The sequence below is a fragment of the Anoplophora glabripennis genome, unplaced genomic scaffold (genome assembly GCF_000390285.2).
Source record: "Anoplophora glabripennis isolate ALB-LARVAE unplaced genomic scaffold, Agla_2.0 scaffold60, whole genome shotgun sequence".
Classification (NCBI taxonomy): Eukaryota; Metazoa; Arthropoda; class Insecta; order Coleoptera; family Cerambycidae; genus Anoplophora; species Anoplophora glabripennis.
In genome coordinates, this window is record NW_019416238.1 from 911,120 (window position 1) to 983,208 (window position 72,089).

The following is a 72,089-nucleotide window of genomic DNA, read 5'->3' on the forward strand; positions in this document are numbered from 1 at the left end:
AATCTCAAGAAAAAAATTGAATGTTGCATAACTGAAACTAGTGGCCGTAGAAATTTTCTTTCGACGAAAATAGATTCCTCGTATTCTCTTATCCACCCAATACCAAACTTCAGTTCTTTTTTTCACAATATTTCAGGAACGGCAGCAGATATCTTTGATCTGTTTGATTTATTATAATGACCCTGAAAAGGCGCAACTTTTTTCTAATTTATGTCACCGTAAGATATAAATATCTTACGGTTTCCCAGATGTCAATGGTGAACCACGAAAAACGGACCACCCTGTATATCAGTTTCATGTTCGTCGACCACAGCTTCACAGATTTGTTGTGATTTGGGTCATTCTGTATCGTTTGAGATATTTTTTTAACCCCCTTAAATATTTAGTTCTAACCAGCCCAGTATTGACATGACATTAAATACAGGGTGTAACGTAAAGGTTGGGAATAAATTAAACAGTGGATTCTTTAGTTTAAAAAATTATTTTTTGTCATATGAAGTTATGCTCTACGGGTTTTCTTTTCCAAGCTACAGGACGTTAAAAAATTTCAAAAAATTTAGTTTTTCTCCAATAACCTTCGAACATTAGAAGATAATGGAATGAAATTTTATCCATAGCTTAATTTGATAATCGCCTAGTAACAGGAAAAAGATTGGCTTTGTAAGTTCCTCACTGGCGTGCGTACGTATTACACCGTAAGGTTTTTCGAAGAAAATTGTAGTACGCCACTGGTAAAAACATTTTTTAAATATTTTTGTGTAATCTACATTTTATTTTAAACAAAATTACCCTCTTGTGTTTTATTCCTAGCTCTTGTCATTTTTCCGTAAATAAAACTTTTACAAATACCATTTTTCCCGCTGCTAACATAGGAAAATGAAAATAACAAAAACATTATGATGTATGCTTTGACTCAGCTACCGAAAATGGTCAAACAGGCATTAAAAAAGACTTGTATGTTTTGAAAATGATATTAAAATATCACATTATTTTAACAATAATAAAAAAACACTAGTGACTTGGAATTTAAAGAATTTATTGTGTAGGTAATAAGAAGTAATAAACAACAAACAAGATTACAAAAGGTGCTGGAAATGTTGCCCCCCAACTTCAATACATTTTTCAATGCATTTTCTCATAAATTCTCTTACTCGTCCAAAAATACCAGGCATATCTCGAATTTGCTGACAGCCAATTTCAACTCTTTGACCGCCTAGTCTGTTTGGTAGTACTATGGGGCCAATAATAAATATCGCCAATTATTCCGGTCCAAATATTAATTGAAAATCGTTGCTGGTGCCGGGATTGTATTATTCCATGCGGATTTTCATCAGCCCACATATGACTATTGTGAAAATTAATTACTATCCCTTGTAAATCCCTTGTAAATCCAGCTCCGTCGGTAAATAAAATGGATGGGTGGAATAACAAGTTCCGATTGCACTTATTTAAAAACCAGGTACAAAATCCAAGACGTGGTGCATAATCTTCGACAGAAAGTGCCTGAACTCTGCAGATTATCATGCAGGATTCGTTGGACAGTCATATGACTTACTCTCTCCATTCTTCCAATTCTTCTAGTACCTACTTGATTTACGATTCACCTCGACCATCTGAAGGATGCGGTACTTCAAGTTGTACTGTCCTTACATTTCGAGATCTTCCGCTGAATACACCGAGCAGGAAAACATTCAACATAAAGACGCACAGCTAACATAGTATTCCCGTTGGCAAGGCCGTAAATAAAATGCATATCTGCTAATTCTGGAAATGAGTATTCCATTCTGAAAACAAATTTTGGTGGCTTGGTCAAAGGAAAATACTTATAATGTTTTTATTTTAATTTTCCTATGTTAGCAGTGGGAAAAAATAGTATTTACAAAACGTTTATTTACGGAAAAGTGACAAGAGCTAGGAATAAAACGCAAGAGGGTAATTTTGTTTAAACTAAAAAGTGGATCATAAAAAAATTTAAAAAAAATGTTTTCACCAGTGGCTTACCACAATTTTCTTCGAAAACCCTTACGATATAATTCGTATGCACGCCACTGAGCAACTTACAAAACCAATCTTTTTAATTTTACTAGGGGATTATCAAATTAAACTATGGATAAAATTTCATTCCATTATCTTCTAATGTTCGAAAGTTATTGGAGAAAAACTAAATTTTTTGAAATTTTTTAGCGCCCTGTAGCTTGGAAAAGAAAACCCGTAGAGCATAACTTCATATGACAAAAAATTATTTTTTAAACTAAAGAATCCACTGTTTAATTTTTTCCCAACCTTTACGTTACACCCTGTATAACTATTTCTATTTACTAATTCTTAATCATTTTCAGTATCCCTATAGAAAAAAAGAAGTGGGATTCTTCATAAAAACGATAATATTTAGATATAAAAAAGCATTTTGGTTTTTTATTAATATGAAAATAGAAATCCTGCATATTTATACACAGATGTTGTACTGATGTAACTTACAATTAGACAACTGTACGTACTTCTAGATAAAATAGAAGCAGCTCGAGTTGGCATATACAGAAGTGACCCATCGAGGAGTTTATGATGTGTCGGGACCAAACAAGATGTGGCATATGTCCCTGGGGAACAACTTGGCAGTGTCCAACAGTCACCTTGCAAATTGGAGCACCTTTGTATAGGGTTGCCAAAATAAGTTTTCCTGCCTTTATAGGTTTTATTTTTTGTTGGCTGTCAATATTTATAAACATGTCTCAAAAAGTGCTAAAAGACATTTAATAATAAATAAAATAATATTTATTTTATATAATATAAGACTTATGGAAAATTTTATCAAATGATCAACATTTTTCACAACAAAATTATTTTATTTAATATTCTATTTTACGGAAAACTTACATTTCGACTATACTAGTCGAGTCGTGAATGAGTACAGAAGTCTAGTGTATGCTGTCTGTGATAAAAGTCTAATTTAGTGAGAACTATCAATGAAAATTGTGAGTACTTTATCCCAAATTGTTCGTCAGATAATTTGAATTTGATTTGTCAAGATAATACAAATCTTGTCTCATTGGATAGTGCATTTATTTATTATTTTCATCAAATTTCATGGTGGAATTTTAACAACATATAGCAAAAAAAATACAGATAAAAACATTATCACCTTATCGGATTCTAGCTGAACAGTTTATCTGTGACGTTGTAAACCTTTTTATTTGAATCTTAATATATACAGTATGGCCCCCGCTAAAATAGCATGTAAATGCTGCAGTCAGTTATGCGAAGGTCATCTCATGGTCACTTGCAGCGTATGTAAAGATAAATATAAGCATGCATGTGTTGACATTACTGCTCATGAAGTGCGCTCGTTAAATGCGAATAAGGGTTATGATTGGACTTGTATCAACTGTAGAGCTGTAGGCAAGGATTTAAAGGATCTGAAAGCATTAATTGTCAAATTGCAAAATGATATTCGTGAACTTAAGGCTGAGAAATCTCAAGTTTCAAATGAAATCAGATTTGATTTTGAGGACATTGTGTCTGAAATTACAGAAAGAGAGAAACGCAAAACTAATTTAATTTTATTTAACATCTCTGAACCTGATCAACAAAAGTCATTGGCTGAACAGATTGAGTCTGATAGTAAAGCAATCTCAAATATTGTTAATATATTATCTCCTGATTTGTCGTCAGACACTTCTGTAAAAAATATTAGGTTAGGGGCTTATTCTGAGTCCAAAATTCGACCAATAAAAGTAATTTTTCAAGATGAGAGTGTTGTTAAAAGCATGTTAAGAAACTCAAAGAAATTGAGAGCTCATAACCGCTATAAAAATGTTTATGTTTCATCGGATCGCACAAAAAGACAAATTGAGCACTTCAAAGCCGTCAAGCAAGAACTAGAAACTCGTACTAATTCTGGAGAGGCTAATTGTCGGATTAAGTACATTAATGGAGTGCCAAGAGTAATTTCTTTAAACTAAAAAAGCCCAACAGGTCCAGTAACAACAATGAATCCATTTCTGTTTATTACCAGAATGTTAGAGGACTCAACAGTAAAATAAATGAATTTTATCCAAGTGTAAGTGAATGTGAATACAACATAGTGGCTCTTAGTGAGACGTGGTTGAAGCCGGATTTTAACTCATATGAACTGTTTCCGTCCAATTATGATGTTTATCGAAGTGATAGAAAACTGGAGCGTCTAAACTTAACAACTGGTGGTGGTGTCTTATTGGCCATTGATGCTTCAATAAAATCTTCCATTATTGACACTTCTCAGTATGGTGAACTATTTCCGGAAATTGATTTTATAGTGTGCAAGTGTTCTGTCTCATTCAAAACATTTCACGTAGCTCTTGTTTACATACCGCCATCACTCTCTTATGATAAGTTCGAAAATTTTTTTGAGGTACTTGAAGGTTGGGAGGTATCTCACTCCTCTCATGTAGTGTTTATAGGAGACTTCAATTGTCCCAATTTTGTACATGTTAATCTTGATGACGGAAAAACTCGCACACTTAATCATTGGTTGGCTTTGTTAGATATGCAGCAGTTTAATTCTATTCTTAATAACGATAGTAAGATGTTAGACCTAGTGGTGAGTAATTTTAATTGTACTGTAGATCGAGATTATGTAACATTAGTACCTGAGGATGCACACCATCCTTCTTTGTCTATTAAACTAAATGGTATCTACATTAAACATTGCAATTTCGAAATAAACGGTGGCAATAAGGCATATAATTTCAAAAGGGCTGATTTTCTCTCGCTATATAATGATTTTTTAGAATGCAATTGGGATTTCCTAGAAAATCTAACCGAAACTAATAGGGCAGTTGAAAGTTTTTATGCCAAATTCTATGAGATCCTTGATAAGCATGTTCCACTGTACAAAAATTTTAGTCACAAATATCCATCTTGGTATACAACCGAAACCATTAAACTTATAAAAGATAAAGCTAAATTGCATATGAAATTCAAAAAAACAGGCAATGTTGTGTACTATCAAGAATTCAGTAGAATAAGGGCGTTAGTAAAAAATAAAATTAAAGATGCGTATATGCTATATTTGCAAAATGTTCAAGTCCAGTTAAAACATGAACCCAAATATTTTTGGGCATTTCTAAATGACAAGAACAAAAAATCAAGAATACCAGGTCGAATGACCTACGAAAATGAGTTAATCGATGATCCCTTGTTAATAGTAAAGGCCTTTAGTAGATTCTTCAAAAGTGTTTATTCTCTCCCTGACCCCAATGGTGGTAACTTAAATTTTCGAACTAATATTAATAACGTAATTCAAATTAATTGTGAGCCGATAACCGAGAACGAGATTTTGGAGGCGGGAAAAAAGTTGAAAAATAAAATGACTGCAGGACCAGATAAAATTCCATCTTTTCTTTTGAAAGATTGCTTAAGAGTGCTGACTAGTGCCTTGCAAATCATTTTTAATTTAATTTTGAAAACATCAGTTTTCCCTGATGCCTGGAAAATTGCGAAAATTTGCCCGGTGCATAAATCTCAGGATCGTGCCTCGGTTAGCAATTATAGGCCAATATCCATCTTAAACAATGTTGCAAAAGTCTTGGAGAGTGTACTTTACAACCGCTTATATACGGCAGTAAGTAACAAAATATCTATTCGCCAACATGGATTTATGAATTACAGATCAACTACGAGTAACCTTGCAGTTTTTAGTCAGTTTTTGTGTGAAACTTTGGATAATCGAGGGCAAGCGGATGCAGTGTACACGGATTTTTCTAAGGCTTTTGACAGGATTGATCACAATATACTTCTTTGCAAACTTTCAAGCTTAGGATTCAATAACACTTATTTAACCCTGCTAAATTCATATTTACACAATCGTCAACAATATGTATATTACAACGGGTTCTGCTCAGATACTTACTGTTCAACAAGTGGAGTCCCACAGGGATCAAACTTGGGTCCCTTGCTTTTTTTGTTATTTGTAAATGACATAAGTGATACATTAAACTGTAATGTCTTAATGTTTGCTGATGACTTGAAGCTATACTCATCTATTTCTTGTTTTGAAGATTGTTTAGCATTACAGGAACAGATCAACATTTTAGAAAATTGGTGTGAGGAAAACAAGCTTTATTTAAATCCCACTAAATGTAAGATTTTATCGTTCAGCCGCAAATCCAGTAACATTGAGTATCCCTATCGTATTGATGGCACAGTTCTTGAACGGTGCGAAACTGTTAAAGACTTAGGGGTTTATTTCGACATTGGGCTTACTTTTAATAGTCACATCAACACGATTGTCAATTCAGCATTTCGTACTCTTGGATTTATTATCAGAAATTGCAGAAATTTTCAAGATATATTAGCTCTTAAATGTTTATATTTTAGTCTAGTCCGAACGAAGTTAGAGTATGCAAGCATCATATGGAATCCTATTTATATTCACTATTCTCTAATTATTGAAAGAATTCAAAAGTCATTCTTGAAATTTTTAAGTTTTAAAATAAACGGAATATATCCCCCGAGAGGATGCAATTATCCAGAATTGTTGCTCACATTTAATTTCGTTTCCTTGGAGAAACGTAGGAATCTAGCCTCTGTTTTATTCTTGTACAAACTTTTACACAGTAAAATTGACTGCCCTGAGTTATTATCCTACGTAAATATTTTAGTTCCTAGAATTTCCTCAAGATATCATGACACTTTTTTTTGCAAAAGAGCTAAAACGAATTTATTATTAAAGGCGCCAATTAATGTGATGTGTAGCAATGCCAATAGGGTCTCTGATATGTGTGATATATTCTGTTGTAGTATTTCTCAATTGAAAGCTGTATGTCTTACGATTTTATAATGTAGTGCTTAAACATGTACATATTATTTAATTTAATTTTATAAAATTTTAAGTCTTATTTTATGTTTATTGATTTTTTTTATTTTTTTTTTGGCTGTTTTTATTCTGTATCTGGATTTTATCTGTGCTTAATGTTTACTGATTTTTCTATTGTTTTGAATATTTTGTATTTGAAAATAATGTTTTATCTGTACAAATTATCACTAGACATTTTGTTTTGTTACAATTGCTCTGTAAATGGATAACTCTGTTGGGCAATAAATGCTATTATTATTATTATTATTATTATTATTATTATTATTATTATTATTATTTCAGTTTTGAAGTAACATGTTTTTTTGTTCATTTATTTACATTTGTTTAATATTCTTTGTAACCACTAACCGTTTAGTTAATAGTTTTTTCCACAAATTTCCGATTTATTAAGATAGTATAATGAATTTTTTTTTCTATAATGTCAATTGCTGTTGAGGTAGAAGGTCGAAGTAATTTCAAGTTAGAAAATTTATATCATCAAAGAAGTTAGAGATAATAATAGTAATTATTATTGTTAGAAGATAAAATGTTCAACTTAATATTTGCTATTATTTATATTACAAAAATTATCAATTTTATATTAAAGAACATTATCAAAAACTCAACCTCTTGCAAACCAAATTCACAAGTTTGTAAATCAAATTTAACCTCGTTCAAAGCAATTTTTTCTGCGAAAAAGGTTATTGCAAATTTAAATTTTGTAGCGTTTTGAAGAAACTCAAATTCAAATGTTTGGAAATCAGTTTCGCCCGTTTCATCCTCTTGTAATTAAAATAAACAAACCAGCAGTATGAAATAATCGTAGAAGAAATTATATTTATCTATACTATTTTTTTTATTAAAGGAGGGTAATTATGTTTGAACATGTGAAAAATTATTAGTTGTTTCAGCAATATTTCTGTGAAATATGTAGTAAAGCTATATTTTAATCACAAGTGGTTAAATTTTGTACATAAATGGGTGAATATGATTTGGAATGAGCTGAATTTGATTTGCAGAATTAACTTATCTTCAAAATAGCAAAATTATTTTAAGAAATAATATAGATTATATCATATAAATCATTCATTAAACTTATTCCATTATTGCACATTTCTTTATTTTTCTTTTTAATTACTGTGTATCCTCGTAGTTTCACTAACTTATGGTCTGACAGAATTATAAATCCTTGTTTTGAATATACCTATAAAAGTAATTTATATTCTTTCTCCCTGTGTACAGCGTCTGACACTAGACAAACTGACCTCCTCAGCAAAAATCTGGAAAATGTGTCTCGTTTCTTATAGCGAAGCTGTCTTGCTAACATTCTTTTTCAGCCAACCGACACAACATTCGATTTCTCACTAGCATTGGTATTCCGGAGAATATTGCCTGGGATATCTGAGCCATAAATATTGTATTTTTAATCTTGAAATACTCGATGGGGCAGTTTCCCTCTAAGTAATTCCCACTAAGACCCTTGTGCTTAGATATGGATTCATATGCCTCGAAATATACATTATTTATTAGAACAGATCTTAAGCGTTTGTGTTTCATGAACACCTATTTAAACGATAAATAATAACCAAAGCTCGCAGCTTATACTAGGTGTTTATTGGGAACTTTCTGCGACAACTTTTGAGCAAGGGAAAATAGCGATTAAATAAATAATAATGTTCTACCCAATATGGGCAGGACATGGTCCAGTATAATAACTATCCGCATAAATTTCAACTTACGGTCTCGATGTACTACCAGAAGTAGGTAGGTGTTTAAATAATTTATACAATAAAATTAAGCCTATCAGCCTTTTAGAAGCATTAAAAAATATTGAAATTATGAAAGAGATCTAAAATCAAGCAGTACCTAATTTACTCAGATCCTTAAATTTTATTGGTTTTATTAATGTATATGGGGAGTTACAAATTAGTAGGTCAAGTCGTTAACCAAATATTCTTTGGACTAAAATAATGGCATTTTTCTTATCCCATTCTTCATTTTGGAGCCCCATTTTCAAAAAACAGGGCGTCAAAATCAAAATTTTTAAAATTATTTTTATGGATAGGTTCGGTGATTTTAGAGATATTATGTTTGAAATTTGGCACATATTTTATCTTAAGTCTTTCTTAATACTTTCTTTGTAATTTTGGTCTAAAATATTAAAGCGCGAACGAAGGAAATGGGGTTGTAGTACCCATGGACCCTATTTTTTTTAGTACGGTTTCAAACATTTTTTTTAGATAGATAGCTTTTATTTTATTTTTTAACTCTTATAAGATTATGATTTGGGTGTCGATTTACGAGATATTACAACTTTTTTGTATGTGTAAGGTTTAGCACAAATTAAATATAGCTAAGTATTAAAATGATCATTTCCATTTTATTTATTCGGAACATTTCGACCGTAATGTGGAGGAACACCGTCAAGTTGAAACCTAATGAATTTTTATTTGTTTCACAAAACTCTTTCATGGACTTGATGACTTGCCTTTGGCGGTTCATCGAAATATTATACGGGATGGTTAAAAAATTGACCTAAAAGAAAATTGTCAACTATTTCTGCTTATATGTTTCCTTCAAGTTTGTCTGATGCTGTGTCTCTACAATGGTCTGGATTTTCAGCAGCCCATACGTGGGTATTATGGATATTCGTTACTCAGCAGCATATATTGTAATAGAATGAGTTGAGCCAACATTTTTTTTTTAAATATCAAAGGGAATGGTAAATTTTGAAGATAAAATTAGTAAAATTGATTTTAAAGAAAAAAAATTATAAGTTGAATAAGTATGACCAATAGGAGTACAGTAAATGGTGGAAATTGAGAAAGGAGTGACAAAATAAATAAAATTAGTACATGATCGATTAAAATTTTTGTAAAAAAAGGAATTACAAACAAAATTTAAAGAAATATAATATAATAAAGTATATTCGAAATTAAAAAAATGTGATGGGTAATTAAAATTTGGATTACTAGAATTAGAAAGTGATTTATAAATCTTTGTGGGATATGAAAAGAAAAGAGAGAGGTAACTAAGAAAAAATAAGAAAAAAGGGATGACAAAAAAAGTTGTAGATAATATATTTTTTGAATTTTAAAGAAGAAGATAATTTATAACCATAAAGGAAGAATAGAAGAAAACATATTACAGAAACTAAATCAATTGAAGATTAAGGCCAAGAGAAGTCAGAATAAATCCAATAACGAAACAAGTTAAATGTTATAGAGCAATAACCAGTATCGAGTACCTCCACATCTAACTAAAGTCACCGACCAGGGAGTAATAATAAAGAAATATAAGGAAGAAGAAAAATAGCAAGGAATCGCATTGACAGATGACAAGACAAGTACAGGAGTTGTGGTAGACAGTTCAGAATAGGATTAGAGGAGAGCAAGGACCAACAAGAGAAGAAATAAGAGTGTTAGACAGCGATAAAAAGGTATAAAACCTAATATAAAACAGACTTGTGTATTAGATTTAATATTGAAATCCAAATAATTGGATAGTGTTATTTAATTAAGTTAGAGTAGGATGTGGCGTAGGTATAGAGAAAATTTTATTGATTGAATATTGGGCAATATTGGAAAAATAAGATATTAAAATTAAGTGTTAGCCAGTCACAATATTTTATTTAATTGGAAATATAGTGAATTCAAGTTAAATTGTTTGTACAAGAATTAGAGTAATTAGTCAAGTGAAATTCAAATATAAAGTTTTATTCTTCTCAAAATTTAATATCTAAATTTATTAATCAGAGTAATATTTTAAAATTAGTTTACTAATCTTCTCAGAATCCTACCCTGAGGTGAGATAACTCATGTTAGATTGAAATTTGATAATATCTTAAATTAATTTGTTTTCAAACAAAAGCTTTCTCTGAACATAGTGCACAAAAATTTGAATCAAAGTACGATTATATGCTCATGAGAGCTGGCGCCCAGGCAAGAAAGAAAGAAGTAAAATATAAAGAATAAGAATTTAAACAGAATAAGAAATTAAGGTAAGACAAATTTCAATATCTCGAGGAATTATAACAATATGTCATTTCAGAAAATGGCAAAAAAATGTTCCCTCTTTGCCACTTTTTTCCTTTAAAGTTAATAGACACTTAAAAACAGCTTTTATTTAAACACGTTTCACTTAACCCCTTTTTCTTAATAGTTATTTTGACAGCCACAACTTAGCTCCTTATTTTTGTTTTCAAGACATTCATAGTGACTTCTTAGTTCAAGTATTAAGGATTAAAAATCATACGAAAATATTTAAAAAGTTCCAGTGCTAATATGGTTAATAGATATTAAACAGGAACATGTTCCATTCGGTACCATCCAAGAATATTGTTTGTTAAAACTTCTAAAAGAAACTGGACAATTTAAAAACGTCGATTAAACCAATGTCACGTATCAAAAAAAGTTGCAATATGTTGTAAACTGATCCCCAAATCAAAATCTTATAAGAGTGAAAAAAAAAAATAGAATAAAAAACGCCCTAACTAAAAAAATATTGCTGATTTAAGATAAAAATATGTGCCAAATTTCAGAAAAATATCTCTAAAATCACCGGAGCTGTCTATAAAAATAATTTTTAGAATTTTGATTTTGACACACCGTAATTTGAAAATATAGTCCCATTATTTTTAAATCAGTTTTATTCCTAGATGATCTAAGTTATCGAAGAGATACAAGACATTGTCCCGTAAAATAATCTAAGAGTTCTAAGCAGTGAGAAATTCCACATATTCAGATTTAGAATAGTTTATTTCACCTAGTACTATACTGCCATACTTTCCTAGTACCTATAGAGTAGAAAGTCGCTTTCTGTAAATTTTATACAAAGCAATGTTTTGTGTCAGTACATTGCGTAGTAGGAAGAGTTAAGATATGATATGCTTAGTGTCACTAAATTAGTCAACAGTACAATTTACCTGCGTTTTATCTGAATTAAAAGAATAAAAATGTTAGTATAATATAAACATACGCCTTAAATGTGAAACACTGGAAACAGCTTCTTTCTGGATGCTCTTCAAAAAATAAAACAACAGAACTGCAGCTATGTATTATTAATATTATTATTATGTGGCGAATATAATGAATGATTAAAAATTACGACCTTCTAGACTGGCAGGGGATAGTGGATATACATTCTTACACTTTTTATCATTTTTCAATAAATTTTACTCCCAATGGTGCAACCTTTGGAAATGCTACGAGGGCAGTTTTTTGTAAAATTTACTAAAATTTAAAAGTTTTGAACAAAATCGTGAAAAAGTCTATAAAACGATAAGAGCAACGTAAAATCTATAAATTACTTTTTGATTACTACTTTTCTAGAATGGTTTCTGCGACTTTGAGGATTTAATTATGTAATCACCTTATTTCAAACTGGTACAACTGTTGTTGGTATAATTCAGCGCTGGTTGGGGAATTCGCCTGCAGAATAGTTGGTTATTGTAACAACATTAGTTCAAAAATTATTTTGTCTAGTGTCAAATTAGGCCTTACTTGGATGGTACTTTATAAGAACTTCCTATTTTCTGCTAGTTTGGCGATTTTAAGACCTAGACATTGCTTAGCAATGATCATTAATAGATTTATTTGTCACTTACGCCTATGGCATATTGATGAGAGTTAATACATTCGTAACCGGTATATGTCTGGTAGGCTCGGCTGACGAATGGTTTTAACGATTTTCGAGATATTGGGAGTATAATTCAGTGTTAATCAAGACATTAGTCCGCATAGTAGTTGCTTCTCGCAATATCATGAGTTTGGCCATTTGAAGGCTTAGGCATTGAATATTTATGACCTTTTATAGATAGATATACATCTGACTTCTATTTATTATAAATTTGAAATATTAAAATTCCTAAACGAATAAAGTAGAAATAAAAGTAGGAATTAAGTTTATTTATAATTTTTTTTTTTGAAAATTGAAGACTTTATCTCGGAAATTATGCGTCATCCCACCCATATTTGTGACTTTTCTAATTTTTTTCTATCCCTAGGCAAAGTTTGCCGTGCGCAATTTGCAACACTCTGTACTTTGAACGTTTTCTCTTATTTTTGGTTGTGGAATGTTTAGACAAAGTATTGCAGGTTAGTAATTTAATAGTAATCTACATTTTTGAGTGACAATAATGTATTTGTCATACAAGACAATAAAAAAAACATTTGATTGTAAAAGTTATTACTTGACCTTATTGTCCTCCAATTTCAGTCCATTATGAATAAATAATAATATATTGTATATTATCTGCTATTACTTATTGTACATGGTGATTCAGTCATAATGTCATTAGTTTTAAGGGAAGTGGGGGAAAAATGAGTAGAATACGAATTTACGCTGAAAAAATATTTTCAAATTATTACTTAAAACTCTTTTCGGACCGCTTCTGGCTATTGGCAGCATTAATACATTTACGGCTGTCAAGTCAACTCGATGTCGACCTGACGCGTTGCCAAATTTAAACGTTTTCCTAGTATTAGACATCAGAAATAAACTGCTGTATTAACTATTTTAGAAACTCATGTTTTTTCTCCAGATCTTGTTTTGGGATGTCCCCAACCCCATTGAAAAGGTTTCTGTCGAAATAGTTAGGTTGCTCCTCAACAAAATTTAAAACAGCTTCTATCAGATTCTGTCTTTTTGCCGATGCCCTGCAAGTTCTAGTCGCAGTATCAAAGACCAGGTATCGGGAAGACGTTGAAAAATTCGCACGAAGGTTCGCGGACTCGGAAAATGTTGTGTATGAGAGAAATACCTCCGATATTCTGCTGCAGCGGCATTCGCATTTCGTAAACATTCTCCATATAAAACCACCATTTTTGCATATTCAAAATTCACAAAATTAGCCATTACGACTGACACACGAAACAATTCGAAATAAACTAATGTTTGCGGGTTATATTGTATTCTGCATACTTTCTACATATAGAGAATATGTACTTATGACGTGATTTCCAAATTTGCGGGAAAATAATGCGAAAGATGCGATTAACGGAGATTTGAATATTTTATTGTTATTTATGTGTTCTGATGTGGCAACGCTGTTTCGCTTCGATGGTCGAATACTTTGTGGTCCGCCGTCAGGATCCCGATCAGAAAATGTGAGGGCGCCGAATTAGCGAGAGGTAAGGGGTAATTTGCTTATCTTTTAAAATGTCGAGAATTTTGGATTTTCTGTCTTTATTAGGCCTTCCGAGTACGTGGTTAAAATTAATGACATTATAACTGAATCACCCTGTATATTATCTAGTTCAATGTCTGAAGCAAAAGCCACTCGAACTAATCGTTCTGATACTACCGAATATTATATATTTTTAATTCACCCGCACTAAGTCGGACCCTCGGTGAAACAGGATAGCAAAATTTGTTATTATGTGTTATGTGTTAATACGATATATGACATTCCCTTTCTACCCCAGCAGTTTTCTTTTTCTTTTAAATAGATGTAAATACAAATCTCATTATTGCAAAACAGGTTTTCACTTTAACTAAAAGAAGGCATACATTAAAATGGAATCATTAAAATATCGCAATTATGTTTATTATGTTTTATAGGTATAAACATTTTTCATTGTTTGTTACTAAGCTGGAGATTATATTATCTGTTCATATAGGTTAATTCTAACATTATACAAAAAACAAAGGTATTGGCTAAGCTGTGTGTAGTGGAAACAAGAAATTTGCTTTTTAAATATTATCGAATTTACCTGAGGCAATACGGAACCAGAAATTTTATTCGATTTAAAATGCAGATGGGTAATTTAATATTTTGATTACAAACGGCTTTTCCAGAGAATCCATCAATTACGACAAGATTGATGTACTATCTACTCAATTTTAATACAATCCACAATCCGCTTCACTTTTTTCAAGGAAATTAATTCATAAAAGCCACTTTATTAAGACTCATTATTCCCTGAAAATTTTGGTGCACGATTCATCAAAGTAAAGGGTAAAAATAATGTGAAAATTTGAGTTCCCCGGATATAAAGTCAGTAATTTGAAACATAGGATGTTTATCATATCACATTATGAGGAATGTTTATATTTAAATTATAATTTCAGGTACAATGTGTTTAACAACGTGTTTAGCAATTTTGAGATTTATTCTTAAAGTGAGATAAGTCTTGTTGAAGGAAGCTAATTTTTATCTATTGTGGCTGTTGCCAACTCTTATTATTTAGTTCGAAATCTAAAGCAAAGTCCACTCGAACTAATCATTCTTTTATTGATACTACTGAAAATATATCTAATAAGATATTTTCCATTATACATCTTAACCACGTTCTACTAGACCACCCTGTAGTTACGCTTCTGTCGCTAGAAGGTGTCACTGATAACAAAGGAAACATTTTTTGCTTACCCCTGGCGTGTCGCCTTACCTCGATAAGAATCCTCAATACGTTTTCAGTGCGCGTAGAGTGTGTCATGTTTGTAAGAATAAATTAATTTGATTTTAAAAATGGGAAAAAGACAGTGTAAAAAACAATTGAAATCCGTGTCAAAGATGAAACGCCTTCAGGATGCAATGGTTGCTCTACGGGAAAAACTTTTGAGCGATTCCAGTAAGTAATACTTGTATATTTTTTCTATTTCTTATAAATTTAGGTGCATTAATAATAGGGAATCAATACCTATTGGCTGTTTTGAGAATATTAATCTTATAATTAATACAGCGCCAACTAGTTAGTTGTTTATGCAACTGCTAGTAATAAATCAAGGCAAAATACGAATTTGTTGGTAATACGTATTAATTTTGTAATTAATACTTTTGCCCAGAAATTATTGTTTATGCAATAATCTCACTGATGAAAAATTGGAGGATATATTTGTGTATATTCTCTTTAGTTATTTTATAGAATTCNTTCATTGTGTAAAAATTATGTAAACAAGTTAAAGATAAACTACAGTGTTAAAATCAAGTGAAGTTTACTGAAGAACACCAGTGCCAGAAATCAGTACCAGAAAGTAAGAAAGGGAAATCCAAAGTGGACCTATTATGTATCCAGAGACCATCGACTTTGAAAATAGAAATACCAACGCATGGAAATGAAAAATCAAGATAAGTAATTAAGCTAAGTTAGCAACTTGCAATGCACCTATGATTTATCAGAGATTGCATAATCATATGGCCAGAATTAAATTCAAATTATTTAACGAAATTGCTTTTTAAATAGAGAAATAATTTTATTCCAAAAATAAAAGAAAACAAAGTGCACAATTTAAATTCAAATTCAATTTTCAACTTAAAAAAAAATATATCGATCGATAAAAATATTTAACAAAATTAGAATAAAAGATAGTTTGTAGTAATTAAAAATTTAATTTTGTCAATTATAACTAGGAGTAATGTTTAATATATCTGCTTTGTTACGAGTTGAATTTTAATCTTTTATTATCTAGATCTATAATCAATAATTAACGAAAGCAAAGTTTAAAGTGCAAAATAAAAAGGTTATATAAATTTATATATAAAGAGTGTTAAAATATCCCAGAACCGCGTACCCAGAGAGAAAGAGGTCTAGCTCTATAAAGTTCCTTACATAGTGATAAGCATGGCAGGTAAATATTGTAATTAATTTTTTTTTTAAAGGCGTCCAACAATCAATAGTACATCCTAAACAAAATATAGTTTTACTAATCACATTCTAACAAAATTACACATATTAACCAAAATATTATAATCATTTACCATTCATCAAATAAATTAAAATAAAAATTGATTTTTTTTTATACACATGAACAAAAATTAAAATCCAATAATCAATCAATCAATCAAAATAATCAATTAAATAATAACAATAAAAGAAAAATTATACTTATCAAATCAATCAAAATCAAATTATAATTTATTACTTTATAGTATATTATGTTTTATAGGTATAAACATTTTCCGTTGTTTTTTACTAAGCTGGAGATTATATTATCTGTTCATATAGGTTAATTCTAACATTGTACAAAAAACAAAGGTATTGGCTAAGCTGTGTGTAGTGGAAACAAGAAATTTGCTTTTTAAATATTATCGAATTTACCCGAGTTGAAATGCAGATGGGTAATTTAATATTTTGATTACAACGGCTTTTCCAGAGAATCCATCAATTACGACAAGATTGATGTACTATCTACTCAATTTTAATACAATCCACAATCCGCTTCACTTTTTTCAATGAAATTAATTCATAAAAGCCACTTTATAAGACTCATTATTCCCTGAAAATTTTGGTGCACGATTCATCAAAGTAAAGGGTAAAAATAATGTGAAAATTTGAGTTCCCCGGATATAAAGTCAGTAACCTGAAACATAAGCTTTTTATCATATCACATTATGAGGAACGTACGACATTTAATTTATAATTTCAGATACAATGTGTTTAGCAAACTGTTTAGCAATTTTCATATTTATTCTTAATGTGAGATAAGTCTTATTGAAGAAAGCTAATTTTTTTGGATGTGTTACTGAGATATTTAGGTCTAACTGTTGCCAAATGTTATTATTGAGCTCGAAATCTAAAGCAAAGTCCACTCGAACTAATCGTTCTTTTGTTGATACTACTGAAAGTATATCTAATAAGATATTTTCCATTCACCCGCATTAATCTGTTCTTGGTGGAACAAACTAGCAAAATTTGACGTGTGCTAAATAGTACGACGCGACGTGTTACTCCCTCTATATCTCAGCAGCTATGAAATGCTCGCATTTATTTTTTTCTGTAATTTCAGCATTTATTTTTTCCTTCTTCTTACCTCGTATGTGTTAATTCAAGGAAACAAATTTATCCTTAACGAATTGATTTCCAAATTTGTAAACATTCTGTGTACCTGTAAGGTAAGTGCGTTTTTTTACAGAACTTTATTTTTCATGCAAGGGTAACGGATTAAGCTAAAACTATTGGAAGGATTACAAAAACTTATTACTACATTTACGTTTATATTTATACTAAAATTGAAAATATGCCTAGAATACAAAAATAGGACATATAACTACAACAGAATACATCTAAATAATGAATGAATAGTAATAGTAAAAAAGATAAAATACAGAACTTGATTACTCCACATTTTCAATACGTGATATATTTGTTCTCGTTATTCTACATAGTATAAAGTATAGAACAGCATATAAATATATTTTAAATATACGAAAAGAACAATTTTAGATTCGGTTACTTAAAAAATATATCACTATTGAAAACAAATTTATAATGGTTTCAGTTCAATTTTCAGTTAGAGTAAAATTACAACTATCAATTTAGAGATTGAAAATGAGCGTGTAGTTAAATTTTAAATGTTCCTAATTTAATAGTTTTTTAGTTGTATAAATTAGTTAAAAATGTTATACTATTCTTAAGAAGTTTATTGTTATGTTCGTCTCACTTGTATAAGAAGCCTCTCCAGATTGGGGTTCTTCCACTCTGGCTGTAGCAATCAGCTTCAACTTAAAAATAAAAAATATGTGATGCACACTTCTATTTTGTCTTCAAGCAGATATAGTAATGAAAATAATGCCACCAGAATGTTATGACATAATATATATTTTACACGGGTGTTACAAGAAGTAGTTGAAGCCGTTAGTTATAGATTCTGTGGCTAAAAATGATGGAACTTTCCTTATATAAGGTGCTAAAACTAGAATTTAAAAAACGATTTTTATTAAGAATTTAAGTTTTTGAGATAATCATTTTAAATTTTGTAGACATCATGTTGACATATTTTTTGTGTAATTTTGGGAGAAAGAATTGTTGTGCTCACGGAGGAAAAGGTTAGTTAAAAATAATAAACGGCCTCCAAACGTCAAATGTGTAGGCAACCCTTAGTTTATCTGGTTAGCGAAGCTTGTACACTTCGGTTGCCAGATATCACAACATCTTGTAAACCAAGCTCAAAATAAAATTTCGCATGAATGAAAAAATAAGATTAAGTAATTTCTTAATAACCTAAAGATACCTATCTAATATTCTGAAACCAGAGATGTGTTAAGAAACTGTTGCTGCGAGCAATGGATACTATGATTTACTTTTTTCCATGCGTGCAAAGATTTATTTCAACAGAATTACACAAAAGATTTATCAGCAGCATAAGATCTGAATATTTAAAAAACACATCGGATTTATTAATAAAAATCTTTTATTCAATTATAATTTTAACACCCTGTCATGAAAAAGAAGCGTCTAAAAGAAACCAACAGAAGGCAAATCGCATTATTTTCTCCCAAAAAGTCTGCTGACAGCTTGACATAATATGTCAATACCTACCCTTTGAAATGCACTGTCAAATGCACTCGTTTCTTTAACGTGACCATCTCGAACATTAGGAGATAGGTATAAATATACACACAGGGTGTTCCGTATAAAATTTCTCAGCTCTATACCTAAGACCAAAGGAGGATAATCTAAGTTCTACAGCAACAGTTCAAATGATATTAGTCTTTATAGCTATATAAAATATAAATGGAGCAGCGAACCAAAGAAATTTTCGCAGACATGAATTTTGGATCGATTGATGTGAAAATCTACTAAATTTTGATCAGTTTTTAAAATGATCAATTTCTGTGTTCGGAAGTATTTTGATATGAAGTAAAACTTATTCTATTCAGCTTCCTGTTTGATCGCAAATTACTTTTTATTGGAACTTCTGTTTTTTTTTTTTTGGTACCTAATTTAAGAATGTTATAGTTAGCCACAAAAAACGTATATATTATTAAAGTTATTAATTCATACGCTTTGCTCAAAATTTACATTGAACTACATGGATTACTTTTAAAAGTTCCAGTTATCGAAAGATTTCTTGGGGTCGCAGCGCAATACTGTCCCGAGTAATTTCGAATTTCATTCAACTATTGAATATCACCTTCATAACCTTTTGCAGAGCTTCTACGCGCGAAAAATCCAGCAAAAAGTAGTTAACGACGCTAAAGGACATCTAGCCGACCACCCTAAAGAAGCAAGAGTTACTGAGTGATCTAAATTTTATGTATGTTTCGAATTCAACCGCCGAACTGTCTACAGAGCCGCAAACTGTTCCAAATATTTAAGTCTGATGACAACAAGAACTATCGTGAGTGACTCTCGCGGAACGCCAAATTTTCGCCCCAGTTCCGAATTTTTACGCAAAGGAGAAATCAGCAGTCATAAATCTTTCGAAGCCAAGTATCAAGATCCGAAACGAACAGCAGTCTTCGAGATATCGCGGAGTCTTGATCTAATATCAACTTTGGGATGTTGCAGTAACTAGACCGATCAATCTTTGACCAGTGGAGTACGAACCCGAATTCATTCAATACCTTGAATTTATTTAAAGGAAAATAACTACCAATGGGATTTACACGACAGGTCCAAGAAACCTAAAATGTCAAAAACAGTTTTTTCGAATTCAACTTCTATATTACATAGTTGCATTGCATAGCACCGCTGTACTTGTGACATGCTAATTTATTGTAAAAATTTACAGAAATAAACTTTTTGCAATTTAGAACATTGTTAAAAATTTGTTGTGACCGCACAAAACCAGACCATCTAGCGTCCAATTCGCTGAGGACTTCCTGTGTCTGGATTGAAGATTCTAAGGAATAAAGCCAGACTTAAAAAGCAGTGCCAAAAACCAGAAATAGACAGAGAAATAATTAAAAAATTAGACAATGTGCAAAAAGTACTCAACAATTCAGTAGAAAACGACTCACTTGAAAACCTTTCTACCAAACCAGTGCCATACCAAGGATAAAGTTATAAACAAATAACAGAGAGCGTGTCCTACTATTTGATCCAAAGAGAACATCAGATACTGTTAGACAGAGGGAGCCGCGGTGGAAAGGGGTCAAAATGTACCCTGTCTGCAATGAGGTGGTACGTTGTTGGTGGATTATGCAGGAACCCTCAGGGTACAACAGCAAGAGAAGGGGATGGAATGTGATAATACCCGAAAACAAGATAAAGTAATTTATGTGTATTGCACAGTTACATTACATAGTTTATGTTTAGATATCTTTTATGGTTTACAAGATATCGTACTAGAGAATTTTAAACGGAGGACCCTATATAAATTATTAAGTTATTCCTAAGACTGAGTCTGTATCAAACTGGTTGTTCTCTACACGTCTGAGTGGATATGGTGACAAAATAAGAATACTGAATAAAGAAATGGGTTTATCGGTTATTTTACAAAAACAATTACTTACTCACAATAGAAAGACGCTCTTGCCACTTTTAATTGGATATATAAATCGTGGAGGTGCAAAGTTGAATTTCTGAACTTCTACAGTTACAGAATAAGTAGCTACATTAGGTGGATCCCCTCTATCGGCAACCTAAAAAGTTATATAATCTGTTAATACCTAAGAGGCTATATTTTTGTAAATAAAAAAAATGAGATCTCAAGATTATAGAGTAATGAATGAGTTTACAGATAAGTCGGTATATTTCTTTGTGGAAGTGGTAGTGCGTGCAGCTAATTTATAAAAATAATAAGTATTATTTATTATTCTTTTTTTATGTTCCGTACTAGTAAATAAAGTTTGAACCTCATATACATTTGCAGGTAAATTTGAAAATTCTGCTTACAGACAAATGAAATCTTATAATTTCGTTCAAATTATAGTTAGCAGTACAGTACCTTTGCACATAATATACAGGGTATCCCTAAAAGTTCTTTACAATGCTCGACTAGATACAGTGCGGCTCAAAATAAGTCGATTTAACTAAACTTACCTTAGTTCAAAGTTGCTCCGTTTGGGCGGTTTACGGCCTTGAAGTTAAAATTTTGAATTTTTTATAAATTTAAAACGCCTTATGCGATTTTCTAAAATTTGACACCGCTCTTTAAGACAATAAAGCCCACTAAACATTTAATTTTTGTGTCAAGATTGCTGCCAATGATTATAATTACAAGTTTTAAATAATTCATGAGAGTTATCGAGTCTTATCAAGAGTACCTTTTTTGTAGTAAATAATTTACTTAATCTAAATGTTATATTTAAAATTCTTTTCTTCTATTGGTGTAGAATTATGGAATTAATAAAGATTTCACTATTGTAACTTCAGAGACGTATACTCAATAAACGGAGCAACTTTGAACTAAGGTAAGTTTAGCTAAATTGACTTATTTTGAACAACACTGTATCTAGTGGAGCGTTGTAAAGATCTTTTAGGGACACCCTGTATAATATAATGAGAATCCTGACAATAAGTTAACTGCCTTACTCTTAATCATCTGCTGCTTTATACTGGTTTTTAATAATGATTTGGTTTCTATAATTGAAAACTATCTTACTGGTAGGAAACAATATTGTATATAAATATCATCACTAATTAATAGCGCAGTGCTACAGGGGTCTACTTTAGGCCCCTTATTTTTTATGATTTATACCTCTCAGTGTGAAAAAATATATCTCAATGCAAATCACACTTTTACGTTGACGTCACACAGTTATATTATTTTTTCAAAGAAAATAGAAAACAACAAATTAATCATAGTAAGCAGTTATTTAAATTCTGTTTCAAATATATAAATATTGTTTTTATAATCCTTTAAAATCTAAACTAATGTAATGTGGAAGATGCGCTGCTAGAGTTCGATCTAAAGTCGCAACGATTTTAAATTATTTGATGATCTACTTGAACTACAACCAATCAATTTAGGTTTAACAATTGATACTTCCTTGAAACATACCAGATTAATTTGATAATTAAACGATGTTTTGATTATCCGAAATTGTTCTTTTCTAATAGAGAATCATCTAGTAAAGAAGATATAATTTTAGTATGATGATTTTATCACACATGTAAGTTATTGCAGTATTATCCATAAAAAAAAGACGATCAAGAGCGTTAAATTAAAAAATTTTAGTTCTTAAATCACCACTTTAATGAAAAAATTTGATTAGAACTACACACAACACAATATTAATATGATTTAAGAATACTTTTTTTATCCGTGTCAGCACATCAACGTCTTTATTTCAATGTTGCTTGACCCATCAGATAACAAAATATTATAATGTGGGGAGATACGGAATATAATAAAAACTTATAACCGACCATTATTTAAAGTCAAAATTGAAAGTTTTATATTCATTTAACTTATTTTAAATTTTTTCTTCAACGTGACGTTAATTGTAGTGGATATACCGAGTGGGGCATTTATCTTGAGACAAAATAATATCTTAGTTGGACTCGGTTATTTTGAAAAAGTTTCAGCCAAAAATTGTAAAGCACTGAGGGGGCCATTGAAAGGTCCATATTACAACTTCCGTTGTTGACCGAAAAGTGGTGTTTTTAGACCGGAAGTAATTTTTTTAAAATAGAAACACCCATTTTTTTACCACGGATTTCGATTGAAAACGAAAAAAGAAACTTTTTGTTCTTATTATTTTTTCAATTTAACCCATATTTTGGCCATAAAATGGGCATAAAAACAAAAAAAACAAGAACTTTGAGACAACGGAGTATCTTGTTGTGATCACTTTTTTTTTAATGTTTTATACAAAAGTTGTAGGGTAAAAAGGGGAGCTTTCTTGACATGACCTTGAAGATGACCTTGTCCTTGACTTCAAGGTCGTTTGAGGATCAAATTCAAAATTTTAAATGCTACCTTCCTTTTTGACCTCGGAAATTACAAATTACCTACTTTAAAAATTTCAATGCCGCACTATATATTACTAGAATAGAAATACATACACATTAATGCACAGTTAAATTAATTTTTTTACAGGTGCAACCTGGAAAGCACATATATTAATAAAAAAGTGTTAAATTTCATTTTAAATCCAGATATAATAGCATCGAAAAATTCCTCAACAAACACAAAAGCTCCACTGTTACACTCTATAATAAAAAATGAATTATGTTTCATATTAAAGATAAAAGAGATAATTTAACGGCTTGAATGAATAAATTCTGTATGTACTTTATGACTTCAAGAAATGTTATCATTGAAATACGTCTACCTTTTAGTTTCATTTCATTATTATTATTTTTACATATTTTTTGTTATTAAAATCAATTTAATCGTACCCGGATTGCTACAGTGTAATTTCCAAACGCCCCTCTCAAATCTTCAGATGCAATCAGATTTGCCTGCTTGTGAGTTAAATCCACATAGTAATTTTCATCTGTAGTAATATCAAACAAACTAGAACTATCTTCGCCATTGGAGTTTTCAATTCTTGTGATTTCAAAATCTATTTCAGCGTTATCGCCTTCGTCTATATCCATTGCTAGTATTATTCCAATTATGTCACCCTGAAATCAAATTGAAAATTATAAACTTATAGTCATCTAAATAAATTTTTAGAGGTACAGAGCTTTTCTCACGAACAAATATATCTTTTATATCAGGCGATCCTAATAGTGTAGCCAGGATCAGATTGGATGTGTTACTGAATAAAAATATATAATTTAAATATTTTTGAACGTACCTTTTCAACGTTTTCAGAAGTGCTTAACTTCGTAGTCAAAACTTCTGGGACGTGGTCGTTAATATCCAGCAACCGAATTCTTATTATTTTGGATACATAATTGGGGTTCCTGTCATCTATAAAGAACTGAGAATTAGTTCTTATTACAAAGGAAATCAATCTATTTTTCATCTCCAAGCTGTAGTTAATCCGTGGTGAAACATAAAAAATAAGACAATTTTATTCTATAAATCACGAAGGGTAAACCGCTGAGGAAGTTTTTGTACATGTCCCCAGGAAGTCGGGAAGAAGTTGGAGGAAGTTATAAGGAAGCTGAGGAAGTTGAAAGGAATTCCGAATGAAAGGAATTCTGAAGGAAGTCGGGGAAGTTTTTAGGAATTCCAAGGAAGTTGAGGAAGTCTGGAGGAAGTTAGGAGGAAGTCGGGAAGTTGGAACCAAACTGCGCATGCGCGAACGGTAAACGCATGCGCAGTATTATCTTTAATAGAAAAATGCGGAGAAGGTTAAACATTTATGTGGAGGAATTACGAAGCAGTCTAGAGAAGGTCTTTGTACAGCAGAAGGATTTTGTACAGAATTCAGGGAGCGGTTTACCCCTCGATAAATCATTAACTTATTGTCAAAGTAGATTTTTTTTTAATCAAACATTATTTTATAAAATTAGTGTATTGCAGTGAAATATGTCGCATTTATGATTGTAAGGATGTTAAAAACATCGAATTTATTATTTTTTCAGCTAACTTGTAAGAGTTTTATTCATTATAAGCAGTTATTATTTGCAAGACAACTTCCCAACAAATTCACAGATTGACAAAATATAGGTACCAAAAAGTATCATCGATGTGAATGAAAATAACTTCATAGACAAACTAGCTACTTTTTAGCACACCTAGATATTTGTATCAAAGAGCGTATAACTATGAGTTCATCTGATGAGAATTTTATTCCTTAATTTGAATGAATTTATTACCTTTTGCAGCAAAAATAATCATCTTTGGTTCCCTTCTATCAAAAACAAAACAATTTGGAACTATAGTCCACATTTTCTTTTTTCCACAAATTTCCGAATTTATTGTACACTTTTTTGGAAACACACTTTTAGCTTCTTGGAATATTTTTATCTTCTTCAAAGGACAGTAAAATTCTATTATTATTTTTAAATATTCATATTACCTACTGAAAAATAATAGGTACCCAATATCGTCAGATATAGTAATTTGCACAACTGCGAGTTTAGATGCAACAAGCACTAGTTAGAAAACAATCAATCAACATCAATACCAACTATTAAGATGATATAAGAACATTTTAGAACATAAAAGTATTTTGCTTGCAGGTAGGTGACAAAAAATACTCATTTTGTCAACTGAAAATTTAACGAAAATGTCGACTTTGATGAGTTTTCGGAAAATAACTATTCTGTGCATAAAACATAAACACAGTTTTTGAGTGACTTTGTAAAATGAAAAATTAAGAGTTTTTTTTTTCAACTCCATCCATGGACACGCTCTATGTATTTTTCCCTATCAAAATAATATATTCCTGAGAATTTACTTACTTTGTAAAAAGTGCGGATTGTCCTGGCATGTCATAGGGCAGATATAAATTGAATCTCCTAAGTCTCTGTCTATATCCGCATAGCCATTTCTCACTAATATTACATTATTGACAATTATAAATTTATCTGCACACGTCTGTGTCATATCCAAATAACACGCAACAGTATGGAATGGAACTACAAAGGAACGATTTAATTATTTATTTTTGTAAAATAGTAAACGTTATTGCAATCAAAAGATAAAATACACTGCCCCTTCTCTAAATTTCCTAAAATTTATGAAATTATATAGTTTGTGTAAATGGGAGTCCAATCAAGTATCTATGGTAAAACCCTTCGAGCCCCGGGTTTCATTTTCAATCACCGCGCCCCCGTGGGGTCTTATTGACCCAAGGCAATTTTTAAATAGTTGTATTTACTAAAGTATCCATTATTTGTTTATGCCAGCATTGGAGGGTACATTTTAATGTTTTAAAAATGTGGTCTCCATTTAAGGCAACAATTTTTTATTATAACTCTAAAAAAAAACGTCGAAAATGAAAAGTGTTTTTTTTTCATCGTATAATTTTTTTAATGTACAATATTTTTAGCTAAAAATCTAGTGTTTTTATTTCAAGGCATAATATTTGAAGGAAAACAAATTGACTTCTTTGAAATATATAGGTATATTTATTTTAGGTATTTTAGGAATAAAATTATGTTTTTTTTATTGAATAAATCAATTTACTTTGAAATTATATTAAAATACATTATACCACTTAATATTTTTATTCAGCACTGCGTTTTCATACTCTGCTTCTGGTTCCTCGGATTCCTGAGATACTGTAGATTCCGTATCTGAAAATTTCTCAGATTCTGCAAATTCTGTATCTGAATGTTCGGAAAAACAATATTCTCCTTCATCTGATAATTCATCTACGAATTCATCAGAAGCTTCATGATCTTGTATAATATCATTGATGGCTCTCCTGCGAAAATTGTAGATCATTTTACTGTAAAAAATTAGTAAAAAATGTATTAAAAAAGAATTGGTGAAAGATATTGAATATTATGATTACTTACTTCCTCAGGAATTAAAAAACTGAAAAAATACAACAATAGAAAACTCGAAAAAATGACGCGTCGCTCCGAGTGGTGTTAATTGTGCAGGGTGATTCATTATATTTTGACCCCCTTTAACTTTTTTGTTTTTAGAGTTATAAGAAACTATGAAATACGAGAGTTGTACGATTTTTTATGAAGTTTTCGAAAATCATACAAAACAAATGAAGTCCAAACAAAATGGCCGTGGACCTTGTTAATTTAAATGAAATACCCTGTATATGTTTACATATTTGGATAGAACGGTCACTGTCAAACATAACCACATAGGGTTTGTTGGGTCAATTTCTAACAATAAGCGAAATACTATTAAAACACGAAAAGAAGGATTTTTATTGAGAAAATAAGACATCATTCTAATTGTTAGACCTCTTTCAGGCATTTCTGCTTTTTTTCCAGTTACTTAAGGATTTACAGATTTATTACAAATAAATATATATTTTGACAAACGATCCAAAATGCCTATAGGTATTTTAACTAAATCTCACTCATGGACATTACTATATGGTAGGTCATGACAGTGTCAGGTAGTAATATCATGATAAAAATGTTATTGATTGACAGTTTGTCTTATTATTTAATTAAAATAGTTACACAAAATATTGAAATATTATTAGAAATTAAAATAGAATATGGATAACTTTACTCTATTTTAATTCCTATAATATTTCAATTTTCTACTTCTGTGTAACCCATTTTAATTAAATAATAATACAAACTGTCAAACAATAACAATGTTGTCATGACATTACCTGTCACTGCCACTACCCACCATATAACACATAATATAATTATTGAGATTAAGTTAAAATACCTTTAAATATTTTGGACCATAGCAATGTCCGGTTTGTTACAATATATTTAACTAAATTTGTAAATCCTTACGTAATTTGAAAAAAAGCAGAAATGTCTGAAAGAAGTCTAAGAATTAATTACAAGATATCTTATTTTGTTAATAAAAAACCTTTTTTTCGCTTTTTATTAGTATCTCGCTTACTGTTACATATGTGCCCAACAAACTCTATATTACTATGCTCGACAGGGAACGCTCTATCCAAATGTGTAAAAATATGCAGAGTGTTCTTTTTAACAAAGTTAACATCCGTGGCCATTTTGTTTCGCCTTCATTTGTTTTTCTACTATCATTTTCGAAAACTTCATAAAAAATCGTGCAACTTTTATATTTCACATGTTTTTATAACTCTAAAAACAAAAAAGTTAATGAGGGATTCAAAATACAGTGAATCACCCTGTATCCACACTCCAACTTTGAACGAATGCTGCAAGCATACCAACTATAGTACATGGGTTGTTCGTACATAAACTTTAACATTTTTTAAATTTTTATAGGTAGCGTTAGTAGTGCCGTTTCTTGCAATAGAAAGGAGATATGAAAATTGAAATAAAATACTGTAGGTACTTTGTACCCACCCGGGACTCGAAGCGTTAAACTTGGATTAGCTGAAAGGTCAATAATGGTAGAAATAATTATTTGCAGTGTGAATGTTTAATTTCCCTATCATATTTTTCAAGTAAACCGCCTTGAGCAGTCAAAAAGTGACATTATCGTGACAACTAGTGGTTCTAGTTTTCAACTAGAATAATTAAGATAATTAATAAATATAATATTAAAGTGTGTTTTTCCAGTTCCATGAAAAAAAATTCCTAAAGTATATCCAAAAAAAAAAAACAGCCTTAAAAGTAGAAGACAAGGGATACAATATTTTGATTGTGCAAATTAAATATTTAACTTACTATCTCTGTCATCGTCATGAGTGCCGATTACAGCAACCTCTCTATTTGGTTCGCTTTTCTCATCAACAGATACCATATCGTTAATCGTTATAACAGGAACTTTGTTGTTGGTGTCGATTATATAAAAGGGGATCTAAATTATGAACAAAAGTTAGATAGGTAAACCATCCATTTTAACATTACTTGGAAATAAAATAGTTCGTTATAAAAATAAAAGTCTTATTTAGTTTAATACCTTTTTAAATTTTTTGTTGAATAATATGAAATAAACACAAAAACCTTTTGTTGCATAAGTCTAATAATTTCAAAAATATTGAAAAAGAGCCCTATTCCTTCGGTATTATTTAGCAATAATAATTATCATATATAACACCATAAACAAAAATCTAAAGGATTAAGATTTGGTGACCGAGCAGGCCAAATCTATCACCGAAATATTAACTAATATTGAACACCTTGAAAAAATACGTAGAGGAGCTCCAATTTCTTGTAAAACATTATACGAAATATTTTCTAACAGAATTAGTATTATTGTAATTAAAAAGTCGAAGTAGTTTTGCCATTTAGTCATCGAATAAAAATAAATGGCTCAATTAAATAATCTCCATACATTAAAGAAAATTTTTGTTAAATGTTTATAGTCTCATGCGAATTATAGTCAATCCAATATTCCATCGATAAGTATTGTGAACAATAAAAATTTGGTCTTGTGGTTAAATTGATTGTATGGTTTAGTTTTATAAGCCACTTATATGCAGAAATTCTAGCTCTATGGAAAATATGCCACTGTAAACTTTTACACTCACTGGATATGATGGACAGATGTAGCGTAAAAAACTATTGTCCAATTACAAAATATCAAATTTGGCGAAAGCTTTTGAAACTGGAATTCAGTTCTCCTGAATGTGAGTCATAAAGTCAACTCGACTTTATAAAAACCAGATTCAGGTCATGTTGATGCAATTTATGTTGACCCATCATGGGATTCTTCCTGACAAATTTAATTGTGTTGATGTTTCTGGTAAATTGTGTAAAGTATTTAACTCGCATCTTCATAACATTTGCTCAATAGTAATAGTCGATAGAATTTAGCGTATTATCTGGGGTTGCTTAGGGTTCAATTTTAGGTCCGTTATTATTTAAAATTTATATTAGTGGTACCTTCTTGCCTTGAGTAACGTGATTTATTACAGAATAACCTTGATCGAATTAATGGTTGGTGTAACTGAAATAATATCAACTTGAACATTAAAAAGTGGAGTATTCTTATTATCTAGCAAGCAGATTAGATTAATCTTTTCTTATAAAAGATAACCCTTCTTCCAAGATCTAATATATTGAATGATCTAGGATTCTATGATTCTTCGACTCTCATGTAACCATCATACTAATTAAATTTTTAATAAATATATGCGTTTTATTATACAGTGAACTACTTTATTTTTCATACGTATGCTTCAGACCAGTCTGATATCAGAAATATCAGTCTGAATCATACGATTGAAAATGTAAAAAGAAAATTTTTAATGAAAGTTTATTTTAAGTAAAATTGATTTCATCCCCATGACTTATTATTAGCCGAGTACAAACATTGACAATTTTGGCATGTCATATACCTGGTGTAAATTCGAAATACCGCACATAGGTATAGGCTTCCAATAACTAAAACGCATATTTTGTCATCATTTTCATTGTATCAATTGTGCAAGATTTATATCTCTGCAGGTCTCAATTGATCTATTTCATATTTCTACTTCTAAAATCAAAACTATGATTAAGAAATTAGTATATGCTTATCGTTTTTGTGTTTTGTCTCTTTTATATATTGTTTCTTACTTTGTTTGACTAACCTGTTCTGTAAATGGTTTCAGCTGTTGGGCAATTATATATTAAAACAAATAAATATTTAAATGAAATAAATGATAGGAGTATAATAATTGTTTAAAAGTATGATAAGCACTGATCATTAATAAATTAACAGTAGGTATCTAGAACCTGTCTTTATTTAAACGGAAATGTATTATACCAGTCTTAGTTTATGGCAAGGAATAACTCTGCCAATATCTCGATATCGATTTCCATAAATACATTGTACTTCATAGAAGCTGCATTTTGCTTTCCCTCATAATGTTAATTAAATAGTACACAAAAAATAAAGGACATGATAGCTAACAATCACTTTGTAGTCAACTGACAACTGAAAATGGATGATAATAATTTAATACCTGAATTACTACCGACCGACAATCATTCATACTGACCTGAATTACTACCGACCGACAATCATTCATACTGATAAAGATATTTTAGATATTCTCATATTTTTGCATAAAATAAGGTTATAACTGCATATAAACTGTTTTCTCTAAAACGGTTAAGATGAGGACCCATGCTGTATAAAACTTTCTTGTAGGTACTATATAATTACTTACCATCAATGGGTCGGATGTATGTGTATAGCCATTATCGCTAGCAGTACAAGAATAGTTGAAATAAAATGTTTTGTCCTTATCCGCATCTACCAGGTTTGAGTCCTTTACAGTCAATACACCAGTTGCTTCATTGACATCAATCCAGTCGAAGTTTGGATCAACTGGCCTGTAAAGTATGTAGTTTATATTCAGACATAATTAATTCGATATCGTTTATTGGTTTATCACAGCAAATACTGTAAAGTTTGGATGTCAGTTATTTTGGAGACTATCTCTGCAATATCTTTAAAATTTTTAATCATATAACAACTTTAAGAGTCAACAGAGTAGATATTATAATTTATCTGGATTGTAGGTATTTGACATTCTCGAAGTTATTCATGTATTTGGTAAACATGTTTGAAAAGATTTATGACTACTACTTCTATGTCAATTAAGTATCATTAATAACTAGGTATTAATTTACTTACGTGCAGTCGTATGTTACAGTGTCCCCAACGTCAAGATCAATCGCTACTATGGAACTGACATATGTCCATTTTGGTGCCAACTCCTGAACTGTTCTATTTTCTCTTCCGAATTCCGGCAAAATCGCCTCCGGGAAGTATGGAGTATTATCGTTTATGTCGTTTATACTAATTAGTATAATCACTGAAAAGCATACAAAAATATGAAAGAATTCTCCAATCGCACCAGTCGTTAAAGGAACCGATTGCCTCACTGAAATATACAGTCATTTATAATTTAACAGAATTTAGTAAACAATTTCAATTAAACAAAAGATTTGAAATGTGTTAACGATGCACAAAAACATACTAGAGATAAATAAAATTTAGATATATAAAGAGAAAAATACACATATAGTCTCCCAACGTGAATTAGAAAATAAATCAATGTGATTAAATTATTTATTGTACAATTTTTGAAGTATACTAATAAGGAGCTTCGATCATACCTAGTTAGTGGTGTTTCAGTCTTTAATGTTTGATGCTAATCCGAAGTGAAAATGCCTTTTAAATTTGTAGTTAAGTACTTACTTATATTAACAAATTTGAACTGAACTGTTTCAGTGCATTCCATACACGTGTGAAAGATTTAAAAAAGATTAAAAGCTGTGTTTACTTGGGACAAGATTTTTGTAATTCCCATTTTGAAATCTAAATTTACAGTAAGTCTTCCTAACAACAGCTTCTGAATTCTTCAGCAGTGAATCAGATGACATTTTTAGATCATCAACATAAAGAGATATAGAGTACGGATACTCTCAATATTATATGTATATAAATAATGAAACCAAAAGTGGGCTGGTGTTTAAACCCTGTGGAACACTTGACATTATGAATAGATACGAAAAGTTATTGAATTTAACATTTGTTAAATGTAGATGATATAATCCATCTTTTAAGGAATTTCCTATATAATATGTAGATTTCCGTGTATAATATTCTGAATTTTAACAGTTTAACAGTTACAGTGAACGTTATAAAAAAACCTTCAAAAATTAGTATTCAGTACATCTACTTGTTTTATTTATAATATCTTACTACACTATCTTCAACTGAACAGGAAGCCATTTAGGTTCAAAGATGAAGACCAAAACTTAATAAATAATATAATAATTTCCTGTCTATTAAAGCATTGTTGTTTTTCAGATGAACGAATTTAAGTATAGCTCCAAAATTTCTTAATATTGAAATCACTTTAAACTTTCCGAATATAAGTGTGACAATCATTTATAATACCTAATTTGATTTTCTACGAACATTTGAAAATTTTCGTTAGTAGATTCTTGAGTTTTTTTCCTAGTGTTATAAGAAAACCATAATGAATAGTCGTCATTAAACTTGATTTTATCTATATTTCTATCAACAATGGAAAGTAATATACTTCAAAATCAGTTTGGCATATTTTTGTTTTAATAGTGTTGCAAATTTATAGAATTACTTATATATTTTAAATATTTTGATTATAAAAAATAATCTGTTAGAGAATCAATATGGCCATAATGTGATATATTTTTCAATTATAAAAAAGGAGGCGATTGTCGTAAAAAAACGTCACATTCTCAAAGAGATTTTGAAAAATAATATAAAATTTTGTTAACAGTATCGGTGTTAGTGTACCGAAATCTATAATAAATACGTGTGCTACTAATCATCACTTTCATTTTGAAGTTTCGTGTTTCTGCAGACGGGTAGTTTGTATGTGAAATAGTACTATAATCAGCTCTAAGAAAGTTATATTTAAAATGTGATTTGTTGTATCTCATACTAGCTAAATCAGATTAAATACTAAGACAAATTTATTTAGTTTTATAATGTTTATTTTACGAGGGTTATATCATTATTATTATTGGAATATAATCTCACCTGATGTGTTTTGTTTGTCCATGAATTCAGGATCAGTCATCCAATCCGTAACTTTCAAAGAGATGAATAATGAATCGAAGAGTTCGAAATCGGGAGTTGTCCCATTAGGATTATTGTCGTTTACTATTAAATCAATTGCTATGTCTCTATTAGTGTCATCTGATTCATCCACTCTTCGATATTCCACATCTAAGAACCTATAAGACGATATATTCTTTATAATTAGAGATTATATCATCTTTAATGTAGAATGTAAAGTAAATGTTCAAAAAGTTTGCTTATTTAAATTGACAATTAGCAAATAATAAATTGATTAATATTCAATATATCTACTCACTTTACTTGCTGGCTAATTATTATCTCATCCATATCCAGTCTTCGTGAATTCTTCATGACATAAGACGCATCCCAGTCTATCTCCGCTGATAACTCTGCGGTGGTATCTATATCTGAGGCCGTTATGCTTGAATTTAGAGCTGTACCCGGTTGTTGATTTTCATCAACGGTAATTCGTTCTCCCTTAAAAAGGACTTTTGTTATGTCGAAATATGAAAAATAGGTAAAAGGATAGTCTTGGCCACTCATCTGCCTCATTCAATTTAATTATGTAGCTTAGGATTAAAGCGTATTTCATTCCCTGGGTTGACTGTCCGTATGACAGAAAGGTAATTCCTTGTGTGCGACGACGCTACGACAAATCTTCAAACCTGATTCCTAAGGGTTTATTCTTTAAATTGATGGATGGACGTAAAACAGTCTTCGAGAAATAATAAAAAAAAAATCATTGAATATATAGACTTTTTCTCATAATATACAAATATCTGTTGTATCGAAGTGATTTTTTGTTGGTACAGTAAACAGCCGCGAGACCAGTTGAGCTGATTAGCCAGCCACGAGCGCGAGAGTGGTCCAGCTAGGAATTATTACGTTGCCGCCCTCGTTCATAGAAGAGACCTGATAGTGAAATTGAATACAAAATTAATTTGCTGATCACCCGTCCATCACCAGTGTGATGGTCAAATCAAATTAATTATATTATTTAGTTTTAAACACCCTGTAGTAGTTAAGATATTTATTGTCATTATGTGTAACTACTTATAATTGTTATTGTTCTATTTAATATGCCGACTGGCAAATTGTTGAACTGAAAACAAATCCGTTTCAACAGAATTAATTGGAGCAATACATTTTTGTCTAAGCAAGAAGATGGTAACGAAATTGGTTGAATAGATGTATATTTTGTATGCGCCGTTTTATTGCTAACTCCCTACACTGGAACCTGAGCAGTTCTAAGTAAAAGAACATCACATCGCGATCCTGCAGTCAGTATAAGGGAGAAAGCTAAATTAAAATCAAATGGGAAAAAATGGGAAAATCGCAGTCAAAGGAAGAAGTTATTATTGCCCAAGACGGGAATAGTGGAGGCAATACAGTTGGAACGGGAGATGGATTTTCAATAAAAATTGCCATAGAAGCCGCAGTAATTATAATGGGTTGCATAATTATCATGGTTTACTGTTTTGGAAAATGCAAAAAAATATTGGAAAAGAAGATAAGAGCAGAAGTTACTAGAAGCCAGGAGGTCGTCTAAGGGAATGCCCAGAAAATTTCTTTTTAGGTTTTTAGGTAATGGTCAAGAAATACCTACTATTAATAATAATTTATGAACTAAATGTCCAATGGAAATGAATTTAGATATTTATTGGAGGAAATAAAGGTATTCTATCGGAACATAATTAAAGACAATAGTGCACGAAGAAAAGACATTAAAGTGATAAACCGTAAGTTTAGGAAATTAGATAAACTAAGAAATAATTTTGTTAAGTTAAAGGACATATGTAATAAATCTAATTTAGATATAAAAGTAAAAGATGAAATTAAGGGTTTTGCGGATGCTATAAACAAATATTTAGAGGCTACTAGTAAAATTTTAGATGACAGGTTTTGTCTCTCGCAGAGCAACCTGAGACGGTGAATCAAAATTTAAATTCAGCTAACTTCAATACTCAGTCAAATTCAGATTCTTTCGACTCAGATTGTTCGGAAGACAACAAAATGGCGGAAAATTTTGATTTAAAAACAGCAGCAACTTTATTGCCTGAGATGAACGGTAATGAAAATGTAACTAAACAGCTAATCGATGCCATCGAATTATATGACGCTATGTTAAACCAAACAGGAAAGAAATTATTAACATATATTTTAAAAACTAGATTGTCACAAAATGCGAAAATTAGATTAAACAAAACGTACGCTTCTAACGCGGATCTAATTACTGATATAAGGAACCATTTTATAACTAAAAAGTCGGAGCCAGCATTATCCTCAAAATTAAATAATGCAAAGCAAGGTAACAAAACTATCGAGGAATTCGGCAGTTTAATTGAAAACTTATTTGTAGACCTTATAATAACACAAAGCGAAGGTAAAGAAGACGCTGTTCAAATTTTAAACGGAGTAAATGAAAAACTGGCGATTAACGCATTTGCGAACGGTTTACGAAATAGTGACTTAAGAACGGTAGTAAAGGCCTTTACATTTTTCACACCTTGACCTATCACAGGGTTATTACCAAATTGAGTTAGAACCGTCCAGCCGACCATGTACAGCTTTTCCCACTGATCGGGGGCAATATAGGCTACGAAGGTTACCACAAGGACTCAAGTCTAGTCCTCATGCTTTCAGTAGAGCAATGTCAGTAGCAATGTCAGGACTAACATATGAATCTTGTTTCGTCTATTTAGATTTATTGTTTTTGGAAATAATTTAATAAATCATAACAGAAACTTAACAAAAGTTCTTCAAAGGTTAAGAGACGTAAATTTGAAACTAAATCCAAACAAATGCGAATTTTTGAAGAAAGATATTTTATATTTAGGGCACGTTATTTCTGCTGATGGAGTTTCTCCAGATCCTTCAAAAATTGAAGCTATTAAAAATTATCCGGTTCCTAAAGATTCTAACGGAACTAAGAGATTCGTAGCATTTGCAAATTATTATAGGAAATTTGTAAAAAATTTTTCACATATTGCTCTTAAATAATTTATCAAAGAAAGGCCAAAAATTTGTATGGACAGATAAATGTCAGCAGTCTTTTGAACTATTAAAACAAGCAATAATGAACTCCCCTATATTACAATATCCAAATTTTTCTCAAGATAATGTATTTATATTAAAGACCGATGCCTCAGCATCATCTATCGGTGCTGTAATCTCAAATTGAGATGATAAACCAATAGCATAATGCAAGTAGATCCCTCAATAAATCCGAGAAAAATTACAGCGTTATTTCCAAAGAGCTTTTGGCTATAACCTGGTCCGTACAACATTTTAGGCCATATTTATTTGGTAGGAAATTTATTATTCTGACAGACCATAGGCCATTGATTTATTTATTCAGAATGACAAATCCGTCAAGTCGTTTAACGAAATTTAGGCTACTTCTTGAAGAGTACGACTTCGTGGTAAGATATTTTAAAGGGAAAGACAACGTAGATGCAGATGCATTATCACGGATTGATATATCATCTGACGAATTAAAAAATATGACTAAGAATGTTTGATAATATGTTGGGGTAGTACTTTGTACCCCAACATATTATCAAACATTCAAAATCGATAGAACATCTTTTCTATGACTAAGAATGTTTGTAATTCTATTTATGCTATAACTAGAGCACAGTATAGGAATACTGAAAATAAAGCACAACAAACTTTAGAAACAGACTTCGACAAAAGGCTTGATCATCCTGGAGTCGTAGAACTGGTAAAACAACCAACGAATTATTTTCAATTAAGACCAATTACAACTTCAGACTTTTATAAGTTAAAAAATTTTCATGGGTACGATTGTATATTAGGGAATTTGATTTGTGTTAACAACGAAATTGGTTGAATAGATGTATATTTTGTATGCGCCGTTTTATTGCTAACTCCCTACACTGGAACCTGAGCAGTTCTAAATAAAAGAACATCACACCAGAGACGCAGCTGTTTGAAAGTGGAACCCAGAGATAAGTTGACCGAAGGACTGGTTAGAGAATTCCATACCAGAGTTGATAACGATTCATTGCGCCGCTCTCTGTCTCTCTAAACCTATGGACATACCATGTCTTCATGCACTGTAGTTGTCTGAGTAGTAGCGTTTCTGTACTACATACAAAACCTGGTGCCCGAAACAACCGTCACTGTAAATTCCACGCTAAGGCGTTACAGTGACCTATACTTCCCGTGCACGACGTAGTGGACATCATGTCCAAAATTTGATAAAACAAACAGGTGATGTTGAAATTATAAGGGGCCTGCCTGAAATGTTTCAAGTGTAAAAAAAGTTATTTTATTAACTTTTGTGTCTTTTGAATATTTTTGCTTAGTATTGCATTGTTCATGAAATTATAGTAGCCGAGCGCAGGTGAATATTAGAATAAATAATAGTTTTGAACAAACATTCCAAAAAGCAACAGCAAATTTAATGTACTAAAGATACGCTTAATTACTGTTACCTCTAACAACTAACACGTTTACACTAACACACTTTGACTGTGACTTCAGTCAAGAGTCACTTCTTCTATTTCCCCATTATTGTTAAATTATAATCCTCCTAAGTGTCCATCAGGAATTGAAAGACGAGGCAATGAGAAAAAGCAGGATTGGGGATATGCACGGGCATATTGGAAGATCTGAAGCTTCAGACACCATATGAAAGAGTTCCACTACAGTAAAGCGCGTCTTCAACATGAGGTGCATATGGATATTCTAATAATAGCATGAAACTGATGTTTTCATAAAAAAATTCATATTAGTAATTTTTGACTATAAGTTGACTATTTTAGGTCATCCATTGGATTAAATGGGTCAAAAAGTAAATTGTTTCCGAACTCTCTCTTCTATAGAAGAAATTCTAAAACTGGACATTGTCTGGTTGATATTTGCTCTATGCACTGCTTCGTTGTTCAAGCCACTGCTCTCTGTTGAAATTATTTCAATTTTACTGTATTTATATTGCTTATCTGTATGCTCCATATGTGACTTCTGCTCAATCGATTATTTCTCTTCTGTTATTTTTTAAGTAACACAGTGTTTGTGCTCTCAAACCTCATCCTAGCATGTAATCATGTCAAGGTTATGTATACATCGTGACCTTAGAGTACATCGTTCTTGAAGTTCATCCTCAAAAAATCTCTTCCTATCGTTCTTGAGTTACCATAGACGCATATCATTGTTCGTATAGTAGAAGGTTCTTTTCTTTTCGTTTATCTTGGGTATTGTACCAATAACTTAGGCTGATTGTAAGTGATGGAGTTAATTCCTTGGTGTTCTTGCTTGTAAATGGTGGGTGCAACAATTAAGCTGTCGAAGATACTTTGTTTCTGGACTGAATGATGATGAAACTCAGTGTTTTAGATACTTATCAGTACAAACTGACTTCAATTTTTGATTAATCTCCAGTTAAAAATGTCTTCCGAAGTAGAAACCGGTTTTTCTGACAAAAGGTAGTACTATCCCGTAAATTGTTTAACCACTATAGAAGCCTGCAAACCTTACTTCACAAGATAGCATCCTTCCCTGTCAGTTTCATTACTTATAAAAATTTCCTTTCTTGAAATATTGTTTGCTGTTACTTTCTGAAATAATCTCGTAATGCACTGTTTTTAACAAATAGAGACTTTTCTTAGTTCGGAAAATGTATAGACACAAATAAACCAGGCTTATAAGAACCAATAAATAATTATTTTCCACATACACAAATGTATAACTTACCACAAATATAATTGGTGCTTTGTTGTTTACATCGAGTAAGTTTATGGTTAACGGTACGGTAGTGTTATGGCCAACTTTATCAGTGGCTCTAACATGGACGAATATCGGGTTAACTGTATCATAGTCAAATGCATTATCTGCACTCACATATATATTTCCTGTGTCTGTTTCGATTTCTAAAATTTGACTCGCATATGTAGACCCAATTAGGCTGTGCCTGAAAGTATAAAAAAGCATTAAATATTTAGGTAACTAAGGTTTCACAGTTAATTGCTATTATTCTAAACCCCTTTGCATGACTTCATGACTTCCCCCGGATTTCCACCTTGGACCACAATTTTTCTTGGTATACATCAACCATATTGGAACCTCTCATATATATTTAAAACATTAAAAATATAGAATCTAGTTGAGAACATAGTTAAGTTAGTTGTCTCGAATTTAATAGTTTCCTTAATGCAGAAAACTTTAATCATAAATCGATTCCTTTAACATAAGATTATGTATACTTATGGTACTTAATGGTAACTTACTCTAAAATTTTATCCTCTGCATCAAGATCAGTTGCCAAGATTTGTATTATAAATTCGCCCTTTTTGGCAGTTTCGTTTATAGATACATAATACTCGGTCCTCGCAAATTCAGGGATTTCGTCATTGTAATCAATTAAAGTAATTTTTACCAATATATGATCTTCCTTGGCTGGGCGTAATACTCCTCTTGTTAGAACCTATCAAAACAATACGCGTTGTAGTAGTAGACATTGTCTAAATCTGTAGTTAAACCGTGCGCCCCTCTATGATCACAATACACAATGCTATTGACTGCCACAAAAAAACACGAGCCATACACTCGACCAAGCGAAGCGTCAAACTCACACACACGCATTGGTCAATGCGAAGCTTCAAATCAGAGGCAGACATGTTATTATAGGTACAATGATGCGGATAGTGGTATTACTAAAATGTGAAGTAGTTGATACTTCGCTACCATCAGTAAAAATAGCATCTAACAATAAGTATTAAAAACTTCCATTATTTTAGATTGAACGGTCATTTTCGTTTTTAAAATGGATATTTATCTACCGATTGCCAGAGACGATTAACCGTGGAATACTAAAGACAACTGTTAATTATTTTCAACAATCGCTTTCGTTATGAGCAAGAAATTATTATTTTGTTAACTTTTGCTGTTACTTATTATTACATACTACACTTACAGTCCGTACGATATCCGACGAGATAGAACGGCTTTGGCGGCGTAGCGTTCACCATAGCAGCTTACAGTGCATACTGTGTTTTGCAGTTACGAAGGCGTGTTTCTTCGTAAGTGTATCGTCCTGTGTATTTTCAGTGGAATTTTTTATTAAAATAAATCAGTGGAGGTGAAATAATATAAAAGAAAGGAATTTAATTCCCAGTCGACGAGTTGATGTTTATAATCTGAAAATAATGCGGACAATTTCAAGACACGCCCCTGCCGTGGTAAATTGTTACAGTGGTTCCGATAACGAAAATTTATTGGCTTATTCTTTTCTTGAAATGCTATATCATCAAAAAATATTGTACAGACTTTATATATGTATTTTATAGTATCTAAGTTCCATGTGAAGCGTTTAGAAGAAAAATAGACATTGCCTCTTTTTGTTTCTTAGTATTATGCGAATAGTACTTATCCTTACATGTACACACCTAGAAAAAAGTCGACATTTTCGACCACAAGATGCAATTAGTCTTACAGACTAATTACCTACTTTCGAAAAACGTTTTATTTTACCTTCTTTAACACGGACTAATCAATTTTATGGGAAATATATTCGATGCTAGGAGCAACGATAAATGTGAAACATATTTATCAATACTTCAATATATAAAAAATGTCAAATCACATGTCAAAAAATTCTTAAAAGGTGCTCCGGATGGTATACCTAGGATGGTATACTTATATTAATCTACCAACAAAGGTGATAATTCACATATAAAAATTTACAGTCATCAGTATTACTAATTACGCAGGCCGACAAAAAATATTTTTTTTTGGTTTTAGATCAGATATATAATTTTTTATAGATTTTGTTGTACTGAAACCAAATTTGAATAGTAAAAAAATTTTCATCGTTCAGATTTTATTTAAACGCAGGAACAAGCTTCTATATTGAATGTGCAGTTATCTCAATACCTTTGGTAACTATGAAGAATGTCGACTCTACACCAATTTTAACGTAGACGACTGTATGTATTTTTGGGGCAAAAAGGCCGAAAAATTATATTGAAAAAAGAAATGTAAAAAAATCGGATCTCAAAAAAGAGCACTGTGCCCTTCCAAGCGCAAAAATGCAAATAACTCAATTCTATCGAAAAATTTCAAGCCCGTTTTAAGAATAGCTTAACCTGATCTAAAAAGGACGGCCCTCCAAGTTTGGACATCAGATTCGTGTTCAGCACCCAAAAATACATAGGATATGAGTAATCTAGGTTAGGTTAGGTTAGATTAGGCAAATAAAATATTCTATGATACGTGCTGGGGCGAGTATTTGCCAAAAACACACAAAATAAACTATTTTATCGCCAAAAACGACCCTTTGATGGCAGCAAAATATTAAAAACGAACGAATTTTTGTATTAGACACATTGTTGGCTTTCTATATATACCTATTGGATCCAATCCATTGGATCTAATTTTAATGTCTCTACGCTATGTCCAACAGCCCGTCTATACTGAGCTTCCGACATCCTGCATCGAATACCCTTACCTGTTTTTGCCATGAACTTTGTCAGAAACTTCCGTTGCCCGCCTTCACCACTTGGATGTGTCCTGGTCGCAAAAACATTTAAATCTCCAGAGCTTATTTGGTGTGTTTTTTGGCAAATACTCGCACAAATTCGTATAGGTAGTAGAATATTTTTGATATTAAATTTAGCGCTCCAAAATACATGGAAAAACATATGTTTGAATAAAAATTGCATTGATTTTTAGTTTTGCCGACATCTGGTGCTCGTTTTAGTCGGAAAAACGGCTATTTTTGGCATAGTCCAAGATTTAAAAAAAATTACACGATAAAATGAAATTTGGCTTACGGAGGTCAAAATACATAGTATGGTAGTTCTACTTTACCAATTTCAGGTCAGGACTTTTTTTGTGTGTGGCTGTTAATTTATGAGCTATGTCATATTGAAGTAAATGTATTTTATCATACTCACGTTAAAGCTAATGTCAGTCCAACCGGGGAGCTCATAATCTATATAAGAAACATTCTTTACAATAATTTGAAATTGATCCGTCCTGTATCCAGCTGTTGGGACGATCATAAAAGCATCTGTATACTCTATCTCATTTTCCTGAAGATCTTCTAATTCCACTGTAAATTGTGCGTTTTGCCCCTGCATAGAAATAAATGTTTACTACTTTAGCACTAGTTTTAAACTTATTTACCGTGTCGATGTCTCTTATAAAAATCGTAAGATTCAAAGTTCCATCGGTGTTCTCTAGCAAACTCATTTCTGTAGATTTTTCGGTTTCGTCGTCTACAGGGAAAGTTACATTATCAAATGAGGCGTCCAAAATCCACCTTACCAAGGGCGGATTATTGTCTATGTCGAGGACGAAGAAAGTTATGAGCAACGATGTGTTCCAAATCGGATCGGGTACCTCGTATGCCACGATTTCAAATACATATGTAGAAATATCATCTTTATCCCTATCGATTGGTTTCACGGATATGGTTCCATAGTTGTCGATACTAATGTAACTGGCTGTAATGTGAAGTAAGATTGTTATACACAACGGGCTCATTTAGCATATTTGTATCATATATTTTCAGAACGTTAGCATTGTTAATGTGAAAAAAAAAACAAAATTTTTTTTCAACAATTCCTCAAAATCGTTAATGAAGATGGAGCGTGCAAAATGTACGGAAGCCATGTGGTGACGTCATATCACTCGTTAGCTATAATAACCCATATAATATTCCGGGCGAATTAGGTTTTTTCAAAAGTCGAATTTTTATGATTTTATGATTGTAGTTTATACGAGCATTTAAGATATCGCAAGTTGAGATCTTAAAATATCGCAATTGTCTCAGTGACATACGAAAGTGGACATAAATACGAGTATTTAAAAAAGTATATCCCAATTTGGACAACTTTTACTACCTCGCACGGAATTTTGATCGTTTTCGCTCACTGTGCCTCGGATCGAGTCAGTCGAGTGGAGTAACTTCACAGATGCTCTACGAGCGGTAGACAACGTTTAAAATATTAAAGGAATTACAAATTCTTTGTCACGGTTGATATTAAAGCTGTCGACCTCATTTTTGCGCCATATTGGAGGTTAAGTGCTTAGAGAAATTAAAAATAACTTATAACTTAAATATTACTGAATGAGTCCATTCTGTTTGACAGTATTTATGTTTTGGAAGAACTAATAAAAACTTGCAATGAAGGAGTATAGTAAATAATATATTGCTCAAATCGACAGTTAGTTACTTTTAAAAATTACTTATTGTATTTCACTTACCTTCCTCGTCATCTTCCCATAGTACCTTGTAGTTTATTTCATAATTTAGTCCATAATCTCCGTCTATAGCCATTACTTCGAAAGTCTGAAAGTTTTTTATTGTGCCCATTAGTCTTCAATATTAACATTTCTCACTTCTCCCAAAACGATGTTGTCGTAATGATCAATTAAATTTATTTATTTATTCATTTTTACTGATTCCATGGATCAAAATAAATTTAGTTTTAATTAATTATACTGGGTGATCGGAAATAGTGGTACTTCACTTTGAGGGTAAATTTGTCGACTCAAAATAAGACAAAAATTTCCTAAACATGGGTCCGTAAATCCACCCTAGGGGAGGTAGACGCGTTGGAAGATGATTTTAAATATGGTGCAAAACTTATCCCTCTACTTCAAAACAGTTAGAAGTTACTCGCGTAGGGTGAATTTGCGGACCCATGTTTATATATGAAATTTTTGTCTTATTTTTAGTCGACAAATCTATCCTCAAAGTGAAGATTTTCGAACATAATTTCTCATAAATGTACAGGGTCATCACAGTAAAATGTTATATTCTATAACTATGTTGACTTTGAAGATATTGAAAAAGTAAAACTTTCTTTGTTGATAAATTTTTTCAGAAGGATTAAAAAATAGAATTCCTCATGAAAATTTAGTAAATAAAGCATTGTTACTTTCCCATATCTTCAAATGTAATAAAATTACAGTGGAATCTAACATTCTTGGGACTGACAAAATTGCACTAGGAACTGATGCTAAAGATAAAACTTTTATTATTTTAGTCACTGATGATAACTTACTTGTTCTGATTGCTCATAGAACTGCTCGGACATGAAGAAACTTGTCCATTCTGGAGGAGTATCAGGTAAATCGTTTACATTTATTATAGCCCTCACCAACTCGCTCGGTGTGGTGGAGTGGCCCGCTCCATCCTAGACAGTTTCAAAATTAGATAAATCAAGTCAAATAAAATTTTCTTCTAAATCAGTTTCTCCAAATTATTTCCGATTGTACAGGATGTTCTTATTTTCTGGGTCTTTATTTCATTTTATTTTTTTTTAAACGAAATTCTCCCCTAATTTTTATACCTTTAAATTCCTCTGTTATATGGCATCAACTTTTTAACGCGAAAATAGCAGACAAATTACGAAAAAACACGCGAATACATTGGAAATTTAGTACAAATCCCACTTTATGAAATAGAATAAACTTTCCATCTACATGTATCAAAAACACAATTCGGTCACTTTAATTTTTTTTTTCAACATGTCGTTGCACCTCTTGGATCTTAATAAAACTTGGCATGTTGTTAGACAAGAGATAGACAATTATTACATTTTTTCAAAGTGGTAATGCAATTAGATCTGATTGACAAAATTTTTATTTGCCATTTTTTAATACTTTTATTTAGGCTTGGCCCATAGGAAACTGCTATAAAATACACTGTAAAGAGTACCATTTATATTTATTTTCTTAGCTTTGAAATTAACTTTGAAAAAAAGTTGTCTATTGACACTTTTTTCAAATAGCTCCTAAATTAACTAATATATAGAGCTAATATCTACTCGATCAACTACTATTAGCGCCCTCTACAATATAACATAGGTTACGATATGGAAGTACGGCTAGACCCTTTAAAGTGTGAAGAAACAGATTTAGTGTAACTTTTATATGGGAGAAGTGTCTGTATCATTGATATAAAAATACAATTATTCAGGGATTGGTGATCATGTTGGATTGTTTATTCCCAAAATAAAAAACGATTTTTTAATTTTTTTAAGAAATAAAGAAATGTATAAAGAATTTATATATTTTTTCCAATGTCATGATTTTGTTTGAATTATTATTTTCATTTTACATTATAAAAAATACTATTAGAAGTTTTTTTGCAGAATATTGTTCCGAAACGTGTTATAAACAGAATATCAAAAAATCAACTATTAGGAAACTTTGTTAAAACATTGGTCAAAGTTATGAAAAAGTGGTTTTTTGAGTCGCGTAAAAAAGTTATTCATAGAGAAAAAAGGTTTATACAAAAAAGGTAGGTATTAAATAAATCTGTAAAATAAGACAAGCCCGATTAAATTCCGATAATTTGTTTATGCGCAAGAGCTCCAAAATTGTCNTTTATTCCCAAAATAAAAAACGATTTTTTAATTTTTTTAAGAAATAAAGAAATATATAAAGAATTTATATATTTTTTCCAATATCATGATTTTGTTTGAATTATTATTTTCATTTTACATTATAAAAAATACTGTTAGAAGTTTTTTTGCGGAATATTGTTCCGAAACGTGTTATAAACAGAATATAAAAAAATCAACTGGAGACTAGTTAGGAAACTGTTAAAACAATGGTCAAAGTTATGGAAAAGTTGTTTTTTGACTCGCGTAAAAAAACTATTATTCATAGCGAAAAAAAGTTTGTACAAAAAAGGTAGGTATTAAATAAGCCTATAAAATGAGACAAGTCCGATTAAATTCCGATAATTTGTTTATGCGCAAGAAATGGTCGAAAAAGGCCGGTTTTTTTCAATTACTAATAATTAATGCAATTTTTATCGCAGACACTTGTAATTCAGGATTTTTGAGACATTGTTTAAACAAAGTTTCCCAACTAGCCTCGAGTTGATTTTTTGATATTTTGTTTATAACACGTTTCCGAATAATATTCCCCAGAGAAACTTCTAATAGTATTTTTCCCGATGCAGGCTATTTCATGTCTATAATGACTGGACTATTACAATATATGCAGGATTTAAGGCTTTGCAAAAGCAAATATATTAATGATGTGCAAGTTTTTTTTATTAATTTGCATATTTGGAATATATAATTCCAGTAAATTTGATGTTTACTAGGGTACAAGTTCATCAAAACTACAAATCCAATGTCTGCTACGCTTTTTTTAGGTAACAGTATTTCAAAANAAATTATAAAACGAAATACTAACGTCTATAGTTTAGTTAGTACTATTTTTCTTCGAATTTAAAAAAAAATCGTTGTTCTAAGTTGAATAGAAGCTCAGACAATTTTTTTTACGTGTTTAATCGCAGTGTCCTTAATTATTAAGAGCCGAAATTTGGAGAGAGTGTACATTAAGAGCTATATTTTCATGTCCTACATTAACATTAAGGTGAATTCAACTATTTAATTGCAAAAAAGAAGATAGCGGCGATGCGTACTATTACTCGGTCTAGCGAACGAGTGCGAAGAGCGAGGCTAAATAAAACATTAAATCTCACAAATTAAAAAAAGTATCATCTCGATAGGTTCATTATTAACCGAGATATGGCTAATTTTTCCAGCTCCATCGATTTGAAGCCGCTCGATCATTTTCCTGCGCGCTACCAGTTGCATAGCGCGCATGCTCCGCTTTGCTCCGCTTTGCTCTCCCCACGCGTACTCTAGACCGAGTAATAGAACGCACCGCCGCAATCTTCTTTTTTGCAATTAAATAGTTGAATTCACCTTAATGTTAATGTAGGGCATGAAAATATAGCTCTTAATGTATACTCTCGCCAAATTTCGGCTCTTAATATTAATAATCAAGGTCACTACGATTAAATAAAAAAAAAATTATCTCAGCTTCTAATCAACTTAGACGTTACTATTTCATTTTATAATATGTAAGTAACTATCTAAACAATTGAATAAATATTAACATTTTTTCAGTCATCTTTAAACAAATTTAATTTTCAGTAAATGCATATGTTAATATAACTATTTAGGTACAAAAACAACTAATGATCGAAACTACACAACGCCTTTGAGCTTGGGAAAAATGATTTGAAAATAGCATCTTCTTAGATAACAAATTCCGCCAACGCCAAACCATTGAAGCTTTCGCGTTGAAATTTGTACCTCTAATTAAGGGTGCAAAAAGCCTAAAAAATGCTGAATCACAAGTGTCTGCGATAAAAATTGCATTAGTTATTAATAATTGAAAAATAACGGCCATTTTCGACCATTTTTGAACTCTGGTGCATAAACAAATTATCGGAATTTAATCGGACTTGTCTCATTTTATAGGCTTATTTAATACCTACCTTTTTTGTATAAACTTTTTTTCGCTATGAACAATAGTTTTTTTACGCGAGTCAAAAATCCACTTTTCCATAACTTTGACCATTGTTTAAACAAAGTTTCCCAACTAGCCTCGAGTTGATTTTTTGAAATTTTGTTTATAACACGTCTCCTAACAATATTCCGCAGAGAAACTTCTAATAGTATTTTTTCCCGAAACTGGCTGTTTCATGTCTATAATGACTAGACTATTACATTATATGCAGGATTTAAGGCTTTGCAGGTATATAGGCTATTAACATAAATATGATGCTAAAAGCAAATATATTAATGATGTGCAAGTTTTTTTTATTAATTTGCATATTTGGAATATATAATTCCAGTAAATTTGATGTTTACTAGGGTACAAGTTCATCAAAACTACAAATCCAATGTCTGCTACGCTTTTTTTAGGTAACAGTATTTCAAAACTAGTATTAGGCATAGCATTTGATAATAAACACGATGTTATTTTTTACTCCTACTTAGGCTTGCGCTATTACTTTTTTAAAAGAAAAATGGTAAGTTATTTATAAAAATATGAATTAAAGGAAATATTCCAAGAACTGTTATATTTTTAAATATGTATATAAAATTAAAAAATGAATAGATCTCCATAGAAATGGGTGCGGGGGTATTTTGAAGAAAATCTTAATGAATTTTTGCAGTTTTAAGGTCATGGTTTCCATGCATTCACATTCTTAGAGTCGATTTACTAAAAAAATATTTGGCATTCATTTATTTGTTTTTACACTATTAATGCTCCGAATACCTATGAATCCGTTCGTAGTCCGTATATATAAAAAATATTAAGATGTATTTTACAAAAAAAACCTTTTACCTTTACATAATTTTTAATTGCAATTTTCAGAAATATAGCTACAACCGAAACTTTTTTATGTTTATGTTCTAAAGATTGACAAATCGTCATTAGGTCTGTTACGAAACATAATTAGTAATAACATTGTAATTGTTTTTATCATTCTTACCTGTGCTCTGACGTCAAATAAGTAGAATGGTATATTTTGATAATTGAGTTCTTCCAAAACTGTAATATACACGTTTGCTGAATGAATGTTATCCTCAGGAATTTCCCGATATTCGAATGCAAATAAGTGCGGTGCATCCTATGAAACAGAAAAAAGTTAAAGCAATAATACACAGGGTGTAACTTTGAGTGGTAGTCATATTTAGACAAAAGCTTCCTTTCACCGTTTGAAACACGTATCAATAATTTATTTTTTCACATTCCGTCGTAAAAACTTATTTTTTTTTAACCTCTTTTTAGTAATTTTCATACTCCGCCGCTGGAGAAGCTAATGAAACCTCAAATAACGACGCGCTTTTGTCGCAGCGCATTCACAATTCCATTCCATTCGCCGCGAGTTACTTTTGTTGAGTGGGTGTTCGTCACATAAACAGTAGGTACATAACAAGTAACTCAAGCAGTTATCAATAATGATAAATGAAATAAATACACAAAAATAAATAGTCTGTTGATGGCTTCCAGCGATAAAAAAAAACATTCAAATCCACAGTTAGATGTATTGTCTCCAAATGCGGAACAACAACTGACGCCCTTCGCTTCGTCACTGATGACCCGCACTATCTCCCTTCACATGCACTGTAGATTGCCTACAATTCATGTACCTATTTGTAATACATGAATATTACAGTGGAGGCGTACACAAGTATAAAAGTACATTTTAAAAAACTAATTATAACTTCCGTTAAAAACTGACCCCCACTAAAAGCTACACCCTGTATTGTTAAATATTTCAAACTAACGCAAAATAGATTTCAAATAATGTAAATGCGAAACACTTACGTTATTGTTGACAATTTCAAATGTCATCTGGTCTAACCAACCGTCTGGGTCTAAGACTATACTAAAGCAGGTGCTGTTGTCCTTTGTATAAATTGTATTTTCCTAAAAACGAGATAGTGTAATATATGATTGAATACATTTCTCATCCATATGTCACTGTTATTTTTATCAAAAAGATATATATGTAAAATGTAACCTTAACACAAGTTTTCCTTCTTTTTGGAAATTTTCCCACAATGGAATATGTAAGAAATTAAAATAAAAGTAAATAATCCTCGTTGTGACACAAGAATCCGGTAGGCGTTGTTTTTAATAGAATCTATTACTTTTATTATGGCATAAACAAATAATGACACAGCCCCACATAAAAATAGTTCCGTCATTTAAAAATTTCCGAACTAAAACCTTATATTTGCGATCGGCGACTTTGAAAACCACCGAATAATAAATTTCAGCCATAATCTTCAAATTTTGAATGCTATTCCAATTTTTTCATCTGCCATATTAGATCCGCCATCGTCTATTCAGGAATTTTCGGATTTGGAATTCAGATTCGTAATCAGCGACCCCAAAAACCCCCGGTAACAGAATTCATGAAAAAATATTGATTAGAAAACTATGTGACTTAAATTGGTAAGTGGAACCCTAGTCTGTAGGTGGTTTCCAACCCTTAGAGGGATAAGTTATATTACGTCGTTTTAATATGTTTTCTATTAACCTACATTTATACGTTTATTTAGTAGTATAAAATACAAGGCTATGTTTTTTCACATTGTTCTGCACTAACATTGGTTAGGGATGGGTGTGGATTTAATTTGTATATTTCTCGTAGTATTTACAAATTGTTGCTTTTCATTATAAAGTTTTACCTTATCCTCACTATTTCACCACATTTTAGCTTTTTACTAAAAATTGTCCTGATAAATCGATTTTTGGGCTGCAGATTCGCATTGAGCATCAAAAAATACACAAGATCTATGTACATCTTTGGTACATAACTTTTTTTGTGGGGCTGTACAATCTATGAATGCAGAATATTGGGACAACGTATTCCTTATCTGCATAGAAAAATTTCTATCTCTATCAAACAAGACCCAATGCAAGAAATAAATATTTTTTGGCAATACTTTTTTACTTGTTCGGATTGGATAGTAAAACTTACGTCAAATGAGCATTGTGGTGGGGACAACGAGGGTTGTTCGTCATCTATATTAATTATAATAAAATTAACTACGGGAATAAAGTCCAAATTCTGCAGCTGAACATTGAACAGGTACTGGGATGGCTGAGTCTCGTAGTCAAAAGACTGAATTGCATAAAATATAGAAGATGATGTTTCCTCTTTGTTTTCCAACACAGCATATTGGAAGGCCGAAGAAACAAAAGTGATTGTCGGTTCAACATTTGCTAAAAAAATAATGCAATTAATTACTTACACTTATTAACATTATGGTTATAAAAGGGGTTAATTCGAAAAAATTAAAGTTCTTAAGGCAAAAATACATTTCACAGAATAAGTAACGATTACATAGCCTCACAAAAAAAGGTTCTGTACCAGAGACATAGATACAAGACCTTGTATATCTTTTGATGTTGAATCAGGATCCATAGCCCAAAAACAAATTTACCAGGGCCTTTTTAGTAAAACGTTAAAATATCCCCTGACATATTATGATGAAAAAGTGAGGATAAGGTAAAACTTTATAATGAAAGCAACAATTTGTAAATACTTTGGAGAAATGTTTTAAAATAGCAATAGCCTACGAGGGAATTAATTCCACAGCTAAAATTAAATAATTAATGTCATTGCAAAATAATATGAAAAACCATAGCCTTGTATTTTAAATTAGGTACCAAATATATAAAATGTAGGTTGATAGACAACATACCAAAAAAATATAATTTAACTTATTCTTCAAAGGAGTGGCGACCACCTAGAGACCAAGGTCCCACTTACCCTTTTAAGTCACACAAGTCACACATTTTTATATACAATATTTTTGCCTAAATCTTGTTACCGCGAGTTTTTGGGGTAGCTGATCACGAATCTGAAGTCCGAAACCGAAAATTGTAATATAAAAATCCGAAAAGCGTTAAAAATTTGAGGATTATCGCTGAAACTTGTTACACAAGTCCCCAATCATGAATATAAAATTTTAATTCGGAAATTCTCACACCCAAAATAGCGGATTCAAAAGTAGGTACCATAGAAATGGGTATGTACCATAGAAATTGGTGTTTATCACCCAAAATTATTAATGTTTTAGAAATTGAGTCATTTGAATAAAAATAAAAAATGTTGCAAAATGAGAAACAAAGAATATAAATTCGATTTGCAGTGTTTGATTCTCCTTTTTAGACATTTGACTATTTTTTTCAATTGACTTACTTTTTTAAACATTCATAACGCATTTCTTTGGGTGTAAATACCATTCTATGGTACTTTTCAATCCGCCATTCTGGATTTAAGAATTTCCTAATTAAAATCTTACATCCGTGATTGGCGAATTTGAAAGCCACCGAGTAACAAATTTCAGCCAAAATCCTCAAATTTTGAGTGATTTTCCGAGTTTTACATCCGTCATGTTCGATCCACCATCTTTTATTCATGAGTTTTCAGATTCAGACATCAGATTCGTAATCAGCGACCCCAAAAATCCGCGGTAACAAATTTCAAGTAAAATATTGAATAGAAAAATGTGAGACTTAAAGGGATAAGTGGGACCCTAGTCTGTAGGTGGTATCCAACCCTTTGAGGGATAAGTTATATTATATATTTTTAGTATGTTGTCTATCACATTACTACATTTATATATTTGGTAGTGTAAAATACAAGGCTATGGTTTTTCACACCGTTTCGCACTAAAATTCGTTATTTGCTCTTAGGCCTAGAAGTATGTATTTCTTTCCAATGCTCAAAATAATATTTTAAAATATTTTCTCAAAGTATTTACAAATTGTTTATTATGTCATTATAAAGCTTTACCTTACAATTACTATTTCACTCTATTTTAGGTCACCTTCTACTAAAAAATGCCCTAGTAAATCTATTTTTGAGCTGCGGATTTGGATTCAGCAAAAAAAAATACACAAAATATATGTACTCATGCCTCTGATACAGCACATTTTTTTGTGGGGCTGTGTTATTATGGCTGTAGCGGTACGGTTCATCATGAAACACCTGTAGCTGCCTAATTTTTACCCGTTACTTGGAAAGAATATATTTAATTTACTTACTGTCAACAATTTTGAAAAGAGGTAATAGCACTTGATCACCAGCATCAAAATCGTGGTTATTTTCAATCATCCAAACCGTATAGATGGTGCCTGCTTCATTCGGCGTTACAGTGACATTTTCATTTATTGCCACAATTACGTCATCACAGCTTACTGTAACAGTTTTTAATTGTTTTATTAGATACAGATAAGGTAATTTATAAAATCAGTAGATATATAGTGAGTCGGGAGCACCGCACAAAACACCAAGGATGGATTCTACTCGTCAAAATAATAAGAAAAAACTAAAATATGCTTTCAGGTTATAGCGTAGTTACAAATTTTAAAAACTTGAAATTAGAGTATGTCACGCTCCAAGTTCAAACGACGATACACTGTCAGTGCCATTTTATATTGCAATAGTTTAACATTTGAATACACGTTTGTACGATCAAAGTATTACAAAATGCCAAGAACTTATTCGAATTTATAGTATGCAAATATGATGTTTGTTTACGGTTTTTGTAAAGGGATTTCTAATGCTGCTGTTGAAGATCATTGTCAACGGTTTCCACACCCCAGCATAAGGTTTTGGAGAATCGATTTATAGAAGAAACTACTTAAATTATTTTCAAAATGAATACACCTAGTACTATTAGAGTATGTTCCTATAAACATGAAAATGCTAATGTATTACCAGCACAATGGAGGTCCTGCACATTTCGCTCATCCAGTCAAGCTACATTTGAACGAGAGGTTACCATGGTTTTGGATTGGTAGCGTTGGATGGTCCTATTAGTTGGCCTCCAAGATCTCCAAACTTCACAGCAGATTACTACTACGGATCATCAATGCTGCAGCACTTATTAAAGAAAGATATGCCGCAATCAGAAGAGCTACAGAAGTCTTTCGTAGACGAAACAGAAAGTGCTTAGAGACCAATGGTGGTGTTTTTAAACATTTAATCGAAGAACGCTTTGGTTAACAGAATAATTTTTTTATTGAAAAGTATTTGAAATGTACCTTGAAAACAAATGAAAAATAGAATGTTATATTTTACAAGTACTATTGGAGTATGTTCCTATAAACATGAAAATGCCAATGTATTACCAGCACGATGGAACTCGTGTACATTTCGCTCGTCCAGTCAAGCTACATTTGAACGAGAGGTTAACATGGTTTTGGATTGGCCGCGTTGGATGGTCCTATTAATTGGCCTCCAAGATCTCCAAACTTCACAGCAGATTACTACTACGGATCATCAATGCTGCAGCACTTATTAAAGAAAGATATGCCGCAATCAGAAGAGCTACAGAAGTCTTTCGTAGACGAAGCAGAAAGTGCTTGGAGACCAATGGTGGTGTTTTTGAACATTTAATCGAAGAACACTTTGGTTAACAGAATCATTTTTTTATTGAAAAGTACTTGAAATGTAGCTTGAAAACAAATAAAAACCGCATAACAACATTTGAGTTTTTTCTTATTATTTTGACGTTTAGAATCCATTCTTGGAGTTTGGTGCGATTTTTCCTACTCACCGTGTGTATTGTATTTTAATTACTTATTTTAAATTTTATGGCAATACTTACAAACTACACGCAAAAAAGTATTTGGATCAAATAAGCATATAATTTCAAATGGAATTATTTGCCGCAAATATTATTTTTTTATAATCAAATCTACATATTTCCGTGAAACTGTGTGAAATGTTTGCTGTAATCTATAATTTTTCTTAAAACTTATATTTGTAAATATGTATATACAGGGTGTTTCAGAAAGACCTCCCGTAAATGCAGGGGGTGATAGTACGACAAAAAAATAAGAATTTTTTGCCTTATGAACTATATGTCTATCTCCTCATGTTTTCGAGATACAGAGCGACAAAATAAATTTTTTTTAATAGAATTTTTACGAAAATTTCCGAANATTGCCCATGAAGTCTAGGTAATTATCGCTAAAAGTAACAAAACGTCACACTATTTCTTAGAGATGGGCACTTTTCGGAAAAGTATGTTACAGACATGTCGATGAAATGTCCGGACATGTCGGGAAAAGTACTTTTGACCATGAATCTAATAAGGCACCTATGAGTGACGTCATGTGTTCACAGGTCACTACTTGAGGGTACAAAAAAGCAAAATTTACTTTTAATGAATATATGTCGAAATATTTTACTTATTACCTACCTTTAGACTTATAAATTGGTTTCTAATTTTCCCCGGGCAACCAATACACTTATTTAAATGTTTTTCCATCCTGGAATTCTTAAAAATTGTTTTTGAGCAGAAGTTACATTTATAATGATTTTTACTCAATTCAGAAAAATATAACCAAACTGTTGATTTTGGCGTCATACTTCATTTATAAACTATTTGTGTATTAAATATTAAATAAAGAATCAACTGATTACTATTTACTAATCGTCAACTTTGCCAAAAATAATAATATATGGATATATAAAAGAGGTTATATTTTTAAAATGTTAGTTTCAGTTAAACAATTACCAACAAAATTACAAGAAAATGGCCAAATATCTTTAATTTTACATGTACCAACCACAAATTTTTTTTTGCGGGAATTATGAAAGCAACAAATAATTTCGCGCATGCCCATACAACTTTTCAATCTTGAAAAGTGTCCTCAGGACATGTCCAGCTGACATGTTCGCGGTACATCTCTATTTTTTTTGTTGAGAATCATGGGCGTAGCTACAATTTTTGCTTGGGGTGGGCCCAGGGGCAAAAAAGCTCTCGCTCGCAATCAGCGATTTACCGATATCAAATATGAACACGTTTTTATTTGACTTTAAAAAAGGCCAAGCAGTCACGAACTTACCGACTTATGCCAAAAATAATAATATTAAACCTTCTTTTCTAGGGTGGGCACCAGGTTTTCTAGGGTGGATCGTACACACCCCTCCCCCTAGTTACGCCCATGTTGAAAACTAAAAGCTATGATAGATTGCCAATTTTCAATTTAATCAGCAAACTTTGTTTTTTATTTTTTATAACCACAAGTACAAATTCCTAATTATTTATTAGAAAAAAAAAACGTAACTAATATAATAAACATAATATAATGGTTATTCAAATGTGCTGCCACCAACACACATCGCTCAGCGCGCTTGGTAATTTCTGTGTAGGCGTTTCGGATTTTTTGAATGGGGGTGGCATTAATTGTACCTTTTATTCTTCGTTTCAATTCAAATAAACCGTTATTCAACGGGGACCCATAGACTTTCTGCTTGAGATAGCCCCATAAAAAAATTCCATTAGATTTAAATCACGACTTCTAGGAGATCAAGGAATTGGGCTATTTCGCCCAATCCACCGCCCAGGAAATTGACCATCTAGCCATTCTCGAATGATTCGCGTTGAATGCGCTGGGTGTCTGTCTTGTTGAAAGCAAAGAAAAAAACGAAGTTGGCCGGTCAAATTGAAAATTGACAATATGTCATAACTTTTAATTCTCAATAACCTAAGTACCTAAATATTTTTGATATCATTAAAAACAAATGTACTTTACTCTTGACAATTTTTGAAAATTCATCGTAAAAACACACTGTGCATTAATTAATTGGACACATTTTGAAGCCCAGAAGCATAAATTTCAACTCGAAAATTTTTTATCATTTACACCCCACGTGCACTCAATCCGTGGTCACACTGTATATATTAAAGAACTTGTAGTTTTGAAACAAATATGTTTGCAGTTTATGATGAACTGTAAGAGACATTGTAGCTAAAGTCTGGGGTAATAAATTTCAAAACTATAAAAGATTTGAATAAAATTTATTTATTATTTATATTTATTTACAAATAATATAAATTCTAAGAAATATTATAGATTACAGCAAATATTTCACATAGTTTGACGAAAGTATATACCTTTGAATAGAATAAAATTTACGGCTAATAATTCCATTTAAAATGCTCATTTGATCCAAATACTTTTTTTTCAGTGTACTAGATATTAAAATATATACTACCTACCTCCTACTATTACTAATATAAAATAAATTAGCGATATCCTTAAAAAGCTTATCATGTCTGAAAAAAAAAAAATACATTTTACTTAAAATGACTTCTAAAAAATTAGTGATATGGTATAATAGAACAATTTGAAACTTAGGAATTGGGGGATAAATATATTTTTTCTATCACGCGCGCTCGCTATGGGACCTATAGCGTAGGTGGTTATGTGCACGGAAAGTGCCAGATAGTACAACGCTGGAGCGTTGCGCTATAAAAATGGCATCACGCCGTTGTACTATCTGGCATTTTCCGTGCACATAACCCCCTACGCTATAGGTACCATGACGACTCGCACTTGTGATAGAAAGTAGTATGTGCAACTCATTCGGAAAAGTTGCCATAGCGCCACTTGGGCGCCCGCGTGGCGCTATTGGCACCTTTTGCTCACTCGTTACACAATGTACTATTATGTCGAAATGATGGAACATAACAAATAAAATTTGCTTTATTAAATTAAAAATACAGTATTTATTTTTTGTAAGACTAACGATTGCAATCTACAAATTTGACATTTCTTTATTGTATTATAATGTCTTTATCTTCAAATAATAAATATGGCACTTATAATTTATCAATGTCACTTCTTCTGTAACAATTGATGGAGCATCTTAAATATGCGCAAAAGTAAGCTATTTATTTAATATAATCTATTTCATGAGTATACAATATTAATCACGAGTATAGGTTAAACTCCTATAATACTGAAAAGATAAATGAACTAAATAATGTACCTAGATTGCTTCTTGGTCATATATTTTTGTATATGAGATTTAATATAAACCATATTTGATTGGAACCATTGTATATCTGCCATTATCATAATAATAAAATTAATGTAAGTGATGCTGTTTATGAATCTCTCTTAAGTTGGTTATAGATAGTGTTTTTATTTATAAATAAAAGCTTTCACACTTATGGATATAACAGGAATTCTTTATGGAAAGATAAACTGGTCGTAGACACGTAGATTGTGAATATATGGGTACATTTTTCCATCCATGGTCTGTAGGTCTGTTATGGATCTCCGAAATCTTAAAGTTGTTGACCTAACTTTAACTCAGATTCCCGTTTATGGTTTTCTGCTTCCGAATAGTAGATGCTACACTTCTACCAAACCAGTACTATCAGACTGTAATGTTCTGGCAGAAGTCTTACTACTATTAATCTGTTAGACCAGGCATGTTAGAAAATAAATCAGAAAATTCTTTCTGATGAACCATACTTTTCAGTGTCAGAATCGAAATCCCCGACCCCAAAAACCCCCGAGTGGAGATTTAGAAGGCAACTCAGCTATTCGATGTTTTACAGAAGGCCCCCCTGGGAGGCCCCATGGCCGTCGGGCATATTTTTCAGGGTCAGATTCGGAATCTCCGACCCCGAAAACCCGTGCACACAAATTTCTACAACTTTTAGTCAATTTTTACAATTTTTTAAAAATTCGGAAAAATTGATGCGCTCCAAGATGCAGTTTATGCACCCGCAATGCAGTTTCGATCCAGCCCCAAAGTGTAATAGATAGACTTTTTTCCCGATATTTTTCCGAAAACAATGCCGAAAATCGCAATTCGATCGGTTCATCAGAAAAAAATCTCCGTATTCTGGGTGATTTTGGTCTAACTTGCCTGGACTAGAATTTGGTTTAATGAATCATTTTACAGTCGGTTTAAGAACGCCTTCTATTCAAGGGTTTCTTGCCACCATTTTTGGGCCTTATCTTCCTCTCATTCATACATAAGTGTCTGGAATTCTGGAATTTTAGTGAGGGTAGCTTAAAAAGCTACAGCACTTAGGCTAAATTAGGCCCCTTGTACTTCCTCCCATTAGGAGATTAATCACCTGAGCCGCTAAGCAACCTATTAAAGAGTGTGTCAATAATGCTATGACCAATACTGCAGGAGAGTTCCATTTTAAGGGTTCAATATATTTCGGTTTTTATCAGTTGATGCATCTTTCTGCTGCATTTGTCTTATACTATCTTAATAAGTAACGTAATTCCGACTTGCTTGTGAATTTAACTTAAGCAAGCAGCAAGTAGAAATAATCATGAAACATAACGAATTTGGATACTTTCAAAAATTTCTCGTTTGTCTAACCAAATATTATATATGACTTAAGGGTCTTTCAAAGTTAATATTTGTGATTCATATGTATTTATAGGTAGTTGTTAGTTATTCTAACAGAATAACTATATGGCTTTAAACTATTCCGTTATTGTTATTTCATATAAATGTCACTTTTCTTCACTAACTGAACTACAATGGATTATTTATTTTTATCTTGATAGTGATACATTGGAAATAACAACTGTTGACCTAAATAAGTTTCCAACTAGAGGATTTGTCCCGATTGTTGGGATCCCGGGATCCTGACCACTTTTCAGTCCCGAAATTTTCGGGATTAAGTTTTCCCGATCCCGAGATTTTCGGGATTGGCATAATTTTAAAAATGATGCAATATAGAAACGTCTATTTAGTCTATGCTAAGAGAGATTTTTGTTAATTTTCAAAGTCTATTGGCATAAAGGTTTTTTCAATTTATGTAGGTTTAAGGAGAACTCACTGATTAATAGAAAAGCTTTAACATAAAAACTGAGTAATTTTAAGTCTGATTAGTCTGACAATAAGTCTAATTAGTTAGAGTGATTTGATTAGCTAGATGTATACCGAAAAAATACGTTGATTTCTGTAGATTTTCTTATTTTTTATTTGTAACACTCAAACCTGAAATAATACCGAAATCCCGATATTACAAATAAGGACCGGGATCGAATTCCCTACTTCCGACCTAAGACGTTAAAAGGGATTTAGACGGCAGAATTAACAGAACTCTTTTTATACAGGACATAATGTTGAATAATTTTTATTGTTCACAGTATATTAGGTGTGTTTTTTTATTTGAACACTAACAAAGAACACTTACTGCAGTATTTAAATTATACCCATTTAACAAAAAGTCCATAAAAAACACTGCACTAAATTCACCTATAACAGCACTTTATTTAGAATCATAGAAACAAACTTTGTTATTATTCTTCTATTAATGTGTCTCAAATACGTTATCTCCTATATATAACATATTTTAGTAATTATCAATCAGCTAATATTGCAAATACTCTTTTCTGATCTATTATTAAAAATGTTATCCTGTTATTATGGATATAGCTACCGATAACGATGACAAATACGATAAAAATATGTTTTGATTTGCGATTTCAGGTCGCTTAGCTCGAGAGAGACAATGAATCATTAAACTTTTTCACAAGTTTTTAACAATTGTTTAAATCTCGCTTACCAAAAATGACCAAATTGTTTAAAGTTAGTGATTATCAATAATTTTTCTCAATATTTCAATAATTGTATTGAAATTATTATTCATAGTTATCAACAATTATACATATTATCGTTGTTTCTTAATATGATTGAATTTCGTGTGCAATTATTTAAATAAATTAAATAAAATTTTTCAAATAATGAACTATAAGCAATATACATTTTTTAAAATCTGATATATTGGATGTGCAACCAGAATGAGAAAGGAGTTGTTATACAGGGTGTTTCTAAAATAAGTGCGTTCCTTGAAAAGGGTGATAGCGGGTACGAAAATAAGCAACTTTTATTAAGCAACTGATGATATAAAACATTGCGTTATAAATTGATTAAAATTAAAAAAATATATATGAGGTTTAAACAAATTTAAATCCTTCCCTGGTGCGGCAGCCAGCTGTGCCTTTGATATCGAAACTGCCGCGCGCCGCAGTACGAATACGCTGATAGCGGTTTTGGCGGTTTAAATTTTGTGTTCGAAAGTGGTGAGATTTATTCACAACTCGTTTAAAGGTAACACAAAAATTAAACGAATAAACGAATTACGTACCAATAAACGACAAGCTATACAAAAATTGGGCAAAGTTGTTTGCATGTGCTAATAAACATACTTCCAAACGACGGTCAAAATTCTGTCACCAAAAACACATTCCCTGAAAACAGTTGCTGGAACCGAGGTTTCTGTACAACGAACGTGAGGACTTGCATCACACCAATAGTGAATGTTGTGAAAATTTAGTATGCCATCTCTAGTAAACCAACATTCATCCGTAAAAACAGAAAAATTGAAGAGGAAAAAAAGATTCGTAATTAAATTATACATAAGATATACCTATTTTCTAATAAAAAAATACAACATAATTATTGCAAATTTAGCAAAAACAACAAAAAAAAAGTGAAAAAAATTACAATATTTTTGCGATTTTTTTAAAAGTAGGTACTTATAGGTAGGATCTTCATACTTGGTCAAAAAAATATTTTTGATATAATAAAACATCACACCAATTTTTGTTAAAGTCGGTCCGATAGTTTTCAAGTAATAATTTTGCAATCCAGATTTTTGAAAAAAAATTGAAATTTTTGCAAATTTAACTGAGCCTAAATTAAGACTTCTAGATACTTGAAAATTTTATCACATAAAAAAGAGCACTCAAAATTTAATGTGCGTCCAGAAAAATTGAAATCCGTTAATTAGCAGAGCCGTGGTAATTGTTTAAAGATATGCGTAATTTTTGCGCTTATAAACAAACAAATAGAATAACTTTATAAATTCATTATAATGAGTTACAGTCGATCAAAGTTGATCGGCATTTGTGGCGTAACTACGAGGTCTGAAGGACTGTTTATTAAACATATACCTTTGTCATTCCGAGTACTTTCAGGGACTGAATTTGTAAAACTTGCACACTTGTGTAACCCATATAAAATGTCGATTAAAACTATTGCATGAAATTCACGAATTTTTTTATTTGACTGTGTAAATAATTACAAATTTCCTCTTCATTTTTTTTCTCTAAAATGAATAGTTTTTGAACGGTGTTGAAAAAAGAAAAAGAAAATGGATTTTTTTCCAATTTTTTTCACTATTTGTTTAATAATAAGTTTAGTACACGTTTTGAAGCGCGCGCATAGTGAAATTATGTTTTGATGTAATCATTTTGGAGTCATTAAAGCAAAAAAAAACATTTTATACACCAGCTAAGTAATATTGCAATACACAACGCACATGCACAAGATGCATATGATCGGCTTACGTTTATGGTTAATTTTCTAAATTAATTTTTTTCTCGAAAACAGAAGCATTTAGTTTATACCATCAGTTGTTTAGTAAAAGTTGCTCATTTTTTTGCCCTATATTACCCTTTTCAACACTTATTTCAGAAACACCCTATATGTATATTGTTATTGAAACAATCAATGTGGTTATATAATTTTAATCTTGTAATCGCTGATACACTGCACATTTTTTTCACAAGTAATATTACGGGACAGAAAAATTATGGTACAAATTCAGAAATTATGTAAAACAAGGTGATGTTAATTATTAATAGTGTTTTAATACTGTACTAATATACCAATATTAAAATAAATATGATATTTGAAAACAAAAGTGCCTAGTATAAAATTAAAGTTAAGTAATATTTTAAACAGTTGAATGCAGGAAATTAATAAAATACAAACAGACAATTGATTCAGATCTCTTTTATTCATATGTCAGATGGTTATGTGTGTATGAGATCCCCTATCCTATAAGTATTTCTTTTAAATATTTTCACATGTCCATTTTTCTATTTGTTGGCACTTTCCTCTTACAGGTATAACTTTGTGGAAATTAATCCAATAATCGTTTTGTATTTGTTATCTTATCGGTATTATCCATTGTGGAGTGGATATGTATTCCCATCTAAAATAGCATTATGATGGAAATCGTTTATTTCTACTACATTACATTCTACTAATTGTCAGTATTAGGTTCTGTTCAATGGCGCAGAGGAAAATTTTGTATTTGCAAATTCGAAACAATGATATCGAAATAACAGAAAACATTGTTCGCAAAATAATTTTTATCGAAAATTGAGATAAGATATTTTCATATTAATTTCATTTATCTGTGTAGTTGATGTACCTTATAAGTAGCTTTAATTCCTCTTAAAATAAATTGTGAAATTGTTTGTTTTCCTCTTATAAAAAAAACATGTTATATCTAAGTCTGAATGAATTTAACCTAGACATATTTATTTTATCTTTTTCCTCCACAGAGTCTGTATTAAATGACCTATATAAAAATGATAGCATTACATGCTCTAGATATGGAATATATTGAAATAAACTACATTTTGGATCGAGAAAACGTATTCAAAATCTAATGAGGTCATTTAATATTAGAGATAATAATCCGGACCTACGAAATTCGTAATATTAGATGAATGAAATATAAAGCGGAATTTTTCATTAAATATATTGTAAAAAAAGTATAAATACGAAATTTTTTGTTCATTTCTCTGCATAATACATATATTGTTTCCACAGAATATGGAATTTATTTACCCAATAGAGTAGACAGTAATTGGTCGCGTAAGCAATCAAGTTGCCAGAAGTCTTTCATCTTCACGTGTCATCTTCAAAATGTATAACACTTCGAATGATGATGCTTACATAGAGATAAGTATAAACTAAACGGGAGGTGTTAAGACAATTTTCTCCAATTTCTGCGATGTTTTGATATGGAAAATGTCATTTACTATGTTACCAGTTTATACTGGAACCCTCTTTAAATAATGTTATCCATTAAATGATTCTACAATTATCATAAATTTACGTACGTGACCTAACATTAGTTTAGTTGTTAACGTAACGTCTTAAGAGTCCTCCTAATAACTATTTTCTATCACCAATAACAAATAAGCAGGCTTGACCTATCTCTCCTAAAAACCTCATAAATTGACGGTTGCTGTCGCTGGATGAAGTTTAGCGCTTCTTTTTGTGATGATTCGTCGTCTAGGTATTTTGCTGTTTATTAGTGCATGAAGTTATTTTTTTATTAATTTTAGTAATATTATCCATCACACAGAATTCTTTTCTACTAAATAAGACACGAGTATAGATAAAACCATATTTACATAAAAAAATACGTGTTATGGTACATCCGATAAAACAGATACTGTGCATTGTGAGCATTAAGTTGCTTGATACTGCAAAAAGCAGTTTTTTGAGTGAAGCCCCACGTTACATTTCACATATTTTTGCCTTGGGATGTCTCCAACCTCTTTGAAATGGTTTCTGTCGAAATAGCAGGTTGCTCCTCAACAAAATTTAAAACAGCATCTATCAGATTTCAAGTCAGTTTTCCGATGCCCTGCAACTTCTAGTCGCAGGATCAAAGACCAGGTATGTTTATAACGAATTTCCACAAAACTCCAGGACGACGTGGAAACCGGCCACCCTTGAGAACTAGGTACCTCGGAGACCGTTGCCGTCGTGATATTCGTGTTGAGCGATCCCAAAAACCCCGAGGTAACGAGTTTCGGCTATGTTTATAACGAATTTCCACAAAACTCCAGGAGATGACATTAAAACCGGCCACCCTGGGACACTAGGTACCTCGGAGACCGTTGCCGTCGTGATATTCGTGTTGAGGGACCCCAAAAAACCCCGAGTAGCAAAATTGAACTCATGTCCGTCAATATTTTCCGAGTTATAAATTTTTCATATTTTAACTCTTCCAGATGCAATTTTAAAAATGCATTTTTCTTATGCACCGATGCAATTTTCATTTCTCATTGATCACATAGGGTCACAAACTTTCTGGACGCTCTAACGAATCGAATGCAAAAAACCGCATCACGATCCATCTTACTGCACAGAATTCAGAGGTTCAGTGCTTTATTTCCTCCACTACTCTCTCCATATGTACTTATGACGTGATCTCCAAATTTGCTGGAAAATAATGCGAAAGATGCGATTAACGGAGATTTGAATATTTTATTGTTATTTATGTGTTCTGATGTGGCAACGCTGTTTCGCTTCGATGGTCGAATACTTTGTGGTCCGCCGTCAGGGTCCCGATCAGAAAATGTGAGGGCGCCGAATTAGCGAGAGGTAAGGGGTAATTTGCTTATCTTTTAAAATGTCGAGAATTTTGGATTTTCTGTCTTTATTAGGCCTTCCGAGTACGTGGTTAAAATTAATGACATTATAACTGAATCACCCTGTATATTATCTAGTTCAATGTCTGAAGCAAAAGCCACTCGATCTAATCGTTCTGATACTACCGAATATTATATATTTTTAATTCACCCGCACTAAGTCGGACCCTCGGTGAAACAGGATAGCAAAATTTGTTATTATGTGTTATGTGTTAATACGATATATGACATTCCCTTTCTACCCCAGCAGTTTTCTTTTTCTTTTAAATAGATGTAAATACAAATCTCATTATTGCAAAACAGGTTTTCACTTTAACTAAAAGAAGGCATACATTAAAATGGAATCATTAAAATATCGCAATTATGTTTATTATGTTTTATAGGTATAAACATTTTTCATTGTTTGTTACTAAGCTGGAGATTATATTATCTGTTCATATAGGTTAATTCTAACATTATACAAAAAACAAAGGTATTGGCTAAGCTGTGTGTAGTGGAAACAAGAAATTTGCTTTTTAAATATTATCGAATTTACCTGAGGCAATACGGAACCAGAAATTTTATTCGATTTAAAATGCAGATGGGTAATTTAATATTTTGATTACAAACGGCTTTTCCAGAGAATCCATCAATTACGACAAGATTGATGTACTATCTACTCAATTTTAATACAATCCACAATCCGCTTCACTTTTTTCAAGGAAATTAATTCATAAAAGCCACTTTATTAAGACTCATTATTCCCTGAAAATTTTGGTGCACGATTCATCAAAGTAAAGGGTAAAAATAATGTGAAAATTTGAGTTCCCCGGATATAAAGTCAGTAATTTGAAACATAGGATGTTTATCATATCACATTATGAGGAATGTTTATATTTAAATTATAATTTCAGGTACAATGTGTTTAACAACGTGTTTAGCAATTTTGAGATTTATTCTTAAAGTGAGATAAGTCTTGTTGAAGGAAGCTAATTTTTATCTATTGTGGCTGTTGCCAACTCTTATTATTTAGTTCGAAATCTAAAGCAAAGTCCACTCGAACTAATCATTCTTTTATTGATACTACTGAAAATATATCTAATAAGATATTTTCCATTATACATCTTAACCACGTTCTACTAGACCACCCTGTAGTTACGCTTCTGTCGCTAGAAGGTGTCACTGATAACAAAGCAAACATTTTTTGCTTACCCCTGGCGTGTCGCCTTACCTCGATAAGAATCCTCAATACGTTTTCAGTGCGCGTAGAGTGTGTCATGTTTGTAAGAATAAATTAATTTGATTTTAAAAATGGGAAAAAGACAGTGTAAAAAACAATTGAAATCCGTGTCAAAGATGAAACGCCTTCAGGATGCAATGGTTGCTCTACGGGAAAAACTTTTGAGCGATTCCAGTAAGTAATACTTGTATATTTTTTCTATTTCTTATAAATTTAGGTGCATTAATAATAGGGAATCAATACCTATTGGCTGTTTTGAGAATATTAATCTTATAATTAATACAGCGCCAACTAGTTAGTTGTTTATGCAACTGCTAGTAATAAATCAAGGCAAAATACGAATTTGTTGGTAATACGTATTAATTTTGTAATTAATACTTTTGCCCAGAAATTATTGTTTATGCAATAATCTCACCGATGAAAAATTGGAGGATATATTTGTGTATATTCTCTTTAGTTATTTTATAGAATTCAGGTTTCTAGTTGTTTATGCAACTATCCTCTTAGAGTTGTATATTTTTTCGTTTTTTTTTTTTCGTATATAAGAAGCGACGATATGTTGCGTAAGCATATTTAAGACACAGTTTTTACATATTTTACGAAATAAGAAACCGTGGGAATTTCTTACTTAAAATATTTATCCTGCACTTCCTTTTAGGTGGAAGTGACACGGAAGACTCGGATGATAATTTTTCGCCCTCACCCCAAAGACCTAAAAAGTTTAATAGGATTATTTGGTCTTCTTCTGACGAAGAAGAACAAGATGAGGGGGCTGTAAGGACAATTATAGCAGAGGTCCATGAGCCCAGCTCAGCAACATTGCCCGACTTATCAAAAGAATTTCTGTTGGCAATGGATCCTAGGAAGTTGACTGATTATGGTCCACCCTTGGACAACGCCTTTGTGACTAGATGGCAAAGTTTTTTAACCGAAGGCATAGACAAAGAATCGAGGGAAGAATTTTCCAAAATCCTCATTCCAGAGAATTGCCCTCAGTTAGCTGGTCCCGTAATCAACTCTGAAGCTGAAAAACTTTTATCAGCTCTGGAAAAGAAAAAAGATTCCATGTTTTCCTGTCTTCAAGATAAGCTGGGACGGGGCTTAACTAGATTGGGAGAAGTAATATAATTAATTTTGGCATCTGACAAAATACCGGCGAATGATAAAGCTCTATTGACTCCTAAGACCGCCGATTCAGCTAAGATGTTCTGCGAAGTGCATTATTTAATATCTAATCATCGCAAGCATCAAGTGTATCCTTACATGAACCACGTTACTCAGAAATTGGCAGAAGAGACAAAGAGGGATGTTACATTGTTTGGTTCTGACTTTTCCGAGAAATGCAAAACAGCTCAAGCCGTAGAAAAAACAGCCATGGATATTAAGGCCAAAAAACCTGTTGTTGCAGGAAAACGTACATTACGGAGTTCTTCGTTCTATTTAAACTCCCAGCGTCAGGTCCCAAAAGCTAAGATGAAAACATCGAATGCATTCAGATATCAGAGGAAGGAAGAAGCAACACGGAAGACACGTCCGAGAACGTATCGTCAGGAATATTCGCGTCAGAGACGTTAAAGGTAGACAGTCAAGTAAAATATGCGGGAAGAATTCAACTTTTTTATGCTCAGTGGGCGCTTTTAACTAAAGACAACACAATTTTGAGTTGGGTTAAAGGCTATAAAATTCCTTTCATATCCAAACCACGTCAACCTAAAAACTTCAATGTGAAGGCAGTCCCCAAAGTAGAGCATCTCCTAGAATGCATAGTAAAGCTTTTAAAAATTGTAGCCATATCTAAATGCCATCATAAAAAAGGTGAATTCTTGTCTCCCTATTTCCTAGTTGAAAAATCTACTGGAGGTTATCGGTTCGTGTTAAATTTAAAAGAGCTAAATACTTATGTTCAAACAGTACATTTTAAATTAGAAAATTTTAAAACAGTAAGAGATAATATATTTCAAAATTCTTACATGTACACTATAGATTTAAAAGATGCGTATTATCTTATACCAATACATAAATCATATAGAAAATATTTAAAATTTTCTTTTCAAGGTAATTTATTTGAATTTAATGTTTTACCCTTTGGCTTATCAACTGCCCCGTTTGTTTTTTGTAAGTTATTTAAACCCCCTTTAGGGTATCTTAGGTCGAGAGGCCTTTTAAGTGTTAGTTATTTGGACGATCTTTTGGTACTGGGTGATTCTAAAAATTCATGCCAAGCGAATACACAAATTACAATTGATTTACTCTCAAAATTAGGATTCATTATAAATTTTGAAAAATCTTGTTTAAGTCCACGTCAAAGGATAAGATTTTTGGGATTTCTTTGGGATAGTAAAATCATGACTATTAGTTTGCCCGATGACAAAATTGTTAGAGCCTCTCAATTTATTTCTGATATTAAATCTTGCGTTAATTTAAAAATTCGTTCTTTTGCTAAACTTATCGGATATTTAGTCTCCATATGCCCGGCCTTTACTTATAGTTGGGTGCATGTAAAGAGTCTCGAATATTTAAAAAATAAAGCTTTAAAAGAGTCAAATAAAAATTATGATTCGAGAATGGAATTAACGAGCGAATGCTTACTCGATTTAGATTGGTGGTTAAAGAATATTCATAAGCCAGGTTGTTCATTATTGCACCGTAATTATTTTTACAAAATTTTTTCTGATGCGTCTAATTCGGGCTGGGGTGCTGTCTCTCTCAATCAGAGAACAGGTGGATTTTGGAAGGAGAATGAAGCAAAGTACCATATCAATTTTCTAGAGCTCTTAGCAATCTTCTATGCCTTAAAGTCATTTGTTAAAGAGAAATCTAACTTAAATATCTTACTTAGAGTTGATAATATTACGGCAATAGCTTGCATAAATAAAATGGGGAGTACAAAATATAAGCAATTAGCTGTGTTGTCCAAAGCCATATGGTAATGGTGTGAAAGCAGGAACATTTTCATCTTTGCTACATATATTAATTCTGCCGAAAATAAAGCAGACCACGAGTCTAGATCTTCAGAAATAGAAAAACAAATATTCTTTATGCAATAAGGCCTTTAGAGCCATTACCGAATATTTAGGAAAACCATCTATAGATTTGTTTGCTTCACAGGCAAACGCCAAATGCAAGTACTATGTTTCATGGAGAGCAGACCCAGGTTCCACGGTAGTTGATGCGTTTTCAATTTCTTGGAGCAATCTCAATTTTTATGCATTTCCACCATTTCCCTTGATACATAAGACAATTAGAAAACTGATTTTGGATAAAGCAGAAGGTATTATCGTGGTACCCTTATGGACAAACCAACCTTGGTATCCTCTATTTGTGGAATGTTTGACAGATATTCCAATATACTTTAATCCAAGGCCTGATCTTTTACTTTCTCCCTTTAGGGGAAGTCACCCGATATGGTCCAACATTACCCTGGTTGCAGGAAGGTTATCGGGGAAGCTGATAAGAAGAAGGGGGTCGCCGAAGAAGCAATCCCTACACTTATAGCTTCTCTTAGCGAGAATACACTAAAACAATATGATTGCTCTTATAAAAAGTTGTGGAATTTTTGCTCTCAAAATAATATTAACTGGCTTCATCCTACTACCAATGATATTCTTTCCTTCCTGAACCGAGAAAATAAAGATGGTGCTCTGTACAATACCTTAAATTGTCATAAATCAGCTCTTAAACTTATTATAAACTTTGAGGAAGGGGAAAAAATAATTCAAAGGTTCTTAAGAGGAATTTTTAAAGAAAAAAGGTATGAGGTAACTTGGGATCCACAGGCAGTCCTAGACTTTCTTACCTCCTTATATCCCTTGGAAGACATTTCATTAGAATTTCTTACTTACAAATTGGCAATGCTAATATCCCTGGTTACCTCACACAGGGTCCAAACTTTATCGAAGATCAAACTAAGCGATATAAAATTTTTCGGCACCGGATACAAAGTTTTCATTTCTGAATTAATTAAGACATCTGCACCAAATAGGCAACAACCTGTCCTTATAATTCCATTATTTAATAATAAGCCTGAGATTTGTGTTGTTCGTACACTGGAATATTATTTGAAAATAACATCCTCGCATAGGAAGGATACAGATTGTTTATTTTTAATACATAAACTATATCGAGGTGGTTAAAAAATATCTTAGATAAATCGGGAATAGATGTTTCTGTGTTTAGGGCGCACAGTATTAGACATGCTGCAACTTCAGCAGCATTCCGCGCAGGTGCTAACATTGAATGCATCAGGAATGCTGCTGGATGGACAGAGAAATCTAATACATTCGCAAAATTTTACAATAGACCTTTACATGAAAATTTTGCAGAAAAGGTGATTTTGCAAAAGTAATTTATTAGTTCTAAGTATTATGTTACTAGTTAGGTATGTATTTATTTGTCACTTTGATAGGTACCATTAAAACTATCATTTATGGACATGTACACAATGACTTATATTAATTGTATTTATTCTGATTTATTAAAAGACTTTATCGTTGTCATAGTTTATTAATACTAATGAAACCTGATTTCGAATATATCGCCAATACCTTACCTACCTGATAGGAATGTGTATCTCGCTTACAAATCTGATACAAGAGGCTTTAAACATCTACAGGGTGGTCTAGTACAACGTGGTTAAGATGTATAATGACAGATTAAACGATTTGCCTGTAAGGATGTTCAATCTTCATTATACGATTAACCACGTTCGTATAGACCACCCCTCCCTCCCGATTGTTATTAACCCCTAGAACATAGTATCAGATTTGTACTTCAAACGTATTGAGGATTCTTAACGAGGTAAGGCGACACGCCAGGGGTAAGCAAAAAATGTTTGCTTTGTTATCAGTGACACCTTCTAACAACAGAAGCGTAACTACAGGGTGGTCTATACGAACGTGGTTAATCGTATAATGAATATTGAACATCCTTACAGGTAAGTCGTTTAATCTGTCATTCACCTGCATTGATTTGTACTTGGTGGAATAAAAAACTAGCAAAATTTGGCGTGTGCTAAATAGTACGACGCGACATGTTACTCCCTCTATACCTCAGCAGCTCTGAAATGCTAGCATTTACTTTTTCTGTAATTTCAGCATTTATTTGTTTTTTCTTTTTACGTCGTATGTGTTAATTTAAGGAGACACATTTATCCTTTACGAATTGATTTTCAATTTTGTAAACATTTTGTGTACCTGTAAGGTAAGTGCGTTTTTTAACAAAACTTTATTTTTCCTGCAAGACTAACGGAGATAATCTAAAACTATTGGAAGGATTAAAAAAACATCATTACATTTGCGTTTATATTTACACTAAAATGGAAAATATGCCTTAAATACAAAAATATGACATATAACTGCAACATAATACACCTAAATAATGAATGAATAGTAATAGTTCAAAAGATAAAATATACAACTTGATTACTCCACATTTTCAATACGTGATATATTTGTTCTCGTTATTCTACTTAGTATAAAATATAAAACAGCATGTAAATATATTTTAAATATAAGAAAAGAAAAATTTCAAGAAATACAATTTTAGATCCGGTTACTTAAAAAACATATCACTATTTACAACAAATTTATAATGGTTTCAAATTTTAAATGTTCCTAGTTTAATAGTTTTTTAGTTGTATAAATTAGTTAAAAATGTTATATTATTCCTAAGAAGTTTATTGTTATGTTCTCCCAATCTGGCTGTAGCAATCAGCTTCAACTTAAAAATAAAAAATATTTGATGAACACTTTTATTATGTCTTCAAGCAGATAGTAATGAAAATAATGACACCAGAATGTAATATATATTTTACACGGGTGTTATAAAAAGTAGTTGAAGCCGTTAGTTGTAGATTCTGTGGCTAAAAATAATGGAACTTTCCTGATACACGGTGGTAAAACTAAAACTGAAAAAACGATTTTTATTAAGAACTTATGTTTTTAAGATACTCATTTGAAATTTTGTAGACATCATGTTGACATATTTTTTGTGTCATTTTGGGAGAAAGAACTGTTGTGCTCACGG

At 31.5% G+C, this 72,089-nt stretch overlaps 1 protein-coding gene across 2 annotated transcripts; it reads right to left on the bottom strand.

The window, feature by feature from the left end:
• Nucleotides 1-17,752: 17,752 nt before the first annotated feature.
• Nucleotides 17,753-59,914, bottom strand: LOC108917968 (cadherin-23). Of its 2 annotated transcripts, none has more exons than XM_018724798.2 (22): nucleotides 59,797-59,914; nucleotides 56,836-56,892; nucleotides 52,865-53,017; nucleotides 50,790-51,034; nucleotides 49,628-49,729; nucleotides 48,789-48,926; nucleotides 44,539-44,670; nucleotides 43,736-43,820; nucleotides 42,653-42,972; nucleotides 42,421-42,600; nucleotides 39,754-39,950; nucleotides 39,221-39,437; nucleotides 33,798-33,979; nucleotides 33,461-33,657; nucleotides 31,562-31,742; nucleotides 31,092-31,257; nucleotides 28,660-28,792; nucleotides 25,804-25,980; nucleotides 24,246-24,361; nucleotides 23,842-24,069; nucleotides 21,013-21,137; nucleotides 17,753-18,272 (listed from the first exon to the last, which is right to left on the bottom strand). In XM_018724798.2, the coding sequence occupies exons 2-22, from the start codon at nucleotides 56,888-56,890 to the stop codon at nucleotides 18,269-18,271; spliced, it is 3,333 nt and encodes a 1,110-aa protein (XP_018580314.1). In that variant the 5' UTR covers nucleotides 56,891-56,892; nucleotides 59,797-59,914; the 3' UTR covers nucleotides 17,753-18,268. The 2 variants fall into 2 exon arrangements, with proteins under 2 accessions (XP_018580314.1, XP_018580313.1); XM_018724797.1 differs by having other exon boundaries at nucleotides 21,009-21,137.
• Between the last annotated feature and the right edge of the window lie 12,175 nt (nucleotides 59,915-72,089).

Bases quoted from the DNA above. Each gene is read 5' to 3' on its own strand.
- LOC108917968 (XM_018724798.2), bottom strand. From the start codon at position 56,890: ATGATAAGCTTTTTAAGGATATCGCTAATTTATTTTATATTAGTAATA. The intron at 51,035-52,864 runs GTAAGTAAATTA...TTATTTTTTTAG, and splicing joins TCTTTTCAAAATTGTTGACA to CAAATGTTGAACCGACAATC. The intron at 48,927-49,627 runs GTAAGTGTTTCG...TCTGTTTCATAG, and splicing joins TTGAAATTGTCAACAATAAC to GATGCACCGCACTTATTTGC.